The sequence below is a fragment of the Amblyomma mixtum genome, chromosome 1 (assembly GCF_055824585.1).
Source record: "Amblyomma mixtum isolate Tamu chromosome 1, ASM5582458v1, whole genome shotgun sequence".
Classification (NCBI taxonomy): Eukaryota; Metazoa; Arthropoda; class Arachnida; order Ixodida; family Ixodidae; genus Amblyomma; species Amblyomma mixtum.
In genome coordinates, this window is record NC_143012.1 from 98946987 (window position 1) to 99019075 (window position 72089).

General features: G+C 48.9%; 1 protein-coding gene and 1 long non-coding RNA gene across 2 annotated transcripts; both read left to right on the forward strand.

Annotated features, from left to right (window-relative positions):
• Positions 1 to 12246: 12246 nt before the first annotated feature.
• LOC149367311 (uncharacterized) lies at positions 12247 to 31602 on the forward strand. The gene is made up of 7 exons (XM_089573617.1): positions 12247 to 12267; positions 14025 to 14060; positions 14893 to 14925; positions 16347 to 16443; positions 20005 to 20108; positions 30140 to 30169; positions 31433 to 31602. Exons 1-7 carry the CDS (start codon positions 12247 to 12249, stop codon positions 31523 to 31525), a joined length of 414 nt encoding a protein of 137 aa, XP_089429743.1. The 3' UTR covers positions 31526 to 31602.
• Positions 31603 to 31734: 132 nt separating this feature from the next.
• On the forward strand, positions 31735 to 37474 carry LOC149367312 (uncharacterized). Its single transcript, XR_016284702.1, has 3 exons — positions 31735 to 31772; positions 33660 to 33813; positions 37331 to 37474. It is a non-coding gene; the product is annotated as an uncharacterized LOC149367312 (long non-coding RNA).
• Positions 37475 to 72089: the final 34615 nt, after the last annotated feature.

Here is a 72089-nt window from a genome sequence, read left to right on the forward strand (position 1 = left end):
CCCATACCATGTGGTACAAGTTTGCCTTCTGGCCACAGAATTTTCACTGTGCCGAAAAGGACTCGGGCTCAATGGCGTGAAGCGTAGCTGGGTTATTGAAAGACATAGTTTGTAGCCTGCGAAGGTGACATTCCTCTGATTTACTGAGACCCTTAGCGGGCCTCGGAAGTGTCTGCCTTTCAAGGCGCAAATGTTGCAATATTTCTGAATATGTCGTTAGCGGAGAGGGGGAGCCAGAATCAGGAAGGGAGGACGTAGAAGGATGCCGGGTGTAAGGGATCGTTAGTGTACTCCGGGTCATCGGGACGCGGCTGGGAGCGCTCAAAGCGAAGCGTCTCCTTTCTCGGAACGCGGCCGCTCCCGAACGCGCCGGCAAATACGGGTGTCCCCCCACCCGCGGTACCGATTCGCACACGTGCTGGCACGAATGTGTATTTGTGTTTGTTTTTATGTTTATGTAGTGGTAGATAGGGTGGTTTACCTTGTTGAAGCCGGAGGGCTGGCCATGCCCTTGAAGAACCAATCATGTTAACAGCACAACATGATTGGAAGCTACGAATGTGGGCCGGGCCTTTAGGGCTTTAAAACTGGGCCCCGGAGCCGTAAGCGGGGTTCTGCGCTAAGGTCAGATGCAACGCATCTTCGGCAACGCCGAGCAGGGGCCTCCCCTAGTATTAGCCAGATCCACCTTTTTGTTGTTTGTCTTTTGCCGTTTAATTTGTCTCGAGTGTCTAAACTTCTGTACGCTGTAAATATCTGTACATAAACCTCAGTTATTGCCTTTTTTTTATCCCTGCGTGTCAACTGATCACACGAGCGTCTCTGACGTGGCACCCCTGGTGCGAAGAGCTTCAGTTCGAGTTACCAACCGTCTCTGGCGGTGCACCTGTAGTGCAAAGAAGAAGAAGAAGAAGAACCTGATCTTTACTCCGGGGAAGAAAAGCTCGGGCCGAAGCGTGTGCGCGCTCGTTTCCTTCAACTCCCTGGTGACCTGGTACCCATATTAATTCCTTCCGTTCAGCTGAAGTCCTACATTGACTAAGAATTTTGCAGGCTAGCGGCGTGATTCTGCCACGAATATAGTTTCTATAAGCCGCCTGGGAGTCTGTAACTATGTATTTCGATGCGGAGTGCGTTGCGGCTAGGGCTGTCGCTACTTCCTCCATAGCCTGTGTGTCCCCGTTACGAACTGAAAGCCCGTCCACGACCTGCATTTGGTGCAGCACTGAGATCGTTGATATTCCTTGTACAGGACCCGCAGCGTCCACGAAGTAGGCTCCATCTTCTCTTGCATAGCACTCGTTCATCTTCTTGCTCCTCGCCACTCGTCTAGCATGATGATGCTCCGGGTGCATGTTTTTGGGAAGCGGAAGCGTAAGGAATTTGCTCTTCCACTCTGTAGGTATATCTTGTCTCCCAGCCACTTGCTGCGGAAAGCTAATGTTTAAATCTTCTAAGACCCTGCGACCGGTCGTAGTTGTGGCCAGTCGCACTACCTGGCTTGTAAGATGGGCGCTAATCAATTCATCAGCCGTGTTGTGTACCCCTAGTTTTAGTAGACGCTCCGTAGATGCTTTCATGGGTAGGCCGAGTGCCTTCTTATAAGCCGTTCGAATGATAACGTCCAGGTGGTTTAGATCGGTCTTCTTCAAACGAAGGTACGGGGCCACGTACACTATCCTGCAGATGACAAAGGCCTGTATTAGTCTAAGGGTATCCTGTTCGTGCATGCCGTTTTTCTTGCTTGTGATCCGAGATATCATACGGATGACTTGTTCGCACACCGTTCGGAGCTTGGTGATCGCTGCTGCGTTCACACCCTTGTTGTTAATGAGCAGCCCCAAAATACGTATTGTTTCCACCTCGGGAATAGGTGTATCATGGAGCGAGATTTCCAGCGATGCAGTATCCCCCTTCCCTCGCAGGACGAGGAGCTCCGACTTGTCCGGGGAACAGCGCAGTCCGCATTCTTCAGCATACTTTTCAACCGTACTGGCAGCCTCTTGGAGAGCCTCCTCCATCTGTCCCATGTTTCCCTCCGTGGTCCATATGGTTATGTCATCCGCGTATAGGGCGTGGCGGATTCCCCTTATGCCATTGAGTTGTTCCGGCAGATGCATGAGGGCAACGTTGAAGAGCAGTGGAGAAAGGACTGCTCCCTGAGGCGTCCCCCTGGTGCCCATGGGTATCGCCTCGGACCTCGTGTCGCCAATCCTGATGTGCGCTTGCCTATCTTGCAAGAAAGCCTTGATGTAATTAAAGGTACGCTTTCCGCAGTGAGTACCCTGTAGATTGTCCAGGATCTTGGAATGCTTCACGTTGTCGAAAGCCCCCTTCAGATCTAATGCTAGTATGGCCCTACTGTTTCGTTTGCGCGGGGGATCGATAACCTCCATCTTCAGCTGCAGTAACACGTCCTGGGTTGACAAGTGTGCCCTAAACCCAAACATTGTGTGAGGTATAATATTGTGGTCTTCTATATACGTAGAAAGTCGCATGTGTACCGCCTTCTCCATCAGTTTCCCGGCGCACGACGTAAGCGAGATGGGCCTGAGGTTATTGATGTTCACCTCCTTTCCAGGCTTGGGAATAAAGCTGACATCAGCCGTCTTCCATGCCTTGGGTAACTGTCCACTTTTCCAGCATTCGTTGATGTACTGCGTGAGATGTTCAAGCGCTTGCTGATTGAGATTGACAAGCAATCCCACCGTCACCCTGTCGTTCCCTGGCGCCGTGCCCCGCCTCATGGCCATAAGCGCCGCCTGTATTTCCTCGACTTCGAACTCTCTGTCCAGGTCCGGATTGTCCATACCCTCATAATCCCGTACTGGCTCGTTGTCTTTCACTGTACAGAGGTACTTGCTCACGAGGGCTGCAACTAGCTGCTGGTCCGTGCCCGCGAAGCCGTGTAGGGCTCTCTTGAGGTTACGTTGCTGATCCCCGCGAGACTTAGAGGGCTCTATCAAACATCTAAGAAGACTCCACGCCGCCTTGGTGCTGTGGTCTGTGGTCCTGAAAATTGTATTTGAGGAAAGGAAATAAAGCAGTAACTGTCTCACATACCTCGGTGGACACCCGTCAAAAGCGTGACACCTCTGCTGACAAACTTATGCTGACAGCCTTCTGTAGACAATGATGAGGCATTAAAGGCTTTCACCTTAAAACAAAAGAATTTTCAACGCCTTCGAAGGAGCGTGATCAGAAAGATGCTGAGGAAACGGGGGTAAAATATAGCGCTTGGTGAATATAACCTTACTTCTTTTAATCGGATGGCGTTTCAGCAATAGTTTGTGAACCGCATTAACCTGATCGACTCAGAAATGCGGACATGATGAAACTAAGCCCAATTCAGGACAATTCCTACGCAGTACTAGTGCTGAGTGTGATGTTCAGATGGATTATAACCATTTTTCTTTCATAACACAGAGATAATGTTGAAACCAAAAGTTAGCCTGTTCGCCTGGGAAGACATGCAAAAACAAGGGTTCAGAAGTCAATCTTGAACTGAGTTTGATGGCAACTCCAGACGAACGCAGCTTAAGGCGGAGGTTTTTTCAACATGCCGGTTCCGAAAGTCGCCCTGGTTCTTTAATATTCAGCGATTTGATGAGACGAAAATTCAATAGTACAGTAGCTTGTCGGGACGGGTTCAGTAGCAACATGTTTTCTTGTCTATTATGGGTATCTGGCGGGTTCTTCGAATGCCTCATCGTCTGGCTACAGCGCTTCAAATATTTTGCTTAGTTGTGCGTCCCCTCAGTAATAATACATTCTTTGAACGGCAGGTGTTAGTGAATAAATGAACAAAACTGTAAAAGGTATAGTAAACGTTTCCATGAGGATGACAGAAGAGCGTGCTTGTGACTTGCAGCAAATTAAGTGACAGACACGTGGCAAAGTATGTAGATATAAAAGCCTGGGAGAAAAATAAGAGCAAAACAACAAATACAGTTCAGTGTTTACGAAGTTAATGCCGACAGTTTTTAAGGCGAAAGCCTTTAATGTCTCATCGTTGTAAGCTGCAGTTGTTGACAGAAATGTCACGCTTTTCAATTGGTCAAAACGGTCGTGACGTCACAGTGCGCGAATTTCAAACGGGGCCAATTGTACTTTGGCTAGTAACCATGCAACCAATTGAAGGGATCGTATAGTGATGCTCCAGGTAAGCGGGACTGAGCTTAGTTAATTGCTTAATTACCCAATTAGCCTAATTAACTTCTCTAGTCAGGCCATATAAATAAATAAAACCGAGAAGAAAATTAGTCGACCTCGGGAATCGAAACCCGGTCTTCGGTGTGCGAGACGAGCATGCTATCCACTCCGCCATGCCAGCTTTTTTTTTTTCTTCAACATGGTATTTATTACAGTGATGTAATGTTCTGTGTACATGAACTATATACAAGTCATTGCGAAAACAGTGGTAAACAATACATATTCAAAAGACCATGCACTAGGAAAAGGGCAATGCAGAGCACATCGCTAATAGTGAGTGCCACTCCGGTTCGTACTCAGTCTGGGCATACACGTCTCTTAGATGAACAACCATTCGACTGTAGTGATCCTTTGTAGACACAACAGGTTCACAGTGTCTGTCCATCATGCGGGTTTTCCAGAGGCTGTGCAGTCCAATCAGAAAGAACATGTCCAGGGGTTCATCAACAAATGGCAGCGCAGTGAGATAGCGAACAGAATGTGGAGTCAGATGAATTCTTTTTTTAAATGTGCGTTGCAGGATATCCCAGAAGAGTACTGCATCTTTGCAACTGATGAAACAATGCTCAATTGTTTCTGGTTGATCACAAAGGCGGCAATTAACGGTAGACACAAAAATGCCCTTTTTATCTAACCATGTTCTAACGGGCAACGTACCGGTGTGTAACTTAAAGAAAAAGGTCTTTGTACACGGCGAGACTGGCATCTTACGTACTCTTTTGAGTACTTCATGCCCCGGTAAACCAAAATACAGAGAGCGGTACATGGGCGGAGGGAAGAGCATACTAATCAAATCCTTATACAACTTTTTCCTCGACACTAAAAAAAGGAACTCAGGAGAAAAACGAACAAGTAGGAAACGGACAGCCAAATACACCTCTTGCATTATGCCCCACAAACACGGACGGTCACAAACATTGGAAGACACAATGAGGTTGGGTAAAACGTGTTCTAAATTTGTTTGCAGGAATGAACGTACTATTGGGTGTGTAGTGTCACGGAAAAACATGAAACGTCACACTATCTGTCGGACATACAGGTGAACTAGACCAAGGCCGCCAGCGCTTACAGGCCGAAAAAGGTTATCACGCCTCATGGATTCAAAAGACGAATCCCACACAAAAGTAGCGAAAACCCTGTGAAAACGCTGGATAGGAAGTCTTGCGCAATGAATAATTTGCAGTACATAATATATTTTAGTGGCGAGAAACAGATTACAGGCGGTCGCCCTGCCAAAAATTGAGAGGCCATGGGGGACAAACGTTTGAGCATAGCGCTGAAGAGTTGACACGCGGTCTTTCCAATAATGTGCGCTATGCTTATAGGCACTCAAAGGGACGCCAAGGTACTGTGGTGGCCTGCATGTCCATGTTATACCAGCATACTCAGCAGGTGTCGTACCCCAGCTACCAAACCAAAGACCGCAACTCTTAGAGCGATTAATCCGACTTCCTGACACCGAACCAAAGTCCTCCGTTAAACGAATAACCTCATCGTTGCTTGGCTTATCAGTACAAAAAAACGCAAGGTCATCTGCATAAGCCAATACCTTCAGTTCGTGGCCCATTATTCGGAAACCATTGACAGCTCTACTGTTTATAACACTTATGCAAAGTGGCTCCAAGTATAATGCGAACAGGAGGGGAGACAGTGGGCACCCTTGTTTCACCGAAGACTGAATTGGGACTGGTTGCGAGAGACAGCCATTAACAATCAAGCGCGTGGTACAGGATTTATAACAAAGGCGTATGCCAGTAGACAGTATTGAACCGAGATTGACGTGATTTAAAAGTGCAAAAAGAAATGAATGGCACACTCGATCAAATGCCTTTGCCAGGTCAATTTGCAGCATTGCTAATTGTTCTTGAGCGTCACTGCAATACTGCAACACCGTACGCGCTACATGTAGGTTAGATTGTATTGATCGTCCCCGCAAGCCATATGTTTGATGAGGGCCAATCAAAGTAGACATTGCAAGCTGCAGCCGATTTGACAGTACTTTAGCAAAAATCTTATAATCTACATTAGAAAGCGTGATTGGTCTGTAGCCATCTACAAATCGAAGTTTTTCCTTATCCTGGGTCTTTGGTATAAAGACAATATGACTTTTCGTAAATGACTGAGGCAGAAATTCAACATCAATACTTGTCTCAAAAATTTGGAGTAGGACAGGGGCTAGAACGGATTTAAATGCCTTGTAAAATTCTCCTGAGAGGCCGTCAGGCCCCGGGGTTTTCGAAAGCGGCAATTGATCAATTGCATCTTGCAATTCACCCAAGCTTAAAGAGCCACTTATTGCCTTGCACTCATCCTCATTGAGTGGGTTAATCAAGGACACCAATCGCGCTATATGATCATCATCAGCAGTGCTAGACGTGGCAGCAAACAGAGAACTATAGTGGTTTTCAAACTCGGTAACTATGACATCTGTACTTGTGACCAGGGCACCACCACAGTACAGCTCAGAAATTCGCTTGGCAGCCACATGACGACGCTCATCTAGCAAGGCCTGTCTAGTAGGCTCCTCAGAGTGCAGAGCACGGTAGCTGCGGGATCGTACACGGGCCGCACGATAGCGTTCTGCATCAAACTTCTGAAGGTTGCACTTAACAGCACCCATTTCCTCTGTGTACAAGCCAGGAGCCTCACATTCAAGCGCATGCAGATTATAAAGACTCTGAAGTAACCGTTTCTCCTCACCATGCTTAAGATAAGACTTCACGGAGCCGATCTCAATAGCTATGCTACGAACTTCTAGCTTAAACATCTCCCAAGCTGCAAATAATGGGACATCCATGACCAAGCAAGATTCCAAAGCTGTCATCACTCGCTGCTGAAAATGCTCATCATTTAGAAGCTCGGAATTAAGCTTCCACAGTTCCCACCGCGGCTGAAATTTGGGACGGGCGCATTCTCCAATCCGCGCAATGACCATAGCATGATCTGAGAAAGAAACAGGCTTGACATCACATGAAATGTGCCGTTTAAGGAGATCTACGGAAACGTAAATGCGATCAAGGCGTGAATGTGAGGCTCCTCTGATGTATGTGAAGGCGGATGACAATCCGGCATCAATTAAACGTGCATTTTCGGTAATAGACAATAATATACCAGAGCTCCTATCGGCGTTTTGGTTAGAACCTGTGCGATCGCGTGGGTCGCACACACAGTTGAAGTCACCCATGAAAACGACATAACGATCACATCCTAGGAGAGTTGCAATTGCATGAAAAAAAACTGCTCGTTGCACCGGACTATTTGAAGCATACACATTGATAACCCTCCACCACTCGCCATGCAGTCGAAAGTCACAACATATCAGACGCCCTTCTATGTCAACCTGGTACTTAAAGTCAGAAATAGGTACACTCTTCTTTAAGAAAAGAAAGCAACCTGCCGAAAGACCCACAGAGTGCGACACACAGACGTTGTGATCTGTTAGGAAAGGTCGCAGGGCTATCTCTGTATCCACTTCACTTTCTATCTTAGTTTCTTGAATAGCAACAATGTCTAGCCGATTGCCCCAAAGCAATCGGCGTAACTGTACCTGTTTCTGCCTTGAACGTAGTCCACATATGTTGAGTGTTGCGACAGTCAACTGCTGGTTAGAGGCCATGGTGGCTAACTTGAGCTTCAATCAGGCATCCACGATGTCTGGGGGCATCACTCCGGAAGGTGAGACCACCCTAGAGCTGACGCCCTTTCTCCCTGATCTGGAGCGCCGAGGACGTTTCTTATTCTTGGACTTTCGACGGCGGGACTTGTGCTTGGCGGGGATACTGTCCTCCTCAGAGGAGGCAGAACTCGGAGACACACCGCGCTTCGAGGCCACACTTAAAATTTGCTCATCGGCATCACAGTTGCCGTCGGGGAGTGAAGTGCCAGGTTGGCACTCTGTTACCTGTGTGGCACATCCGGCAGGAGCCTGAGAAGATGTAGCAGTGCAAGCACTCGGCGCCGGAGCCACACCGTCGTCCTTGTCTTCCTCTGGCCCACGCACAGCACAGGCACGTGCGCCTAGAGTGCCATCACTGACACTGCATATAGCTGGAGCCTGCTCCGCCAGGCATAGACGCTCATCATCTGCAGACAGCTGCTCCATCTGTGAAGGATGGGTAGGCTCATGCTGCACAGCAGGAACGGGGCCAGACAGCGGGTCAGTAGACGCTGAGTCAATGGACGCAACGACTGGCGTGCCACCAGCAGCATCCAAAACTTCTGTTGCGTCCATCAAGTGCTCCTGCTATGCGTCGTCCATGGCACGGGTGCCACCGCGTAGCTTATCAGCATACGACACTACGCACTCCTCTGTAGTATGGCCGAAACGCCAACAATCATCACACCGAGGAGTGCGGCAATGACGGCGTATGTGGCCAACCTTGTGGCAACGGAGACACAGTGGTGGCCTTCCTGGCACTAAAACCAGACATTGTACACCGCAAATTGTCAAAATGTGAGGCACGTCGTTGACAGTGACGCCATCAGCAAGAGTCAAGGCAACGTCTCGATTCAAGGTGCGCATGCTCTCCATTTCTGGAGCCCTCCAGTGCTCCACTGTGATGGACGTAATGGTTCCGCAAGCGCGAAGGGCGTCCCGAATGTAAAATTCTTCAAGATGTTCTGGGAGCCAAAGTATCTTGAGCTTTACTGTCTTCGGTTCCGGGTCAATCACTAGATAACGGCGGTTTTTCACTTGTAACTCCTGAGTGCTGACGAGCTTAGCTTTCGCTAACGCTGTCTTGCATGTTATCATCCATACGTGATACATTTGAAACTGTCCGATAGAGCTGATATATTAAAAAAAAAGAGTGTGTCCTTCGTGATCACACCACGTGATAGCGTGCGGTAAAATCTAGCCCCGCTGCGCGCGCGCATGCGCAGATTAGCGCGGCAGGCTGACTGTAGATCAACCTCCTTGCTGTAGACGCCCGCGCCGCGCGTCGAACATACGCGCGCACTAAAACATACCAGAATCAAAACATAAAGGACAGACTCGGAGAGGGAAAAACTGAGGGAGAAAACGGCTTCGTAAACACTCGGCTTGCGAACGCTGGCCGAGTGACGTCACACTCCCTCAGCTTTTTTTTCCTCCATGCGAGTTGGTGACAATGTTCCATATCTACAGCGCGATGTGTTTGTCTTTACATGTTTCGTCTCATCTTGTCCCGTTTATCGCGCTGTAGATATGATATATACTGTGAAGTGCGCGCACCCTTCTAGATCTCCAATTCAAGATTCACAAAGTGTGAGCTTTCTGCCTTTCGAGTCTCTTGCCCCCGTAGTTGTCATTCTGCTTATGGCTAATGGTTAGGCTTTTAAATTTGTTTACAGTTAGCTTCTTATCGGATATTCGTTCAACAATACTTCTTTACAGCGGCACAGTCAAGACAGGGCTGAATACGGCTTCCTGTTGCGGTTACGTCTATTCAACCATTGCGATACATATACGTACTAATGTGTTAGATGGCGAAAACCAAGAAAACATTCATCATACTGCAGTCTTTCCATACTACTGTGAGTGTTAGGGATCGCAGTTATTTTGCCAAGTATTTCAGTTCCTTAATCCGTACCTGCTCTTGATTACACAGCTCTATGTACCGGGGAAGTTTTAGCTCTAGCACTGATTGACCTAAAACATTTTTCTACTTACCGCAGGATGACCTTCTCCGAAAATTCTTCCTGCTTTTTGCGGTGCACCAGAGCCTATGGAATGCTTTTTTGAACCGATGGGTTGACCTTTATTCCCCCGGCCTGTAACAGGCCGGTATCCTCTGGATTCCTCTGACTTAAGTGTAATTTCAAATCCAGTTACTCACTTCTTGTTCGGCTCGCAGCAAATATTTTTCAAAGGGCATTTTTGGGCATACTTTCACGGCAATGTTGAATATTCAACGGCATCGAAAAGTTCTCGCCCTGTCCCATAACCAGACTATCACAGTTTACACTTCCCGCATAACTACCTTCTTCCTGAACATGGCCTTTTGGAGTTTTGTGACACACTAGCGTGGCTGAATATCCGGCTTCACTTTATACTTATACACATCCGGATTCACACCGAAGAACCGTTTTTTTACGGCTAAAGCACTCATACGATCGTCATCGCCGAGTAACAATCTTGCTTGCGCATCTTACTTGGGCAACTTGCATCTGGCTTGCGCATCCCTAGTTGCCATAGCAACTGTGACACTAAACCGCAAGAATTTCGCTCTAGCCACCCCCGAAATTTCACCTTGCAAAATCGGTGTTCAACCATAACTGGGGTGGTATTCTGCCGGTGTCGCCTTTTGCGACATGTCGCATATGGGCGGGGCCTAAAAAAATGCTTACAGATGCTCGAAGAAACGGAAAAAGCCGCCGGCACTTTCGTCAGAGGTGCGCATTCATTCACTCCGAGAAGCGACAATTTACCACTGCTGATTCACTAGCAGCAGTAGTTTCGTATCTTTTATAGCAATAATATTTGCCACCACATGACGTCTAATGTTCAAAAAAACGTTTGCAAATTTAATATAAACTCGCTTTACTTCATTAAATCTATAAAACACCGCGAAAAAGCTCAAATCTATTTTTCTTTTGTTCCGGACGGTTGTGCTAGGTTTCGGCTGCGTTTCGGGCAGTTGCAGACGGTAGCAGTGTAGCTGGAGGTCCCATTAGGCTTGCGCGCTCCAGAATTGAGAGCGTATCTAAAAAACTAGGCTGAATTGCAGCTTAAACTTTATCGTCGAAGCAAGGTAAGTATAGCGAAAAGTAACAACACCAGTAGTTGCCGGTAAACATGCCGACCGGAATCGCAAGGACTGCTGAATTGGCTGAAGCGGGCGGCTCTCGCTTGAAAGGACGTCGCCATGTTTTCACGCCAAGGGCGCAAAAGCCGCAACTGCCGATTGCGTTCGTACGCTAACGGTAGCCCGTCGCCCGCGCGAATCGCTTCAGCGCATTCCGTTGTTCGACTAAGCGTAGTAAATTGGGGCGACGTCACGATGACGTAGCAGGAAGGCGGGTCCGTGTCGTCACGCCGCCGTCACCGCGGCTCGAGCCAATCAGCGAAGAGCGAATGCGACATGTCGCAAAAGGCGACACCGGGAGAATACCACCCCTGGGCGTGGCCGACGCGATCGCGACCTACAAATTTGACCAGGGTTATTTTCAAAAATTTTTCCCGGCCGCCCCGGAAAGAATGGTTCACAGCTTTGAGATTTGCGCCGACCCGTTGTTTGGTGTCGCGCTTTCGCACGTCACACATCGGTTTAAGCAGTATTAAACCCTGCCTAATTTTTCAATCAATGCTCCCGAGCTCAACTAATGCACTCACACTTTTCTGTCTGCTGTTTTGCGCATATGAGCAGTAATTATCGAAACATTTCATTGGCAAAGTTAGGATTTAAATTTTCACTAGCAGTGCTTCCCTCTGTCGGTGTTATCATCACGTGCTAAGGATTTAATACGATTTCATTTTCACGGCTTAATTCGTGCCACTGGATTAGGTCTGCGTAAAATCTATTCAAAATTGTTTGAATCTCAAAGATTTTTTTGTGATAAGAGTAATTCAAAACGTTTGCGTTCTTCAAATCTTGCTTTGAGGTTTGTGAAAATTTATTTCTTCTCAATTGGACATTACTTGTTGGTTTCACGCCAGGACAGGAGAGACGTGTGTAGGCGAACGCCTTGAGACCGAAGATTCATAATGAACGTGGGCAGAACGCTCCCTGTATAAATGCGCCATCCACGCTTATGCATGATACAAACCATAGGGTGCGCACGCTACTGGCAGGTAACTGGATCCGACCACATTGCGGCATGCGGCTTCTCCACTTACACTTCTAACCAAATACAGCGTCGCCACTAGATTCCTCCGCAGAATACCGTGTTCTAAATGGCCGACTACGGTATGCCTGAATGGCTTTAATTCGCATACCCTCACCCGTGCGACAATGTAGACACAGAATATTAGGCGATTTCCAGAGTACTAAGCTTACTACGCGCTGTCTACGCTGTCGTCACTGTCGTGTACGCTGTCGTCATTCCTCTAACCTAATGGAGCCTAGACCTCCGTTGGTATGCAGAAAAGGAATGGCGCAAAGCCGCCTGAATTTTTATGTAGACACCACCGCCACCTCAGAGCGCGACTGAGGTGTCCACTGACTCAGTGAGCCAATTATGCGCCTCTCCATTTCTCAAAACGAACGGAGAACCCGGTTAGGCCCCTTTGGTTATGCGTGACGCGTTTCACAGCTGCAGTTGTCATTCTAAGATGTTTCTACTAAATAACTTGTACGGAGCTATCACAGCTTTTGCTGTAAAAGAAAGTCTTTGAGACCAAGCCGACTGTGTAGAAACATAAAATGGAAACAAAAGAATAAATACGTGAATAGACGGCAGGAAGGAGTGAAATCCGGACAGAAACATTTTGATGAACATTAAAGAAGCAGCATAATTCTTTTTGGGGCTAGATCAGGTTGACTAATGACTGGGCCATATACTCAGAAATAAGTACGAACATGGAGATGATATATGTCTGCCATCATAGAAGTAGTGTGCGAGATCATAAGGTGATGCCAATAGCTATCTGTCCGTCCATGCATTCATTCATCTGTCCGTCCACCCGCCCGTCCCTTCTGGCCATGCATTTAGCCTTCCTTCCTTCCTTCCTTCCTTCCTTCCTTCCTTCCTTCCTTCCTTCCTTCCTTCCTTCCTTCCTTCCTTCCTTCCTTCCTTCCTTCCTTCCTTCCTTCCTTCTTTCCTTCCTTCTTTTCATCCATCCATCCATCCATCCATCCATCCATCCATCCATCCATCCATCCATCCATCCATCCATCCATCCATCCATCCATCCATCCATCCATCCATCCATCCATCCATCCGTCCGTCCGTCCGTCCGTCCGTCCGTCCGTCCGTCCATCCATCCATCCATCCATCCGTCCGTCCGTCCGTCCGTCCGTCCGTCCGTCCGTCCATCCGTCCATCCGTCCGTCCATCCGTCCGTCCGTCCGTCCTCCACCCGCCCACCCGCCAATCTAAAATGAGAGAAAGAGTGACGTGTGAGTTAGAACGAAATATTCTGGTGGGTACGTTGGGCTGTGAAAGGGAAGCAGATTATATGAAGGGTACAAGCAAAGTCGTTAGTCAAAGTGCGGCAATATAAAGATGAAGTCATTTCCTTGAAGCATAACCTGCATAAATACACACGTAAAACTAAGAAATCATCTCCAGAGTGCCTACCGTATATTGAAAACTTATGAATAGTAAAAGGCTATTATAAAAAACCGTTCCCGAATATTCGCTGCTTTTGTCCTTCGGGGCGATTTCTTCAGGCGAGGATTCAGCTTAATGTGGTTTATTATTTCGGGACATTTTGTTGCACGGGATTTTATTCTATTAGTACTGGATTATTCAGCAGAACGGGTCAAAAACTGCAAATTGTTTTGTGAGAGGGTGGTGCATAACATCACACAGACATCGATGACTCGCAATGGGACTGCGCAGTTTTTGAATAATATTGAACCAACAAGGCCGCAAAAACTGAAATACATGCAATCTTTCTGCAACGTATGCACATCTCCAGCTAGTGTGTGGAAACCACGCAGAATCAAGCGAACACAACAAAGACAGAGTGAATTAACGGACTGCTTCCCGAATGTGTTTCACAGCATCCGTACTGCGTATTGCTTCAAATCTATGCGCGCAGCTTGCAGACATTTCATCATGATTCCTGAAATACAATACCGTCCCTCATCTTCTAAATTCTTCAAGAAACTGCACTGGTAAGGCTAGGCAGACTCATACTGCATCTTTGCTTCTGTTTCTTTCCACAGTACGGTGGATTTGACAGCAGATGCGGGAACAACTTGGTGAGTATAAAATTTCATCCCAGTCACAAGCATCTTGGAAAGTTACAGACGGATGAGAGTCAGGACAACCTTAGACTTCAATCAGCCAAATGATCGCCTACTCGACAATAGCATATATTCATATTATCAATCGGACGAAAAAAATGCGTAGAATATAAACGACTATATATAGCTGTCATATATTACAAGAAAGCATTGACGCAGTAGGAACATTAGCAAGATTTATTGTGTAATGCAAGAAAGGCCTTTACGAAAATCATTTTGAGTTTGATTAATCAATGTTCATTAATATGTGCTACTAGAGTAGTATACAAAATATGCTCCAAAGTTTTACAGGCGACAGAAGTCAAAGACACTGGTCGATAATTCGCGACATCACTGCGGGGGCCCGTCTTGTAGATTGGCACAACGCTCCCAACTTTCCACTCTTGTGTCAGGAAAGACACTTCTAGAGATATATCATAAAACTTTTCTTTAGATACGGTGCAACTGACGGTGCAAAGCATTGAAAAAGGCTACTTGGAAGCTCATCAGGCCCACAAGCTTTTGAAACATTCAATCCCTTACCGCGCTGCGAAAATGCACACTGCGTGGGAGATGTTCCATTTTCCCTTCATAAAAAACCATCTCCCGCTGCCGGGACTCTATTCCGCAATATCGGGCTTAGCAGCGAAGTGTTATAGTCACTGGACCACCGCGGAGATAAATATGGCTGACCCTTTATCCTTCTTGAAGTTCGTTCGCCCCTTTCCAAAGGCTGTGCTGAATAAGCTTTCTCATGCTGCCATCGTATTTTGTTTCTTCTATTTCCACATGGGCTGGATATATGCAGTTCTTCGAGCTCACTCTGCCGGAGCTCTTCAACGTAAGTAAAGCGCTTTCTGTTTTTCAGGAAAGAAGTATTTGTTTTTGCTTTAATAAGGTTTACCTAGATATCAGGCTTACCTAGTGGTTAATCAGGTTTACCTAGTAGAAAGTTGAAGTATGCCGCACAAATTACGGGAAACAAATGTTGAAATATCATCTTCTATCTGTCCTGAATGGACTGCCCGGTGAAGACAACCGAGATGTTTTCAACAAATCTTTCAGGGATCTACGCGGTATGTTTCTCTAACCTAAGAAATGCACCTGGCAATATAGTGAGTTTCTTTGTTTTGTTTGTGAAATAAGCGCAGTTACAGCGATGTGTGTTATTTTGTTTTTGTTCCTTACTTCATTTCACTTTCTTGCCATGGATTCTTTATTCTTAGCCACTTTCTGTACACTGCATTTTTCAAGTTCTGAAACCTCAAATTTGTTTGCCTTTTGTTATCTGTATTTTAGTTTTTTTTTTTCATTTTGTACGTCTTTCTGCCTTGTGAGCAGCTGCGTTCTCTGCTAATTCACTGGCTGTACTTCAAACATACCGCGTTTTCCACTGCATGCCTTGTAAGGAGCATGGGCCTCGTCAAGCCTCTTTAGGACTTTTTGTCCATGGCCCTAAGCATCTCATGATGTTTCAAAAAACTGATTTGATTTGATTCGATATTTGAGACGGCAAACCTAATATCACAGTTAGAATCATAGCTCCTTCACTAAACCAGTCACGAATTTCCACTTCAGAGAGTGACTAGCTCGTTAATCATTTCCCGACTGCAGTGGTGCCATACGGAGCATCCAATAAAACTCGCCGCCTCCTATCATTAATTTGAGGAACGTGAAGACTTAGTGTTTGTTTTAGCTTTTGGTTTGTCTCCCAGGCTCTCGTATATATATATGAATTTCATAAAGCATATGTTTCCATGACGCTCTGTCCATGAGAGTGGGCTACGTCTACTAATCTGGGGGTACTGGCCCTCTGCGAGCTCTTGATTTTTATACAAAAGCTGTAGACATACTTTGGAACTGGTATCATCATATTATTTTTAGGCATGATCATTGAGGCAAATTCTGCGTTCTTTATGCTAGACGTTGTAGCTAATCTTAGAAGCATCAAAAACTCCTGATGATTTCTTTGCGATGCAAAAATTTGGCTTCGCGCGAAACTGGATTCTGTATTTGCGCGTAACTAAGCTGGCTGACACAACATGCACTGAGGTTAGCGTATTTCTGTCTGGCTACAATCCCATAGCTGTTTTAAGGCTGTCATTTGGGCTTACTCTGTTGTATCTGTGTGTACTACTGCGTAGCTCTGAGCAATTTTGTCTTCACTTGCATGAAGAAGGTAGATGGGAAAATTAGTGCTGCATCCGCGATGCATGCCTTTATCGTTGTTCCCAATACTTAATCGCAATATACTGCTTTCAGCTTACGTTATATGCTTCACACTGGGAAACTGCCGAAGCAGCAGTCAGCATCTTACAAGACGTTATTGTTCAATTGGCCAAAGAACGCGACGCTGGTGGTGAGCACTTTTGCAGCGGCGCTAAAAACCTGCACGCTGTCCCAACGAAACTAAGCACAAACAGTTCAAATGAAAAGGATCTTGATTTTTCAAAAACGGCGAAACAATCTTATTGATGGAAGCAAACGCCCAGGGGTGAATAGTTTAATGGGAGCTTCAAAACTTGTTTTCAGAACTAGTCGGGTGGGCAAACGTATTATTATAAGACTCCATAATTTACATATATCTGTGTCTAGGTAATCACATTGACTGCGTGACACTTTCTTTTAATAAATTTTTTATATATAACGGGCAATTGTGTGTCACTAGAAGGTTAAAAGGTTCTCAAGAAACGCTGCACATTTTCTGGAAAATAATCGAATGTCAGGAAATTCGCAAAACGTCTGTTTTGCATTTTTTCAAAATTGAAGGTTTAGATCACGCAGAACAAATAAATGTAATTTTGTGACTCGAGAATATTTTTTAAGTCGATATATGCATTTTTTTGCTTCAGGAAACAGTTCAATAATACTTTTTGGCTTTAAGAAATTGTAGCGCAAAATTCTCTCAGGATATTATACGTGCCAGGAAATTCACTTTCAATGCAATAATGTAACAAGGATTAAGAACTTCACGCTGAAATTGCATGTTAGGATTTATCACTTGTTCTGCTATCTTCAGGATAACATCATAGTTCCAGACGAGTAAGCCTTCATTAGTTAAGCGTCGAAATTTTCTGGAGATGTTAATACAGAAAGGGCCAACTATCACTTTGACTGTAAAAAACAGTCATCACCGATTTTTTTTTAAGATTACCGGAACGTCTTTAGGACCAAGCAAATCTAGGTGCACAAAAATGTGCTGTATTATACTGAATAAATACAAAATATTGCCTAATGCATGCTTTTGTTCTATTGTCGGAAGACCGATCTTGAAAAAGATTGGTCTCCCAATCGAAACGTTGAGTCAAATAAATATGTTTCCTTTAAGGAAGCGTATACATCGCTATATAATCCTTTCAGCAGTCAAGTACGTCATGCTCTCGCAACACACACACACACACACACACACACACACACACACACACACACACACACACACACACACACACACACACACACACACACACACACACACACACACACACACACACACACACACACACACACACACACACACACACACACACACACACACACACACACACACACACACACACACACACACACACACACACACACACACACACACACACACACACACACACACACACACACACACACACACACACACACACACACACACACACACACACACACACACACACACACACACACACACACACACACACACACACACACACACACACACACACACACACACACACACACACACACACACACACACACACACACACACACACACACACACACACACACACACACACACACACACACACACACACACACACACACACACACACACACACACACACACACACACACACACACACACACACACACACACACACACACACACACACACACACACACACACACACACACACACACACACACACACACACACACACACACACACACACACACACACACACACACACACACACACACACACACACACACACACACACACACACACACACACACACACACACACACACACACACACACACACACACACACACACACACACACACACACACACACACACACACACACACACACACACACACACACACACACACACACACACACACACACACACACACACACACACACACACACACACACACACACACACACACACACACACACACACACACACACACACACACACACACACACACACACACACACACACACACACACACACACACACACACACACACACACACACACACACACACACACACACACACACACACACACACACACACACACACACACACACACACACACACACACACACACACACACACACACACACACACACACACACACACACACACACACACACACACACACACACACACACACACACACACACACACACACACACACACACACACACACACACACACACACACACACACACACACACACACACACACACACACACACACACACACACACACACACACACACACACACACACACACACACACACACACACACACACACACACACACACACACACACACACACACACACACACACACACACACACACACACACACACACACACACACACACACACACACACACACACACACACACACACACACACACACACACACACACACACACACACACACACACACACACACACACACACACACACACACACACACACACACACACACACACACACACACACACACACACACACACACACACACACACACACACACACACACACACACACACACACACACACACACACACACACACACACACACACACACACACACACACACACACACACACACACACACACACACACACACACACACACACACACACACACACACACACACACACACACACACACACACACACACATTCTTAAGAAACGAAGCAAAAAAAAGAGAAAGAGAGGCGTTGTTGAATGCAAAGTAGCGAGTAGCGACTCAGTGGGAAAATAAGACAGTATTGCCACGTAGTGGTGACTGCAGTCCGGCGAACAGGAAAACAGCGAGAGAATGTCTTCGAAGCGAAACTATTATCTGGGCTTACTCGCACCCGCAAAGAACTGAATCACTCGGCGGCGGCGTAGCAACAAGCGTGCTCGGCGGTCGTCGGACAGAATGCCGGCTGCTCTCGGCCGTGCTCTTTTTAAAGCTGATAGGAAACATTCGAGATAAAGCTTGGAAAGTTACTGGAACACACTGAAACAACGTAGAGTAGTCGGCTCCGCCTGGATGCGATCGATCGAGATGAATCTAGGCGCGTCTTGCATCAGAAACAAAGCGATAAAGCGGCGTGCCGGCGGCTTTGATGAATGGACATACAAACACTACAGACAAACACTACAAACATTCGCGGCAGTATAATAAAATGCGTGGCGGTGGTTTACAAAAACAGTCGAATAGGCAACCACCAATGGTCCTAAGAAAGGTCAAAACGCGGAAAAATACGTAAATTTGATAAGTAGGAGGCCGAGCACAGAAGAAACTGTGGTGGGAAGTGAACACGCTTGTCGGCGTGAAAGCAGCGGATGAAGTTAGCGGATCAAATCAAGTCTTCTATGGATGTGCACGGAAGATGGCATTCCCGGATGGGGCGTTTGCTTCTTTAGAGCTTGCGAGCGACTTTCTTATAGAGGGTCAACGCAGGTATTACTAAGAGAGCCTTAGTGCATGGTCCAGCATCTATGATCCAGCTGTTTTTTATTGGATAAGAAGTGATTACTGATTGGTTAGTAGGCTCAGCTCAACTCAGGGTAAGCAGTGAATAATTTTTAGCACCTGACTACTTTTACTTGGGACACAGCGGATACATATATTCGCTGGCAGCGTAGCAGTGATAATGAAAAGTCATATTTTCACTTTCCCCTTCGCAGTGGCGAGATCCCTTCAACAGCTCCTCGGCCGATTGATGGAGCCTGAAAACAACCTGAGCTGCTCTAATTTACCAATGATTCCAATGATAAAGCAACTAGATGAGGTAAGCAATGCAATGGCCTGACAACATTGCGATCTCTATTTGTACCCACCGGCTCAGTGTCAACAAATGACTCTCAACCAAGTTAAAACACACAACAGAAAAGTGTCCATCGTCACAGAAAAGTATGTGTAATGTTCTCGACGAAAACCTTTTGTAAGAACAGAAATGTTTTTTGGAACAAAAGAAATTTATATTGTTACCACATAAAAGTGCTACAGAATATCAAACCACAGAAAGGAACTAGTGTAATAGAGAAAAATATCACAAAAGAACAGAACATTCGGTCGTTACGACAAAACTATAAAGTATGATATTCTATTGTTGACAAGGTTCTGTCATTATTTTCTATTGGCAGTGCTGTCTTTATTGACGTCTGGCTGTTCCGACATGGAGTGGCGATTACGAAAATTCCCTCATTCAACGAATATGAAGTTTTACAAGCACAGCATACGAAATAAAACTTTATAATTGGGGAAATCTGGTGGATTCTTAGACCTTAAAAGAAACTGCTATTGACGGTATTGCTTTCTGTCCTAGCCATTTATCGGAAAAATACTGCGATATTATTTACCACTTTACTACGTGTTGAATTTTTGTCATTTATTCACGTTATTTTGATTACTTTCAGTCGGTGAGCCAGTCACTTTGAGTTAAGAGCTATCATATTCTTGCTTCCACACGATGATGTTGCGCTCAACGAGAATACGACGCCCCTCGTATTACTTATTTGAGGTATTCCCAGAACTCAGTCAGTATTTGTGTGCAGCTGTAAACGCGTTTAGGATATTTTTACAAAGCTACCTTTGGGGCCATTTTTCCGCATAATAAATCGTGCTTTCGACATCAAAGCGAAGTTCCTGTTACCGCTATACTGCCGTTTTAGATAATTTCATTGTATGTTTTGAAAAAGTAATTTCTTCTCACTTAGCAGTAAAAAAGAACTTCACGATTTCATTCCGCTAAGTAACCAGATATGATTAGCGGATTCGGGGTTTTTGTGGAAAACAATGAAAGGTGGCTGCGGCATGAATGCCTTCGTCCCACCTCGCGTCTCATTTACGGTTGCTTGCAGACGTAGTTGCGTCGGGAGACGGCAACTTTTATGCGTAGCATATTGCAATCACTCAGTTCAGCCCTTGGGGGCGGCCGAACAGCCACCAAACCACGTGAAAAAAAAACAAAACAAAAATAAAAAAGAAAAAAAACAAAAACATAAACAAACAAAAACGGCTGAGCATGGTGGCGGTTGCCACCGCCCCGTTTCAAAGGGGGCGCTCCTATCCATCCATCCATACGTCACGGAGGAAAAGCTGCTGAGAAAATCGAGTGCCGCCAAGCAATACCTCGCGCAAAAAGACCGCGCAATATGCAACGCATTCTTGGCTTAACCAAGCTAAGCCTGGGCATCTTTTTTTTTTTTTCACTGGAATTGCTTTGAGAATTTTAGACATACAGACTTTAAATTGGTTCCTAAGGCTACAGTTTGCATTTCGGAGATCTGGTTGTTGAGATAGCAGAAATGTTGCGTTCCGGAAGAACACTGCACTGGCGAAGATATTTCTGATTCGGAACTTTTAGTCCTCTCTAACCTAACCCGCTGTTTAGCAATGAGGAAGCCGAGGTACGCAGACGACGGGAACTATTCACAATTATAGGCCGTGCCATACATGAAGAGACGGTGAGTACACAAATGTGAATACTTTTAGGTCTGCCCCGCTGCGGTGGCTCAGTGGTTACGGCGCTCGGCTGCTGACCCGAAAGACGCGGGTTCGATCCCGGCCGCGGCGGCCGAATTTCGATGGAGGCGAAATTCTAGTGGCCCGTGTGCTGTACGATGTCAGTGCACGTTAAAGAACCCCAGGTGGTAGAAATTTCCGGAGCCCTTCACTATGGCGTCCCTCATAGCCTAAGTTGCTTTGGGGCGTTAAACCCCAATAAACCAAACCAACCTTTAGGTCTTTCCCATAAATGAAACAAAATCCTGACTGTGCGGAACACACTGCCCTTTATGTAATGTTCCTAATACTTATGTCATTGTGTCCGCTGGCAGGGATGCAGGTGAATTAATAAGAAAACTTCTCACTGCAAGAGCTGACCCACATGGCTCTACAATCAGTAGTTAGAGCAGGCCTATTGGTAAATGAATGGGCAGTTGAATGTTTTTGATTCTGATATTGATTTTGTGCGCGGGTTTGACAATGCGTGACTTTTATTATCGCACTTATTAATGTTAATGCGTTACAAACGATATTTCACTGCATTTTAGAAATTAACATATTGTAAGACGGGGGTTTATTAAAGGCACTGGGACCGTATTAAAGGAGCAGGGCGGCAACAGTCTGCGGTCAGCCAAAGCAAGCCCAAAGCACGCGCAGCGATGGCACTGCCGCTGCTGCACAGAATGTTCGTCTTCGTCTGTACAATTGCCCCCGGGGAGAAAAGGAGCCAACCTGGCGACTTAGGGCGCAGGCAGGACGGCTGGGTCGTAGAATGGCTTGAGGCGCTGGACGTGAACAGTCTCGCGTCCACGGCGGCGGCGATCAGAAGATGGGTTGAGAGGTTCGACAGTGTAATTAACTGGAGATGTGCGCTCCAGTACGCGGTATGGGCCATGGTACTTGGCAAGAAATTTTGATGACAAACCCGGTGTATTCGTCGGAATCCAGAGCCACACAAGGGAGCCGTTGGCGAAGTGTGGTGTTGTTTGGCTGAGGTCGTGGCGGGATTTCTCTCTGCACTGGGTGTCAGTCGTGAGGGTACGGGCGATGCGGCGACAGTCTTCGGCGTGCTGGGCGGCTTCAGATAGAGGCGTATACTCGGAAGCATCGGGTTGGTACGGGAGAATGGTGTCGATGGTAGCAGAAGGGTGACGGCCGTAAAGGAGAAAGAAAGGAGAAAATCCGGTAGTGGACTGCGTTGCGGTATTGTACGCGTAGGTTACGTACGGAAGGACAAGATCCCAGTTTGACTGATCTGAGGAGACATACATAGACAACATATCACCGAGGGTACGATTAAAGCGCTCGGTGAGACCGTTGGTTTGCGGATGATATGCGGAGGTGGTTCGGTGAATTATATTGCACTTGGTGAGCAGTGATTTCACAACATCCGACAGAAAGGCGCGGCCTCTGTCGCTCAGCAGTTCGCGAGGGGCGCCGTGACGAAGGATGAATCGGTTTAAAATAAACGAGGCCACCTCTGAGGCTGTAGCGGCTGGAAGGGCTGCGGTTTCGGCATACCTTGTCAAATGGTCAACCGCGACGGTAGCCCAACAGTTGCCGGCCGAAGTGTACGGGAGGGGACCGTATAAGTCAATGCCGACGCGGTCAAATGGGCGTGGCGGGCAATTGTAGCGGCTGCAATTCTCCAGCAGAACGATGAGGAGGTGGCTTGCGACGTTGACAGATAAGGCATGACCGCACGTATTTGCGGATGAATGTGTACATGCCACGCCAATAATATCGTAGTCGGATGCGATCGTAGGTCTTGAACACTCCGACATGACCGCACTCCGGGTCAGCATGAAAATGGGCGCAGACTTCGGAGCGAAGGTGACGGGGAATAACTAGCAACCACTTGCGGCCGTCTGAGGTGTAGTTGCGGCGATAAAGGAGGTTATCACGTATTGAGAAATGGGAAGCATGGCGGCGAAGAGCGCGCGAAGGCGAACCAGCCGTTGGGTTGGTGAGGAAGTCAATAAGAGAAGAGATCCATGGGTCGGCACGCTGCGAGGAAGGCATGGCGCTGATGTGAAGCAGCGGTGAGGAGGCGTCGAAGGCGGAAAGGCTGGAAATATTGGCTGGAAGTGGGCAGCGGGATAGAGCATTGGCGTCTTGATGTTTGCGGCCAGTACGATACATGACGCGGATATCGTACTCCTGGAGGCGAAGGGCCCACCTCGCGAGGCGACCGGATGGATCTTTCAGAGAGGAAAGCCAGCATAGCGCATGGTGGTCGGTCACGACTTCAAACGGGCGTCCGTAGAGGTAAGGGCGGAACTTGGTAAGGGCCCAAACTATCGCCAGACACTCTTTTTCAGTGACCGAGTAGTTAGATTCAGCCTTTGTTATCGTGCGGCTGGCATAGGCAACGACGTATTCGATGAAGCCAGATTTGCGTTGTGCGAGTACGGCGCCGATGCCTACCCCACTGGCGTCAGTATGGACCTCGGTAGGTGCGTTTGGGTCGAAATGGCGCAGTATCGGCGGTGCGGTGAGGATACGGCGCAAAGAATCGAAGGCGTCGTCACAAACTTGGGACCACTGAGAAAGATCGGAACTGCCGGACAGAAGTTGTGTCAAGGGTGCAGCAATTGAGGCAAAGTTCCGTATAAACCTACGGAAGTAGGAGCACAGACCCAGGAAGCTGCGCAGATCTTTGATAGAAGTAGGTCGAGGAAACGCAGCCACAGCACGAAGTTTAGCCGGGTCCGGACGTACACCGTCCTTAGAGACAACATGGCCTAAAATGGTAAGTTGGCGGGCGGCAAAATGACACTTCTTTAAGTTGAGCTGAAGGCCGGCGTCAGAGAGGCAGGTCAAAACGTGCTTCAGTCGGGAGAGGTGAGTGTCAAAGTCAGGCGAAAACACGACGATGTCGTCGAGGTAACAGAGGCAGGTCTTCCACTTCAGCCCACGCAGAATGGTATCCATCATCCGCTCAAAGGTGGCGGGAGCGTTACAAAGGCCGAAAGGCATCACAGTAAATTCATATAGGCCGTCAGGGGTTACAAAGGCTGTTTTGGGGCGATCGGCCTCTTCCATGGGTACCTGCCAGTACCCGGAGCGTAAATCCAAAGAAGAAAATATTTCGGCACCTTGCAAGCAGTCTAGCGCATCATCGATGCGTGGCAGGGGATATACGTCCTTGCGCGTGATCTTGTTAAGGCGGCGGTAGTCTACACAGAAACGGATGGAGCCGTCTTTCTTTTTGACAAGCACAACTGGCGAAGCCCAAGGACTGCTTGAGGGCTGAATGACGCCGCTCTTGAGCATTTGGTCGACTTGATCTTCAATGACTTGGCGCTCGGTTGTTGACACACGATAGGGGCGCTGCCGTAGAGGAGCGTGAGCACCTGTGTCGATGCGATGTGTGACAGTCGAGGTTTGGCCAAGGGAGCTGTGATGGCAGTCGAAGGAGGCGCTGAACTGGTGGAGCAAGTGGATAAGCTGCTTGCGCTGCGGCGGAGGAAGATCTGCGTCGATGGAGCGGAGAAACAGTTTTGTAGAGGAAGGAGTGGGCGTAGAAGATGGTGGGCTGAGCGCAGTGAGATTGATGTGCGATGTTTCGTCAGTCTCCTCACGGGTTATAATACACGCGATGGGTTGGACACTGCCGACACATTCGCCACGGCGCAAAGCACTAGGGCAGGAGAACGGGTTACAGACCCACAGTACGGATAGGCCAGCAGAAATAGTCAGAACGGCGTAAGGCAGGGGAAGACACTTCCGGGGGAGAAAAGTATGAGCGGGCGTGAAAAGTACAGTGTCATCACGAAGAGGGTCACAACAGAGGCGCACAAGGACGGAAGAGCACGGAGGCAGGTCGACGTCTTCGGCGACGAGGGCTTTAATACATGGCGACGAGAGAGCAGCGTCCGGCAGCGATTGGGGCAAGGCAGAGAATCCGACTTCAGCGCGAGCGCAATCTATGACCGCAGCATGACGAGACAGGAAATCCCAGCCCAAAATAACATCGTGGGAACAAAACGGCAGGACGACGAACTCGATTGTATATAGGACGTCCTGAATCAAAACTCGTGCTGTGCAAGCTGCTGACGGCTTGATGTACTGAGCGCTGGCCGTGCGCAGCGAGAGACCGGCAATTGGCGTCTTAACTTTCTTCAAGCGGCGACAAAGTTGTGCGTCTATTACTGAAATTGCGGCGCCAGTGTCGACAAGGGCCATGACAGAAATTCCCTCGACCGAAACGTCAATCAGGTTCGCAGGTGACAGCTGAGGTCTTTGATAGTTCGACGGGGACGCAGTTCTTGCCTCAGGAACTGCGGCATCTAGTTTTCCTCTTGAGAACTATTAGGTCGACGACGCATCGGAGAGATGGAGCGGCGTCGCGGCGAAGGGGAACGGCGATCGGCAAGTGGTGAGCGTTCGGGGGAGAACGGACGAGTCGACGGACGGGGCACAGCAGACGCAGAGTACTGACGCGCTGGAGGCCAGTACCCGGCCGGCGGTGTCGAGACTGGGAGACGGCGACGACAATAGCGGGCTACGTGCCCAGGCAATCCGCAGGTGTAGCAAATAGGCCGGTTATCCGTCGTGCGCCAGGGATCTCGGCCTCGTGGAGTGGGTCGCATATAAGGTGCCGGCGTTGGTACGGGCACTGACACTGTAGGGTACGTAGGCGGCTGAGTTTGAGCAACGACCTCGGCGTAAGTCAGTGGACGGGCGGCAGGTCTTGGGACGACGTTGGCATAACTCAGAGGCGTGGCGACAGGTCTGGGAGCGGCGTCAGCGTACGTCAGTGGAGCAGCGACATGTGATGGTGAATGGGCGGACGGAAGCGCCTCAGCAACCTGCTCGCGAATAGCATGTTGGAGAGCCGGGGCCAAATATGGTGGCGACCCCTGAGGGCTAGGCAAAAGAGAAAGCTGACGGGCCACCTCCTCACGCACAAAGTCTTTGACTTGCTGCAGCAGAGAGGAGTTATCAGCTGCGGGTGTCAGTCCAGCAAGTGACTCTACATGAGCTGAATTCTGACGAGTCAGGACCCGCTGCTTCCGCAGCTCCTCGAAGCTCTGGCACAGCGTGATGACTTCTGAAACGGTGCGCAAGTCCCGCGCTAGCAGCATTTGGAAGGCGTCATCATCAATACCTTTCAGAATCTGCTTTATCTTGTCAGCTTCCGGCATGCTGACGTTCACTCGGTTGCAGAGGGCGATTACATCTTCTATGTAGCTAGTGAAGCTTTCGCCTACCTGCTGCGACCGTTCACGCAAGCGCTGTTCGGCGCGGATTTGTCTGACGGCTGGGCGACCAAACGCTTCGGGGAACTTCGTCTTGAAGGCCGACCAAGTTCCAACGTCCCCTTCATGGTTGCGGTACCATAAATTGGCGACACCGGTAAGATAAAAAATGACATTGTTTAGCTTAGTCTCGTCGTCCCATTTGTTATAGAGACTCACACGTTCGTAAGACGCGATCCAATCTTCCACGTCCTGCTCATCTGTTCCGCTGAAGACAGCCGGGTCCCGCTGGCGAAGGGAGCCGGCACAGATGACAGTCGGTGGGCCTGCTTGCACGGCTTGATTTTGGGTGTCCACAGGCATAGCAGGTGTTGGAAGAGTGCGGTTACGGAGCTCCAGAGCCGATATCGTTACCCGGCGACTCCACCAAATGTAAGACGGGGGTTTATTAAAGGCACTGGGACCTTATTAAAGGAGCAGGGCGGCAACAGTCTGCGGTCAGCCAAAGCGAGCCCAAAGCACGCGCAGCGATGGCACTGCCGCCGCTGCACAGAATGTTCGTCTTCGTCTTTACAATATTTTCAATAATAAGTTTACATCTTTCAGTTTGCTATCTCTCGCGGCTATCAAAAACGGTATTTTAAAGGCACAGAAACTTTATCTGACCACATTTGAATCTGGTGGCTATTGCAGCGTTAAGGAAACTGCATAGGTTTTAGAAATCAACGAAACTTGCAGGTAAAGCATGCGAAGTCTTTTTGGGCTAGCACTTGAAATAGTGAAGCAATCGCCGATTAAAATCCGGACACCCTTCAAGCTTCTCCGCAGCACACAGCGCACGGTGGGGGGGGCGCATGATGACGTCATAGAAGGTATCGGTACATTTCCAACGCACAAACGCCTGCTTTGAAGGAAAAAAAAACCAACGGCACCGAAGGCGAACCCTGCCGAGAGTTGTTTGGCAGCGTCTAACGAGTCAGGGCAGCGTGTGGCTGACGACAGAGGTAACTTGAAATCATACCTTCCGTGACGTCACGCTGAGTTTCCCCGCACTCCTCCGGTGTTTGAGGAGAAGCGCAAAATTCAATCGTCGATTACGTCACTGTTTTAAATGCTGGTGCAAGAACACTCGGCATGCTTTACCTACAGCCTATATAGATTTGAATCCTTGAATATCGCGAAATTCTCAAAAAGTGGTGCAGCTGCCCTTTAACGTAGCTGTGCTATCCGCCCAGTTCGTTACCTTCTCACAACCAGTGAAAATTGTCCCACAGTAGAAAAAAAATTACCAAATCTTCGGAGAATACCGCGCAGCTTTCCTTCGTAGCCTTCCGGCTCATCTCGTGTGGATGCTAATGATAGGCCCTGCTTTGTTTTAGGCTGCTTTTGGCTGCTGCTTGCGAGGATGCGGCAGCAAATCCCGAACTCTGCGACCGCGTTTCAATGACGGCGAGATGCAAAGGACTTCCGTGTGCTTTTAGGTGTGTGTGTTCGATTAGGAAGCGCCGGCGGCTGAGATTGATTGGAAGCCCTTCACTTTGGCGCGTATTTCTCTCTTCGTTTTTTGACTCCATCTATTCCCTAGCAGCACGCTCCACCTGTTCACCGAAAATGAGATATATCCTGCTCCCTCCCGTCGATGACATCAGTTAAAACTAGAAAGCATTAGGTGGCCCCTCGACAGAAAAACAAAGCGTCGCTCAAAGAGTGGAACTATAAATCTCATGATTCGCCGAGTCGGTGTGATATCATTCAAAGGCATGAAAATAAAAATGTTAACCCGTAATAATCAGTGCTAGTACTTACAGCTGCACCAACTACGAAGGTATACATTAGAATTGGAATAGAAATAGAATGGGAAGAATTCTGGAATGGCATTGCAGTAGAAGTTGAATGCTCTCGCATAACTCGCACGTAAGTTCCCAAAGTGCACCGTGTAACTTTTTTATTATTGTCATTGTTGTTAAAAACGTCATAGGGCACTGCGGAAACCGCATTGGAGCAATGCGAAAGCACTGACGCCTCCTTGCCGCCTCTAATTGCTCCTTCGCGCCGTCTTCTTCTGTAATGCTCGCAGGCGCCGGCGTGTTTACTTTTCCACAGGCATCTTTTTTCTATAATTTGTTAATTATTGATTAGATTTCAATTAACTCCAATGCCCCCATCGTTTCATTTACCTTGCTCTGTAATTAATTCAAAACTAATTAATTTATTTCGCACTTCATTCACTTAATTCACAATTTTGACACAATCCACAGTTAATCAATTTAATCCACACTATAATTATTTCATTCTGAAATAATGCATTTCGTTCAAACTTAATCCACATTTGATTTACTCTAATTCACTTTTTATTCATGGCAATGTATCATTAAGTCACATTATAGCCACATTAATCCACCTTATTTTATAGTTAATAAACCTTAATTCACTCTACGGCACCTTAATTAATCTTCATTTACTACTGACGTTTCTATCATTTGTTAATTATTGATTAGATTTCGATTAACTCCAAAGCTTCCATTGTTTGACTTCTGTATTCATTTCGGACATTCAAAATACGCGCGGCGCGTTGGCTCCGCCCATCTTTCGGTCACGTAGGCCAATCGCGTGGTACATCACATAGTGCATCATGTGGTACTGCACTTCCGGCGATTCAAATTTCGCGCCACTCCAGGGCCGACCACGTCCACTTTTGATCACTTTTTTGGCTCTAATAAATTAACTAATAATACGATCGGCACCGAAATTTTTGCGCCTTATCCTCAAATCACCCTCCTTCAATTATGACCACTTTTGAGGCGTTATCTCGGCATACTTTCCCACAGTCGCTCTGGACGCGGTTTTGATGACAAAAAGCCGCCGACATGGCCTAGTAATGCTTTCGAATTAATAAATGCTAAATAATTGGTACCAAAACTGCCGAAACAGCTACTACAGTAACTGCTACAAGTGCGTCTGCTAAGAATATGAGCGGTTGATTCCTTACTAGACGGCTTCACTAAAAACAGCGCCTCTCCTGCCCGCTACGCCATGGATCTCCGATTCAATTTTCCTCTCCTGCCCGCTGCACCACGGATCTCTGATTCAATTTTTTCTTGTTTTACAGCAGTGCATCAGCGAAACGGGATCCTGCTACGTAAGTGCCCGGTGAAATATTTTGTAGCTGCGGCCGAAGCGCAATTTGATTTCGGAGGAATCCATGGTGAAACCTAAAAGAAATCGTCTTTCACGAATTGCTGATCAGTATACTGTATATAATCAGCGAAACCATTTTACGTTGATGCGTTTATTAGCTTAAATCATTGTACAGTGCAAAAGCTGCGCGATAGGAAAAGAATCCCCACAGGGTTGTAAACTACAGACGGAAAAAAAAATTGTTCAAAGTTTGTTTTGTAATAATATAACTGTTTTGTTTCGTTCGTGACCGCATTATTGCGAGCAGTTTACCGAATGAGCGAAATAATATACTGACAGTATATTGAGAATCTAAGAACAGACTGAATCTAATGATGCGCTAGCAAATCGATCCTTGAATGAAAATACGGACCCATTGCACCAGGTTTTGTGTTTTTGTGGAAATTCTGCTCGGGGTTAATTGCGTAACCAATTCCTATCGAAGCCCTTTACAAATTCTCCAGTTTGTTTTATTTATAAGACAAGCGTAACACTAAGTGCAAGTTTTTATAATCAAGTTTGACTTGTTTACATAAGGATAAAACCACGAATCCCTGCGCTCAAAGCATATAAATCCTGCACCCCCAAAACGTCTGAGACTAAGAACAACCTCAGCAGGCTTTATTGCCGACCTCAGGAATGCCGTTTTGGACTAAGATCGGAGATGGTGATAAATATGGACAGATGAATAGGAGGGTAGCGCACAATGCTTACAGTATGTTCAAGACCGGATCTTTCTCTTGCTTCGCGGGGCGCCTGAACGAAGCTTTCGAGTTTTGCGATGCATCGGCCCGAATAACCTACATTTAGGTTTAAATATAATAAACATTTCTTTAAAGAGAAACAATTTCGTAAGTTGAAGCTAACCATGATATTAAAGAACCTAATCGTCCATCCATTATAAAGCAGCCACAATGGAAGAACCATAGCATTCTGAACAGAATCGCCAGTCTGTAAAAACGGCATTATTGCCAACAACGAAGGGGTGCGAACCTTCTTCGTTTTGTATGTGCGAATTGATACTTTTCGCTAACATTAGGAACCTGTGCAAAGCAAGCGTGATGCACTTCATCCTTTTATCTGCCCGTGTATCCCCGATATAATTGCACTAAGTGAAACGCGGCTTCTCTCTATGGTAAACAAACGTGAAATATCTTACAGCATATCCGATTTCAAAATTTATTCACAGTACTGTACTCTTTATCCATGTGGCGTACTCCCCAAGGCATTTCGGCAGCTATTCAGTCACATCAAAGCTGACAATGAACTATCATCGACTCCTTTCACGTATGCCCTCAAATCTGACGTCATAGAATGATTTTTAACGCTCATGCTACCGACTGCCAAATAGCTCTTCCTGCCTCGTTATTGAGCTCCTCGGCCCCTTTAATACTGACGTCGAGCATCAAGCTACGCCATCGCTGTTCATTCTCGGAGACACTACCTTTTTATTAATGTGGTGTAGCTTGCAGAATGTAAAGAAACCTTGAACTTCTGCTGTGTATTAGTTTTATCTGTTCATTTTTTTGCATTTCTTTCAGGATCAAATGGCCGCCACCTTTTCGGTAAGTACAGAAGGCAGTGGTAGTAGTCAGGCTGATGATGATGATGACAGAAGGCTATGCATCGCACATTCGTGTAGGTGAATGAACACGGTTAATTAGGTCAGCACCATCTGCTAATTACAAAGGAAAGAACAAATGTTATCCCAAAAAATGTTAAAGAGAACCCTAAGAGATCGGTCCGCAAAGAAGATAAGCAAACCACTGCCTACCAACAGTAGGTTTCATGGTATTCAGGCTAAGATACAATTTAGTCGAGGGTTTGACGGCATACCGTCTGCTCAAGAATCATGGTGATGAGGATTGCTGGTCACTGGCCAAAGTCAATAAAGATGAAAAGACGTTTCGGGAGCGCTACGGCTCCCTTGTTCACTATGAAGCAATCGGCGCACGGATCCGTCCTTTTGTAGCACTCAGTAGCGTTTTTAATGATTTAGCATAGATAGGATGTAGAGTCCCGTCATTCCTGTTTAGTGTGTTAGACGATGTACAATTAGACGAGATACGACGAGTTAAACGAGATACAATTTACGTAGTGGATGTTTAATCTCAGTACATAGGAAGTTTTCTAGCCTGTCTAAGCAAAGACTGATTTCAGTCTACCAGGCAGCACGAGAAATATCATGTAAGGTTGATATGAAATATGATAACGGTGAAAAACAAGTTTAAAAAAACCAACTTGGAGAGGCCCGCCTTAAGGGTATGACGCCATAGATTAGTGGGTTAGGCTTTTCATTTTGATCAATTGGAAACTTTTGAGCGCATTTTTCATTGTTTTCAAATGTTTCAATTAATTAATTTATCAATTACACACTGAAAAGTTTCTTAAATATTATCTACAAGCGTTCACTTCTCGTTCTGGGGATTTTGACATCATATGAACCCCTTTTTTCAATTTTTTCATTCGTTTCATTAATGAATTAATCTTTTAATTACTTGGGGGAACCGACTCTCCCAGTTTTACTTTTTTTGCTTTTTATGTCTAGGATTCAAGGCTGTCGCCGGACGCCCCCTCATCAGTTTATTTTTTTCCCTTCATGCGGGTTTGTAGGCATGCGCCAGAACGGAAGGCGCTGCGGAGAGCGTTGCGCAGACGACGCGACGCCCCGGCTACGCCCAGCCTTCTCCCGTCAGTCAGGTCGACGCACCAATGGAATGCCTTCAGCGAAAGTGTCCCGTATGATGTCAAACGAGCCAGAGTAGAGGGCGTGGACGTTTCCTTGAGGAAGGAAGGAACGAGCGGGCTTTGATTTGAATTTTTGCAGCTTTCCGGAGCGCGCATGGCTCTAGTATTTTGCATAGATTATCTTCGATGCCTCATCTATGCAGTGGGCTTGTTTTTAAAAAATGTCCTGAAGCTGAGCAAGTGCCCTTTAAGGGGATGCTAAGGCGTAGGAAAATAACACTATCTTAGGGGTTGTATTTTGATCTCGCATGATATAGTTGCGTTTCTCTAATTTTTCGTGGTACAATTTCGTTCCTTAAGTAACAACTCCCCCCCCCCCTTACCAGTTATCTTCAGATGATGTTGTAGAACGTTCTCTTTGCAACATTTCTATTACATGTGTTAAATTATTTGTAGGTAGTTCTTGGGTCTTTTTTAGCTGTCATCGTTTACCCACAACAAAAGTGTTACATTGAGCGCAATTTCTTTCGGATTTCCTGCTTCAAGGATTTGCTAATAAGTTGACATCTGAAACGTACTGTGTTTTTGGCAGCTGATGACATGTTTTGCGATTCCTAGTACCAGGGAGAGCACGTCAGCGTTTGCTTAGAACTTGTGATATTGCTGTTTTAAAGAATTGCTTGTTTTCAACTTTGAGCAGGTTTTGAGCAACTGTGAAGAGGGTTAACATTTGCTACAAAGGAGCGGTGCTTCTTCTTTCGCAGTGCCTTGTCGACAGAGGCATGAAGCGTGCTCACTGGCAACGGGACACAAAGTCGATCATGATCTGTCGGATGCTGTCGTCCTTCGCAGGTATGGTTCGCAATAGAGAACCAGAAGTGTTCCAGGAGGAATTGTACCTTGTTGGCAAACTGAAATGTGAGTACTTGTGGGCGTGGAGCCGAACCTTTGTACGAGGGAAATGCTCTTTTCCGTTGCCAGCTAACCGATAATGATCCGGTTCTTCCTATAATCCACCACTGGCATCGCACATAGCACTTGCCGTCTCTGGAATTCTCTTCATTACAGTGCACTAACACTTTCTACATATTTACCGTAATCTCGCGCACTGGAGGCATGCTCTTTACCAGGCATAAGTTGAACATGCGTTTAGCCTGGCGTTTTTTTGTATCGGTTATCCAAGCGGCAAATCTTGGTGGTCTAGTTAATAAAGGGCCAAGGTTTTTTTTTTTTTTTGGAGACAAAAAAAAAATTGCAAGGCAGATTACAGTCTCGTGTAAGACTGATGACACAGCGATGCTGTTTGAGCTTGGTTCGACTAAGTTAACCGTTATTATGCTCGTCATTTCTATCTCTTGTCGTCTATAGGTCCCCCCCCCCCCCGCCAGTGCCGCCAACCCTAGGGATTTTTCCCTGGGTCTAGGGAATTTGGACGCTGTTTAGGGGAAATGGGATTTTTTATGTAATCTAGGGAAGTTTCATTCGCTCGGATAGTTTTCTTTTCTCTCTCAAATTGTGAAGACAATACAAGCTTTTTTTGTTTTTTCTCTACAACTGCACGGAGGCCCGTACAACACCGCCGCGCGCTCGAGTAAAGCCTGTTTCACATGCAAGTGAAAACGTTTTGTCGCTGCGGCGCAAGAGCTGTTTAGAGCCATCGCGGCGGCTCCAGCAGTCAGAGCGGCGATGTTCCAACAAGTTACAAATTTTTCGCCGCACTGCGCTGCTCAATTTTCAGCCGCTTGCATGCATGTGGACCAGCCTTTACACGGACGTAGTCAGACGTGTATGGTCTCTGACTTGGCCAGTGGCACCCGCTGATGTGATCTGGCGCGCCACCGTCTTCCCTCAACACGCACGCCCCTTCCTCGCGCTGTATTTGGAGTTCGCTGCACGACGTGAAATTCCTATTTAGTAAGCATATCTGCATGTTTATTTTGGTAACTAGGAAAGAACAAGGGTGCCATTTTTGTTTGATAAAGGAGCGCCTTGCTGTAAATCTTAGGTAGTCTAACTAGGAGAACAATTCCAATTCTGCCGCCGCGGTGGCTCGCTGCCTATGGTGCTCGGCTGCTGACCTGAAAGACGCGGGTTCGATCCCAGGCCTCGGCGGTCAAATTTCGATGGAGGCGAAATTCTAGAGGCCCGTGTACTGTGCGATGTCAGTGCATGTCAAAGAACACCAGGTGGTCGAAATTTCCGGAGCCCTTCACTATTCATCCCTCATAGCCTGGGTCGCTTTGGGAAGTTAGACCCTCCAAAATTATAAGACATAATTCCCAGTTCCACCACGCCGAGCAAAGTGAGTTGACATCACATGAGGCATAAAAATGCTGTAACAATCACTGCTTCATTGTTTTAATTGACTCAAACTGTTAGGTCAGCCACCCTCTATAGCAATCGCAACAAATGAACAAGCAGCTTTCATATCGCAGTTTCCGTACACTCCTCAAGCGACCTCCAGGCATTTTGTACGTGGTATCCTTCGGCTGGGGTCTAAACCGACACAACATGAGGGAAAAAATTCAATTATTTCCACATGCCGATGCATGTTTACTATTTATCTTACGTACAATGAAGAAAAAAAACACAGACACGTTATAAAGCCATTGATTTGTAATTTCCAAAGAGCGCTACGGTTTATCTTGTAGCTTCATATAGAAGTTCTTCATTTTAGATCCTTGATTTTAAATTTACAGCTAATTTGCTTACAAACGTCTTGTAATAGGGTAGCTGCATGATAAAACTAGCCACTGAACTGCGCATAAGTATACATTTTTTCACATTTGAACGCTATTTTTCGTATCTAGGGAAATGTAGGGAATTTTGGTTGAAAATTGAAGGAGAAGCGGCTCTGGAGGTTGGCAGCACTGTCCCCCCCCCCCCCCCCCCCCTTAAGATCAACGAGCACTCAGTCATCAGTACGTACCACGAGTGGTATTTCAGTACCACCCACGGACGCCTGACGCCTTCTGTCGGAGAGGACGACAACTAGTACAATAATAGTTGTCCGCTCCGAGACAACGGTGGCAGGCGTCCGTGAGTTCCGTGAGTGACCTCATTACTGCGAACATAGCTACCGCTGCGAACGACTAACGGAACAACCTCCGTCTTAAACAACATCGCTGTTAAAAAATACGTGACTCACTACGCTGACGGGCATGTAAAGAATAAATCAGCGTTTCGCCTGCATCGAAAAGCGGCCCTACCGCGGCGGCCCAGTTTCGATGGAGGCAAAACGCAAAAGGCGCCCGTGTGCTGTGCGATGTCAGTGCACGCTATAAAGATCCCCGGGTGGTCGAAATTATTCCGGAGCCCTTCACTGCGGCACCTCTTTCTTCCTTCTTTCACCCCCTCCTTTATCCCTTACCTTACGGCACGGTTTAGGTGTCCACCGATATGCGAGACAGATACTGCGCCATTTTCTTTCTCTAAAAACCTGTTAGACAAGGAAAATATCGATGTCATGCTAATAACACGTAAACAAAAGTTGAAATAAAAAAGTAGGAGATCCTTGCCGCTATTGCGGAGTTTCAAGCAGTATCCATAATTAGCCTTGTGTTATATAGTACGAAAAGTTTTTACTTGAATAAATAAGAAAAATTCCACACGAGCAGCTGCATCGTCTTATATAGCGTCACGGTACATTTGGCACACCAGATCCTTTTGATGGCATTAGCATCGCATGTTCTATACACCTTAAATGTCGCTATGAGAATGACAACAGTAGCAGTGATGACATGCAATATATCTGAAGAACGGACGCCAGTGGTGATCAATGTCTGTGCTGTGATTTTTGCAGGCTGAATGCTTTCTTGAGTTTAAAGTAGAATGGGTACGCCTAAAAATGCGTTTACACCAAAAGCGCGTTTACCCGCCGCGGTGGCGCAGTGGTAAGGCGCTCGTCTACCGAGCCGGAGTACCCGGGTTCGAACCCGACCGCGGCGGCCGCGTTTCGATGGAGGCGAAGCGCACGAAGCGCCTGTGCTGTGCGATGTCAGTGCTCGTTAAAGATCCCCAGGTGGTCTAAATTATTATTGCGAAAGCAATACTACTTGCACTTTGCACGGTGACCACCATCGTGCCGCGGCGGTGCCAACCATTGACCTTCATTTGACCTTGATTGCATTAGTTGGATTAGATTGGATTACATTAGACTGGATTGGACTGTATTGGATTGGATTAGATTAGATTACAATAGATTACAGTAGATTACTATAGCGCCTAGACAAGCTAAGCCACAGCGAATTTTCCGGAGACCTCCACTACGGCACCTCTTTCTCTCGTTATTCTTTCAATCCCACCTTCCTCCCTTCCCTTACAGCGCGGTTCAGGTGTCCGCCGAGATATGTGAGACAGATACTGCGCCGTTTCCTTTCCTCTAAAACCAATGTACCAATTTTACCAAAAGCGCCTCCCAATTCATTTCCCGCAGGCAACGAGGTACTGAAGGAGTACTGGAAGCAAGTGGACAAATGTGGTTACAAGCGACTCTGCTAATCCGTGCTCGCTGTAACATTCGACGCACTTCATGGTATTCTATTACTGCGGTTGTGGTAACTGCGTTGAATTTAAAAAAAAAAAATAATAAAGATATTTGGGTTCATGAAAACCACGTGCAGATTTCTTTCTGGCATTCCAATGTTGCGCTTCCTACGGGAGTATTCACTTCGTGTATATTTGCGCAATGAAAAGGCGGCTCTTCGGCTCCCACAGGTAGGGTGTCTAGACGCCCTACCGCAGGTGGGAAGAATGTAGACTTACTGAAAAGAGTTGAGGAATGCCCCATGGAGGGATGACGCTGACATAAGGAGGGATGACGCTGTTTAACTAGACCGTTTCTGACACCTCAGCCAACTTCGACTTTCCTGCTAAGCACGTAACTTTCCCAAAGAAGAATTTAAGTCCTAATTGGCGAAGGTGGCTGTAAATCACAATAGTAGCGCGAAACCCATGAGGTAGATTGTGCTGTTTTGCGTATTACAAGGGTTCGATGCTTCTGGAAAGGCAACATGCGTGGATGTTTAGATTTGGTCATCTCTAAACACTACAAGCACCCGTAACTAACGCTCATAAGTAGAACACTGACACATTGTTCGCGCATTTGTTTAAATACCACGAGATCATAAGCAGGCGGCCACACCTCCGGTTAACCGCAGGTGGAACCCACGCTTGCTCGCATAGATACCGCTAGCTGGTTTATTCAGCGCATAATAAACTCGTTGTTCAGTAAGCGATTTTTCTTAGCAAACATCTCCACATATGTGGAAGCCAAGCTTGCACGCAGCGCTGATTCTGCACTGATTGTGCTGCATCCAAGTCTTAATCTATATCAATAGGACAAATTCAGATTTTGGCAGGAATACACATTAAGGTCCATCTTCAATTTCGTCTACCCGCTTGACTGAGTACAGGTAAAAAAAAATTCAGGGGGCACTTTGCCTCTCTAAAGTGCTGCAAGGCGAAAGCCTTTCCTGGCACACTGTTTGTTGTTTATTTATTTTTTATTTTTCATAATTTATTTTTCGTATCATTTTTATTTTTGTTTCTTTTCTTATTCTCATTGTTTTTGTTTTTTATTTTTCATATTTTATTTTCTTTCTCATTCCATTTCTGTTTTGTTTCTTTTATTATTTGATTGTATTTTTATTTTTTTCCTTTTATTTTATTTATGAAACCGATGCATTCACTAGACGCGCCTTTATTCATGTTCAAAACTTAAGCCTTCGTGGCGGAGTGGTTGCGTCTCCGCTTCAAATGCGAAAGGTCCTGGTTCGATTCCCTGTCTCGACGCAGTTTCTTTTAAGGCAAAAGCCTTTAATGGCTCATACTGACGTGACCAAGGCGTGTTAGCAAATTTTTCCGCGTTTCAGGTTGGTCGAAATGTTCGTGACGTCACTACGCGTGAATTTTGACGGGTGTCCACAGAATATGTGAGACAGTTACTGCGCAATTTCCTCTCCTCAAATACAATTTTCGACTGGTGTCCACCGAGATTTGCGAGACAGTTACTGCCTAATTTCCTTTCCTCAAATACAATTTTCATTTTCTTCATTACGGCTCCTCTTTTTTCTTTCACTCCACTTCCTCCCTTCCGGTACAGTGCGGTTCAGGTGTCCACCGAGATCACAGAGTTGCAGCGCCATTTCCTTTCCTCAAAAACAGTTGCGTTCAAAGGGCATGGTGGTGGTGGAAAACATTTATTTACAGATAAACTTCGGGAGGTGAGGTATGAGCTGACCCAAAGGGGGCCAGCCCTCACAAGTACTAGGTGGAGGTCCCTAGTTCGGGACCCCAGTGGCGTCGGCCGCTGCCCGGGCTCGCGCGACCAGGGCCCGTTGGGCCTGCAGGTCAGAGCAGCCGAGCAGGGTCGCCTCCCAGTCCTCCAGGGTTGGGTTGGGGTGAGGGGGGATAGCAGGGTTGGAGGGGCAGGCCCACACCATGTGGTAGATGTCCGAAGACTTCTCCGCACAGTGCGGACAGCTGCCAGAGAAAGAAGGGTCAAAGTGTTTTAGAGCTGCCGGGCACAGCAAAGTATTTGTATATAGGCGAAGCAGAAGCCGCTCCTCCGCCTTTGAGAGACCTTTACACGGGCGGGGATAAAGACTATGGCCAGATTGATAAAGTAAAGAAATGTCTTTAAACGAGATTGGCCGCTAGGGGGCCGTGTAGTACAGACGCACCCCACATCGGCTCCGCACAAAGACAGCGGAATTCGCCAATCGCCAGCATCATCAGCCAAAATTTCACCACCCACGGATCTGCGAATGTGAGCGCTGCACGCCATCAATTTTTGGCCCGCCTACGCCATTTTTCGGGCACCCACGGCCCTTTCTTCTCTGTGACCTCTCCGCCTGAGCTAGGCCTCTCTTCGCTGGGAGCTAGGCCTACTCCGACGGACGCTTCCGCCACCAACGCCATCATGGAGGTGCAGGTGCAGGGAGAGGTTCTAAACCCCAACGACTACTACCCAAGGGACTGGACGCACATTCTTAGTGTGCCTGCCCGCTCCAAGGACGTCCTTTCAACAACCCGACGCCAGGAGGGCGCAGCCTCTGCTACCGGTACCCCCAAGTCTCCATTCCTTGAAAAGTCAGCGCACCTGCAAGCAACGCGCACAGCTGCGCAGCGTTCGCGGCAGCAGCCACCGCTTCCTGCTGCAGATTACAAGATCGTTTTTAGATCACGAGGCGGGCTGCAGCTGGACCTGCTTCCACCCCGACAACTGCGAGAGGCCATCCTCCAAGCGGCGTCCCAGCTTAAGGAGCCAGCGCGTACCAAAATCAGGGTACACCCGGTCAACAACACCTGCACCGTAAGCACGCCCCTAAAGGATGACGCGCTCGCTCTGGTTCGGGTGAACACCATCACACACCAAGGCAAGGAATTCGCCGTAGCACCTTACATAGCCCCGCCGGACGGAGCAGTACGCGGAGTCATCTCCAATGCTTATTGGAATGAGACCCCGTCAGAGCTCCTGCAAGACCTGCTCACCGGCAACCCAGACGCCCTCATCGTGGACGCCCGCCGAATGGGCTCCACGCGTTCCATCTTAATAACTTTCCGGGCTGGACCTGTCCCACGCGCAGTTCTTTATGGAGGAGCCATCCACAGATGCACACCGTACCGAGGGCATATAGACGCCTGCACGAACTGCCGCGTCCCAGGTCACCGGGCGGATGTGTGCGTCCATCCAAGGTCTCATAAGTGCCCCCGCTGCGGGCAGTCCCACCCAAAGAAAGATGTGCCCTCATGCACCCCCAGCTGCATTCTCTGCGGCGGCCCTCATATGACCGGCACCGGAAACTGCAAGGGACGGGGCCGCAAACTAGCGTCTCCGAAGAACGCTCTATATCCTCCGGATACATCGCGGCTTTCCCGCTGCGATCAACCAGGCACAGCCAGCAGACGCAGCTCGACGACTTCCCGGTCGCCTTCTACAAGCCGGCAGAATGGCAGCAAGAACGCCACGCGTCTCACCTGGGCAGACCGCGTTTCTGGCAAGGCTACCCGTCATCCCCCACCACCCCAGTCCTCCCAGGCAGATCCGAGAGACCAGGAGCTCAAGGCCTTGCGTGAAGAGGTAAGCCGCCTTTCCTCCCTCCTAAGCACCCCCGCCCCCTCCATGCCCCCTAAACCCGCACCCGCTGTCATTAACTCGACCCCATCATCCACAGACACATCGAGCACCCCTCCCGCAAAGAAACAACGCACCACAGACGCCACACCCCCTCCCGTACCCTCAGAAATAGACGCTAAATTAGCAGCACTCGAAGCCAAATTTGACCACAAACTAAAAGAGCTAGACGCACGCCTCGAGGCCAGATTCAATCACCTTGCCGCCACCCTCACCGAAAAACTTGAGCAGCGCATGGACGCTATGCTTACCAAGATGATGGAACTCTTGGAACATAATCTTAACCATCGCTTCACCCAACTTCAAACCCCCTCCACTCCCCCCATCCTTCCTCCGCAAGCACAAACCACCTATCCTGAGCCACACATACCAATTGACACCCGTCTTACTTCCATCCTCAATCCCCCTACCATCCAATATGGCGGGAGGGAACACTAATTATCTACCCATTTTAACTTGGAACTGCCGCGGCTTCCGGGCAAAGCGCGCGCCTCTGCAACTTCTCCTTCCCACCATCACACCCACGCCCCACATACTACTTCTACAGGAGACTGCACACCGGGCAACCCTCCCCTCCTACACATCTACACATTCAGATACCACTAACACACCCAGGGCGTCCACACTTGTCCACCGCAGCCTCACCTACAAAACTCATCACATCACGTCTGAGACGCCCTGCGTGATCACTGAACTTATACATCACACACATTCACTTCCTTCCATATTTATAGCAAACATATACCACCCTCCGTCCCAGCCGATGGCCTCGCTAGAATCACTTCTGCGAGACCTACATCATCTAGCAGGGAAACATCCCCTACTCATCGGCGGGGACTTCAACAGTCAGCATACTGACTGGGGATACACAACCACGACACATCGAGGTCGCAGGCTCTGGCTGCTCCTGCTGAACCTCCAACTCACTGTGCACAACACGTTTCAGACGCCTACGAGGATCGGCAACAGTGTCAGCATGGACACCAGTCCGGACCTGACGCGGAGCCGCTGTATCCGCGGCGTTACCTGGAACAGAACACAACATACACTGGGCAGTGATCATTACATTATACAAATCACTGTCCCGTACAAAGCACCCCGTCACGCAAATACAACACACAAACTCATTAACTGGGATGCCTTTCGCGCTGTACGCACCGCCCTCCCAGACACTCCCATCGCAGACATCGACGAATGGGTGCAGTCACTCAAGCATGACGTTCACCACAACACGCGAGACATTGAAACTACAACCGAAACACCTACCCTTGACACACGCCTAGCCCACCTCTGGGAGGCTTATCACAGCATCCTAGAACGCTGGAAAGGCAACAAATACAACAGAACGCTTAAGAAGCGGCTGGCCGCGCTGCAGATACAAATCCAACAGCACTGCCGATCCAACTGGGGACAAATATGTGACGGCATCGCCGGAAACCTGTCCAGCAAACGCGCATGGCAACTCCTCCGACACCTCATTGACCCCACGCGCACCAAATCAGCAACACAGCACCACGTGACACGCCTCACACATGAACACATTGACGATCCCGACACCCTTCTAGACACACTTCGAACCATGTACACATCTCCAGGCGGCCCCATACCTCTACCGCACTACACAGGACAAGCAAATCCAACACTCGACACCGACATCACGGAGACGGAAGTCAGAGCGGCCCTCCTGACTCTCCGCGCCAACTCCGCACCTGGTGCAGACCAAATCACAAACTCCATGCTCCGTAATCTGGATGACCAATCGATCACCCACATTACGAAATACTTCAACCAGTGCTGGAGGGAGGGTAACCTCCCGCAGTCCTGGCGCCACGCGAAGGTAATATTCATACCTAAACCCGACAAACCACTTACACTTCAAAACCGTCGCCCTATTTCGCTAACCTCATGCCTTGGGAAGCTCCTAGAGCATGTTGTGTTAGCGAGACTCACAAGTCACATGGCGGACAACAATCTTTACCCGCATAGTATGGTGGGGTTTCGCCCCCATCTATCCGCACAGGACGCTATGCTGCAACTCTCACACATTTTCGACCCGCTTCTTCCGGGTCACACCAAGGCAGTCTTAGCTTTGGATCTCTCCAAAGCTTTTGATCGCATTGAACATCAGGCGATCATGACTGCTCTATCCCCCTTGAATGTGGGTGTGCGCATGTATGCCTACATTCAAGCATACCTCACTGACCGCACAGCTGAGATACACTTCGGCCCTCTGTCTTCCCCCTCCTACACTCTTCAAAGTATCGGCACCCCTCAAGGGTCCGTCCTTTCTCCCTTTCTCTTTAACATTACCCTCATCCCCCTCGCCCGAAAATTGGCCACTATTCCCCACCTGAAGCACACTCTTTATGCCGACGATATCACCCTGTGGACCACTCACGGCAGTGACGGAGACATAGAGAACACCTTACAGGAAGCAGCCACCCTCACCCCAAATTACGCACGGACCATCGGACTGTCTTGCTCCCCAGAGAAGTCCGAACTCTTCCTCATCCGGCCTAAGAACCACCGCTGCCCCCGCTCCACCATTGCCATTGAACTGAATGGTGACCCGGTACCTGAGGTTGGAACCCTCCGTGTATTGGGCCTGCACATCCAGAACGATGGCAAAAACACCACCACCCTCAAGAAACTCAAGCAGGTTGTAGGCGCGATATCGCACCTCATCCGCAGGGTTTCGGGACGTCATAGAGGCATGAAGGAGCGCGACCTATGTCGCCTCATTCATGCCTTTGTCCTCAGCCGTGTGCTGTACACTACCCCATACTTACACCTATCCAAACATGACATAAACGCTTTGGATGTTTTGATTCGCAAGGCATTCAAGGTAGCACTTCACCTTCCCCTCAACACACCCACAGACAGATTACTAGGCCTGGGCCTCCACAATACGATCGGGGAACTGGTGGAGGCCCACCGACAGGCCCAATACATCAGGCTCACACAAACCTCCACAGGTCGGTATATCCTGGACACCCTCGGAATCAAAATACCGGCCAACGACCCAACCCTCCTCACCATCCCACGATCCCTTCACCAAGAGCTCCCCATCAGGCCGCTCCCGAGGAATATGCACCCGTCCCACAATGAGCAGCGCCGCAGAGCCCGTGCGAAGGCACTTCATCGAGCGTACGGCCCCCAGCCGGACGCCGTGTGGGTGGACGCTGCCTGCACGGGTGATGAAGCGACAGCAGCTGTGGTGGACTCCTCTTTATCCGCCCTGCTCACACTAGCTCTCCCTCCAGACACGTCCCCAGAGGCTGCAGAGGAAGCCGCCATTGCCCTTGCTATAACCCGCACGGAAGCCCGGTACATTTTAAGCGATTCTAAAACTGCGATTCTAAATTTTGCTCGAGGCCGAGTCCATGTCCCTGGTTTTGGCATACTGGACTCGCCCGATGCCCCCCCGCCCCGCCATGTGGAGCTGATATGGGTGCCCGCGCACTCCGGGAATCCCGGAAACGAGGCCGCCAACCTTTTAGCCCGAGGTTCTTTAAACCGGGCTCAGGTGGCCTCTGATCGGGGATTCACGAAGGAGCGCATGCACTCATTCAGTGAGCTGACCCAGGCGCACAGAGCCTTACGCCAGCTCTACCCCCCGCCCCACCCCTCCCTAGATAACAAACACGCAACACTCTGGCGCAGACTACAGACACACACACTCCCTTCACCCCTTACCCTAGCCCATTATCATCCCTCCTTCCCCACTCCGGCATGCACTCTATGCCCAGAACCCGTCGCCTCTTCCCTCCACATCATTGCCCTCTGCCCGGCGGACCCTCCCCCGCGGGACCTAGAGAACCTCAAGACCTGGGAGGACTGGGAGACCCTGCTGCGCTCGGAGGACCCGGCCGTGCAGACCATCGCCACCGGCCGTGCTGCCAGTGTTATGGACCTTCGGAACATAAACACTTGAGTGCAGTGGGGTCGTGCGGGGACCCTGGGGCGTGCCCCGAATTCCTCTGTAAATAAAGTTTTCTCTCTCTCTCTCTCTCTCTCTCTCTTTAAACGAGTAAGCTGGAGTGAATTCGAGTTCCTGATCGTCGGGGTCGGAGGGGAATGTCCGGTGAGAGAGCGCGCGGGCGGCGGCGTCAGCTGCCTCATTTCCCTCAAGGCCCATGTGAGCAGGAGCCCAAGCGATACGCCGGTGAGCGGGGTCCCCGGTATAGACGCTGTTTTCGAGAATGCGGTAGGCTAGATACGGTACCCAGCCCTGCTCGACGTTCCGACATGCCCCTCGCGACATGCCCCTTCACCTCCCAATCACTACTTCAAACAGCCGGCTTATGGCTCTTGGGGTGGTGAATACTTTCCGGGAACTCCGGGAGGCGCACCTTACAAACCAGTACACGCGCTTGTCGCTAACGGAGTCGGGTCGCCGCCTTCTTGCTCGACTCCATATCCAACACACCCCTCCAATGGAAGACAGGTTTCGCATCCCGGAACTGTGGAGACGTGCCCTCCACGTGCGGCCTCTTCCAGCAAACATGTCACATGAAGGCCATAATGGTCGGCGCCTGGCACGAGCGGAAGCGCTAGCCCGATATTATGGCAACAAAACAGGTGTATAGTATACTACGTGGACGCATCCGGCCCTCACCACGGGGGATGGTACACGGCCGCGGTAGTTCACAACAGCAACACAGTTAACGGCCTAACTTTCAGAGCCCGCAGTGCAACACAAGCAGAAGAGGTCGCGATTGCTCTCGCGGCCTCACATTCCAATTCAAAATACATAATCACCGACTCGCGAGGGGCCTGTCGGAACGTCGAACAAGGCTGCACTCCCTTCCTAGCCTATCGAATATACCAAAATTGCATACGGGATACGGACCCCGCACACCGTTACCTCATATGGGCCCCTGCTCATCAGGGGTTGGCAGGAAACGAGGCAGCAGACGCAGCCGCCCGCGCGCTCTCTCACCGGGCTGTTTTCTCCTCCCCGTCCGATCAGGAACCGGATTTTATCCGGTCTATACATTCAAAGATATTACAACATATTATCAAAATTGTCATCGCCTCTACCCTAGCCCATGTAAAGGCCTGAAGAAGGCGGATGAGCGGCTCCTTCTCCGCCTTCTCACCAATACATTGCTGTGCCCGGCAGCGCTAAAACATTTTGACCCCTCCTTTAGCGGCAGCTGCCCCCACTGTAGTGCAGTGTCTTCTGACACTTATCACATGGTGTGGGCCTGCCCCTCCAACCCCGCTATTCCCCCCATCCCCAACCCAACCCGGGAGGACTGGGAGGCGACCCTGCTCGGCTGCCACGACTTACAGGCCCAACAAGCCTTATGCCCGTTTCACATGATGCGATTCTTGCCACAGCGCACTGCGATTTCAGCCGCACTGCGACAGAAGGGCACGCCGCTCCCGTCGCAGAGCGGCTGCGGCAGGCTTCCAACCAGTTGGTCGCACGCCGCACAGTCGCAGCGATCGTTGCGAACGAAGCGGCCGACAGCCAATCGAATTCAGAGGTGTGACATCACAGGAAACGACGTAGCGGAAGCCGTCGAAACTGCGTCAGAGGTATTTTCACTGTTTGGAAGCGCTGCCGGGTCTGTTGATTTCTGAACATGTCACGTGCATTATTCAACGAGCTGCTCATCGTAGTTGCGTGCAAAAGGAAAAACTTAAGAATACCTTCTTTGCACAAAGTACTTGATATTTTGATAAAAATACATTAATTCAATAAAAAAATTAAACTTAAGCCTGTTCTACGTTTATTATTGGTAAATTATGCCGGTGCCACTCGTGCCGCACCAACAGAAATCGCAGGCGCCGCAAGCATGTGAAAGGGCTGTCGCGACTGGCGCCGCTGCGACACTGCGACTGGACCGAAGTTTTTCGTGCGCGCCGCATCATGTGAAACGGCCATTAGTCGGGCGCGCCCGGGCGGCGGCAACCGCCACTGGGGTCCCATACTAGGGACCTCCACCTAGTGTTTGTAAGGATCGGTCCCTTACGGGCTGATCCAAACATACCTCCTGCTCATTCGTAATAAATGTTTTCACCACCCCACCACCCTCGCGAGTCGGAAATAATTGTTTTTGAATTGGAATGAGATGCAGCCAAAGCAATGGCGACCTCCTCCGCGTGTGTTATGTCACGGGCTCGGAAAGTAAGGCCTTTCACTGTTTTGGATTCGTGGACGACTGCGGCCGTGAACCATCCCCCATGGTGGGGGCCGGAGGCATCCACGTAGAATACGCCGGGTTTCGATCTATAGTGGCGGGCCAGGGCTTCCGCCCGCGCCAGGCGCTGGCCATTATGGTCCTCACGGTTCATGTTCGCGGGAAGAGGGCGCACGTGGAGGGCGCATCTCCACTGGGATGGAATACGTACGCGCTCTTCCATGAGAGTGGTGTGTTGGATGTGTAGTCGGGCAAGAAGGCGGCGACCCGACGATGTCTTCGAGAGACGTGTGCATTGGTTGGTCAAGTGAGCTTCCCGGAGCTCCCGAAATGTGTTCACCATGCCCAGCCTCAGGAGGCGCTTGTTGGAGGTGGTCACGGGGAGGTCCAGAGCCCGCTTAATAATTTTGCGGAGGATGACTTCGAGTGAATCCTCGTCTTGCTTCCGCAGGTGGAGGTATGGAGTCGAATATAGAATTCGACTGGTTACAAATGCATGCGCCAGCCGCAAGGCTTCCTTACATCGTAACCCCCCGCGCTTGTTAGAAACCCGGCGGACTAAGCGGCCCACCTGGTCCCCCACCTGACAGAGTTTGGCCATTGTTGTTTCTGACCGTCTGTCTTGATGTATAAAGAGCCCCAGTACCCGGACTTCGTTTTTTTCAGGGATTGGACCTGTCTCAAGAGACAATGAAATTTTGGCTGTGCACTTTGGTGAGGGGCGTATGTGCACAAATTCAGACTTTTGGGTGGAGCATTGGAGGCCGCAGCGGCGAGCATAACGGTCCACTATGGTCGCCGCCTCCTGCAGGTTGGCCTCGATGTCTCCAAGGCAACCCTGTGTGGCCCACAGGGTGATGTCATCGGCGTACAGCGCATGCTGTACACCGGTGACAGCGCCCAGCTGGGCCGGTAGGCGCATCATAGCCAGATTGAATAAAAGGGGAGAGAGCACCGCGCCCTGTGGTGTACCCCTGGTTCCTAAATGAAAAGGGCCATGTTCCTTACCCTGGATTCGAATGTAAGATTGTCTGTCTGTCAAAAATTGCCGAATCTATTGAAAGGCGTTTCTGCCGCAGTTAGTTTGAGAGAGGTGGGTGAGAATGATCTCGTGGGTAACGTTGTCGAATGCTCCCTTCAAATCCAAGGCGAGTACGACCTTGTCATTGTGAGCGCATTCGACGGGGTCGAGGACAGCCCGATTGAGTTGTAGGAGGACATCCTGTGCAGATCTCTGTGGGTGAAACCCGAACATGGTGTCTGCGAAAAGATGTTTGGATTCCATGAACTCGGACAGCCTGTCGCGTACCATCGTCTCCATGAGTTTGCCCGCACAAGAAGTCAGAGAGATGGGGCGGAGGTTGTCCGTGTTGATGGCCTTTCCAGGTTTAGGAATGAAGGTGACCAGGGCGGTCTTCCAGTCGATGGGGAGTGGTACTTCCCCAAGCCAGATTGAGTTAATGTAATTCAGTAAGGACAAGTATGTCGGGTCGGGGAGGTTGGCTAACAATTTGACTGTAATTTTGTCCCGACCCGGAGCGGTGCCACGTTTCATTTTTGCCACGGCCGCCCTCAGGTCATGGAGCTGGAACGGTTGATCCAGCTCAACGTTCTCAGAACCTGCATAAGAGTACGCCGGCCCGCTGGGTTCCTGGGTGGTGCACAAGTACTGGTCCCGGAGCTTGTGCGCCAACTGAGTTGTGTTGCCCTGAAAGCTGTGTATGGCTCTTTGGAGGTGTTTTTGAGTTTCCGTGCGTGTTTGCGTGGGGTCAATTAGTGCGCGAAAAAGTCGCCACGTGTTCCGGCTGGACATTTGCCGCGCGGCCGTGTTGCATCGTTCCACCCAGTTGGAGTCGGCGAGTTGGGCCGCATACTCAGCCGCTCGTTGAGTGAGCTCGGCGATGCGAGCTTTAAGTTTCCGGTTATGCTTCTGCCGACGCCACCGACGGACGAGGCAATGCCGGGCCTCCCAGAGGTGGAGCAGGAGGTTGTCCACATCAGAAACCGCCTCTGAGAGCTGAATTTGAGTTTCGGAGGAGCGAACGCTAGAGACCAATTGTTCTGACCAAGACTGGTAGCCTTGTTCATGTATTGGTGTGGCAGTGTTATAATTTTGCCTGAACTTGGTCCAATCTGGGAGTCGGACTTGTGTTGTTGGTCGCGCGAAAGGATAGGTCCTAATCGTAATATTCAGAAGGCAGTGGTCGCTGCCGAGGGTTTCCTCGGTGTTGACCCAGTCTGCATACTGAATGTTGTTGGTGAAGGTCAAGTCCGGACACGTATCCCTTGTCACGGAGTTGCCTATACGAGTTTGATGGATGGGGTCAGTGTGAAGAGTGAGGCCCAGCGTTGACGCAAGCTCCGCCAACTTGCGTCCCCGCTTCTCTTCACGGCAGTAACCCCACATCCGAGAGGGAGCGTTGAAATCGCCCACAATCAGGAGGGGGTCCCGACCCGCAACTCTCAGCGCGCGGCTAAAGAGGTCCGCGAATGATACATTCGGCAATTTCGGATTGCAGTATATATTGAGTATGTGTAACGGTGGGTCCTGCTTGCAGAGTGGGAGGAGGGTCGCCATTACATAGGAGTATTCAAGTTGTATGTCTAAGTCGACCTGGTTGGCTGTATAATTTCTATGAACGCAGAGACAAGACGAGGGGTCCTGCTGGAACGTCGTATAATTTGTTAGTGTGGCGCCTTTCCCTGGCTCTTGGAGGGCAACCACCGCTGGCAAATGCTCAAAGGTTGATAGGAAAAGCCGGAGGTCGGTGCGCTTGGAACGGGACCGGAGCCCCCGACAGTTCCATTGAGTAATCGTAATGGGGGAAGCCGATTTGGAAAGGGGGGAGCGCCTACACCGAGGGTGTCCCGCCATGCTCAGATTTTGACGTGATAGGTGGTAGTGAGGCTGCCCCCGAGCCAGATACCAGGGGCTGAAGCTCAGCACCTGGAAGGGGGCAGCTGTCTTCGTCATCGTCGAGGTCATTGACTCGCCGGGATAATCTAGAGGGCCGACCAGATACGTCCTTAAGGGGACCGGCTCTGCGAGAAAGGCGGGGGTTACTCGCGACGTGTTGAGCGATCATAGAGGGGATAGCCTCCATGACTCGAGCTATAAGGCGTTCCATTGCTGTCTCCAACAAGGTGTCAAATTTGGCATTGAGACGGGCTTCGAGTTCAGCAAGGGAAGGTTCCATAGCCGGTGTCGCCGCCGTCTCGCTCTCCATAGCCTCTGTGTCGGGGTTACTAGGGGGATGGGGAGTTGTTCTAGCCTCTAAGGCTTCAACTTTGGCAAGTAGCATCTCGTTTTGGGCCCGGAGAGAAGCTACAAGGTTGTGGAGCTCAGCGTCAGCCGCCGAGCGAGGGGGAGGGGAGAGGGGGTGGGAGGAGGAGGCAACCCTGCCTGAACCGCTCACCTGTTTGCCATTTTTGACAGCGTTGGCCCAGGAACCGGCCGCGCCATTCTTGTCTTGGGAGCGGGCTTGCTCCTCCTTATCTAACTTATCTAATCTAAGAGTCAAAGTATTAATCTGTGGTGATTTAAATATTGATTCTTTAAGGGATAACAGTGTGGTATATACTAACTTATTACACTCATATGGCTTCAGTAATGTAGTTATAGGCCCTACACGTGTGACTCCTATTTCTTCGACGTCATTGGATCATATACTCTGTAATTTCGACACATCATCCAGTTTGAGCTCCATATATAAAACATACCTTACAGATCATTATCCTGTTGCGATATTTTTTCCTCTCGAACAAGCGGCTCCGAGTAAAACATCTGACCCCCACTGCAGAATCGATGTTATTCAGTTAAGGGAATGTCTTCAAGCGGTAGATTTTAGCTTGATCAACTCAGCTCATGTTAACGACGTATACCAAGAATTTAACGACAGGCTAACCACGGCAGTTTTGCAATCTTCTACACCTCAAATCAAAAGATACTACAGTACGCCTATCTGTCCCTGGATGACACAAGCTATTATGAAACTTATTAAGGAAAAAGATCACTGGCATACCAAATGTAAACAAAAGCGAGGTAATTCATATTACTTAGTAAAGTTTCGGAGAGCAAGAAACTTAGTTACTGCTGCCATAAGGTCCCGCAAGAAAGAGTATTACTCCCAATTAATTTTGAAAAATGCCCACAGTACGAAAGTCACGTGGCAGATCATTAACTCTGTTATTAAACCCGTAGCAAATCGTTTTATTATGCCTGACATAGAAATCTTGGGGATCTCCATTGAAAATCTAGTTACAACGTTCAATGTATATTTTTCCACTATTGGTGCAAGTATAGGAAATACTTGCCCCTGCACTGAGTACCTCCCTCCTCCGCAAAACATTGTAGTGACCTTTGCATACCATGATATTACAGTGGATGAGATTGTATATACAGCTAATCATTTTCCATCGAAATTATCTACTGGATGTGATGGCGTTGCCTCTATTGCGCTGAAGGAATGCATTGATATCTTATGCCAGCCACTTGAAAAAATCTTCAACTTTGCCTTCTATTCCTCCACCTATCCCGATCTGCTTAAGCTAGCTAGAATAGTACCGATTCACAAAAATGGTGACCGTAGCCACGTTGAGAATTACCGCCCAATTTCCATTTTAAGCTGCATAAACACACTTTTTGAAAAACTCGTTGCAAAGAGAGTGAAAATATTTCTCGAGAAAGAAACCTTGCTATGTCCGCAACAACACGGCTTTAGACCAAACAGATCAACTGGTACGGCCGTCATATCGCTAACAAACACGATCAACACTTTCCTAAATGATAATAAAATAGTCTTAGGAATTTTTTTGGACATTAAGAAAGCATTTGACACTGTTGATCACGAAATTTTACTGAAAAAGCTGGTGCATTACGGGTTTAGAGGTATTAGTTTAGAATTCTTCAGAAGTTATCTCAATAATCGGCGGCAAATGATCCAACTTAGTGGTGTAAAATCTGACTTTGAAACAGTTACGGTTGGTGTGCCTCAGGGTTCAGTCCTTGGTCCGATTTTTTTTACCTTGTATATGAATGACCTGCCGCATTTCACACAACACTTCTCTGTTTTTATGTATGCTGACGACACTGCTCTTCTATGTGCTCATGAATCTACAACGGATCTTATTAGCACCGCAAACCGAGAACTGGAAACTTTGTGTAGCTGGTTTATTTCAAACAAACTTGTTGTAAATGTTAATAAGACAAAATGCATAATATTTAGGGGCTCCAGAAAAACAATACATGAAAACCTGCCTTCCGTGCAATGGCTGGGAACACCTATTGCACTTGTCAATAACATCACTTATCTTGGAATAATAATTCTAGATGAGAACCTGCACTGGAAGCCATACATTCAGGCGCTTTGTAAAAAGTTAGCTGCAGCATGCTTTGCACTCTACAAATGCCGAGATTATTTTGGTAATGACATACTCAGAACTATTTATTTCTCAATTTTTCAAAGCCAGTTATCATATTGCATTGAATCATGGGGCCACACCTACCAATCTTATTTGGAACCACTTAGGGTCTTGCAAAAAAGGGCAATTCGATTCATATCACATTCAGGATACAACGCCCACACTGCTCCTCTTTTTAAACAGATGGGTATACTGCCACTACAATCATTACTTGAATACAGGACTGTCTTGACAATACACACATGCCTTACAGACAATTACCCGTTACACTCATCGCTATTCCGTATCCCACCACTATGCACTCGCAACGCCACTCATAGAAATTTCCTTCTTCCGAAAACAAAAAATGTCTATGGAGAAAGAAGGATGGCCCATGTTGGTATTAAGCTGTGGAACAAGCTTCCAAGTGAACTCAAACATTGTAAAACTTTTCCTGTGTCACTGAAGAAATATTATAAACAATGAGTGAAGCCACCGCTTTTTTTTTCTTTTCATGTATTTTTTGTGTGTTTGTATCTGTTTGCAAAAGAGGCTTGGTGCCCTGAATATTGTTGCTCTATGTACCCATTTATGTCTTTCTAATTTCATGAGATTTTATATGAATGTAATTAATTTTTGTTATGCCTGCAATTTTCTTTGAAACTGAATTGCATGGATCCCAACTAGCTTCCAGCTAGGGATCCAGATGTTTTAACAAGCATGCCTTGTATGAATGTTGAGAAATAAAAATTGAATCAATCAATCAATCCTGGCCGCCGTGTGGGGGCGGTGGTGGCACTTGACAGCCCTTGACGTCCTTCCCGCTGGTAGGCGTCTGTTGTTTTGAAGCGTCGCTGCCGACGCTACCAGGGTGATGTGGCTGCCTGCCCGTCACGCTGGATTTCCCGCCCTTAGGGGCGGCTGGCTTGTTGGGACGGTATTTTGCAGTGCAGTCCCGCGAGTTCGTGGCATGGCCACCACCACAAACTGCACACTTGGCCATACACTGGTGAGGGGCCCGCACCCCCTCTTTTATGGGTGCCTGCTGTCCACACAGGCCACACTTATCTTGTGCTGGGTTGCGGCAAGCGTCTGCCCGATGGCCGACAGTTCCACACAAGCTGCAGGCCGGAATAGTGCGCAAATACGGCTGCACTAGACGATTTCAGAGTTGTAGTGGACGTATTTTGGCTTAACCGTGCCGGCAAAGGTGAGCCGGGCCTTGTTGGAGTTGCGGAACTTGCGGATATCCAGTAGAGTGCCGCTCCGCCACTGCACGCTAGGTTGAAGAGATTCGGACGTCTCATGGTTGGCCACCGTAATGACTCCATAACAGACGTCCTCTTCATGTTCTTTGAGATGGCCGGCGAGAGGCACATCTCCTATGGTCGATTTGATGGAAAAATCTCCCAGCAGACGGTCTGCGACGTGGGCGTTCCGGGTGCTGGCGAGGATCAAATTTTGGTCCTTGCATAAAAGGAGGCTCAACTCGGACGCCTTAGGCGCCCCGAGGAAAGCGCCGAACGCGGGACCGAGCTCGCCGTATTGAAAGACGTCCCGGATGGCCAATGACTTCCGGGGCTTTATGACGATGACAAAGTCGTCTAGGTGAAATTTTGGTGAAGGCTTGGGCCTCCACTTGGTAACTGGGTTGCGGCCCTTTGGGCCGGCGTCCTTCGCCTTTTGCGAGGCGGGAGCTTGGCGGGTAGCAGCAGCCTTGTCGGTGGTTGGCGTGGCGTTCGCCGCTATCTTGGCCTCGCGTCTGGACCGGCGCTCAAGCAGACGCAGAAGATTTGCATTGCGGATCGAGTCCGCGGGTGCCGATTTGGGTTCCACAGTGACGGGAACGGTCGACCAAGACATGGCGTCCGGGTCATAGCCGCGTTGCATTCAAAGGGCAAGGCATCGCGCCGAACGGGTGGTGGCGTTCCGTGGACTCCCTGGCAGCGCTGCAACACGCTGTCGCGTTCCACTCCTTTAGGCAAAGATTAAGCGTCATTAATTGGCAGTTAATTAATGCACCAACAGAATGTGAAGTGAACAATCGCGTAGCAGAATGCAGCACTCAGGCTTTCGCCTTTCACCACTTTAGCCGCTAAAGTTTCTCGTAATTTTTTTTCCTCTAAAGGCCCGAAGGCCTTACATATGGGGGGGGGGGAGCGAAATCCATATTTTTGTCACGAGAACATATCAAAACAGACAAAGAATAATTGGATAAAAGGGAACAATAACAAAAAAAACAGTGTGTAACAGTTCAATGAGCTTGTTACGCGTATACAATGCTAAATGGAATGCACGGGATCGAAACAAGAAAAAAATTTATATATGCAGCTCTCCGCGGTGGCTCAGTGGCTATGGTGCTCGGCTGCTGGCCCGAAAGACGCGGGTTCGATCCCGGTCGCGGCGGCTGAATTTCTTTGGAGGAGAAATTCGAGGCCCGTGTACTGTGCGATGTCAGTGCACGTTAAAGAACCCCAGGTGGTCGAAATTTCCGGAGCCCTCCACTACGGCGTCTCTCATAGCCTTAGTCGCTTTGGGACGTTAAACCCCATAAAGCAACCAACCAACCAATCAATACAAGAGAAAAATACATGACGAAAAAGAAAAGTTACAACAAACAGCTGTTCAAAGTGCCGAGGTGAATACGGCGGAAACTTTCCCCTCATGAAAAATGATCGTTTAGTTTTTCCAAAATGATTTGCGGTCAGTGCATGATGCGATGGTATTTTACAGGCCATTCCGTAGTGCTATCGCGTCCGGAAAAAAAATGAAGACTTTAGTGCTAAGGTGCGACAGTTGATGCTTGCAATGCTATGGTCATGGCTTGGGCGGCTAGACGTCCTGTGGGAGGTTGTAGCTTTTCGTGTCTCATGCGTAGGTGATAATTGAAATAATGAAGATAAGCTATATATGGTGCGGTGTGACTCGAGTGATGGAATGGCAAGGGACTGTTTCAGCGCGGTGGTACTGGTTTTCCTTCAATAGCAAGATGTTATAAATCGGATGGCGTGATTCTGTACGGCTTCGAGGTCAGCGGCGAGGTGCGCTTGTGATGGGGGCTGAATGGATGACGCATATTCTAGTTATGCTGTTTTTTTTTTTAGTTTCTTTGCATAGCTCGCTGCATTGTTCTTAACTTAGCCTACACCCTTTTCGTTAGCCTCTGCGTTTCTGCCCCATAGGTGAGTGCCGGTCAGATACAGGTGTATACTTTTCATTTGAGAAATATTGGCAAACTGCCATTCATGATCTGAGAGAACCTGCCATATGCACTCCACCCCATTCTCATTCTTCTAGTTATTTTGCTCTCGTTATTGGGATCAGCGGCCACTAACTGCCCTAAGTTATGGGGTTTTAATTAGGGGAGATAAACACGTTCTGCCCGCTTAACCGCGGCTGACTCAGTTCAAAATCGGCAGGCCCAGACAATATACCGAACGCATTTCTGAAACGTTACGCTGAATGGATTTCCAAGTATTTGCTTATTTTATACAAGAAATCAATAGAAAATGCAGAACTCTCAGAAATGTGGAAAATAGCCAAGGTAATTCCGGTACATAAATCAGGAGACCCAGCAAATGCTTCCAACTATCGCCCTATTTCTCTTACATGTACGGCTTGTAAAATCTTAGAACATTTAATTTTGAAGCACATTACAACGTTTGTAGAAAACCACAATTTACTTATTCCCAATCAACATGGCTTCCGAAAAGGTTTGTCCACGACAACGCAATTAGTAGAAACTGTCCACGACCTATCTATGACAACAGACAAAGGGGGGCAAATAGATATGGTATTCCTTGATTTCTCAAAAGCATTCGACCGGGTATCTCATTCTAAACTTCACTACAAGCTAGTTCACTTTCTTGGAAACAGATCAATAACTAATTGAATAAAAGCCTACTTAACTGATCGACATCAGTTTGTCTGTTTTGAAAACAGCCAGTCGGATTTAGCAGCAGTATTATTTGGCGTGACACAAGGGTCAGTGCTCGCCCCAATTCTTTTCCTTCTTTTTATTAATGATCTGTGCAAGAATATTGATGCAACAGTACGTATGTTTGCGGATGAGTGTGTGATGTACAAAGAAATCAATAGCTCTGCCGACCAAATACTGCTAAACAAATTCCTGCTGTACATATCGGAATGGTGCGACAACTGGCGCATGGCCCTCAATCTGGAGAAAACCGTCTGCATGACCGTCACAAGAAAGAAACAACCATTAAACTTCACTTATGGAATTGAACAGAAGTCCCTTACAAAAGTAGAGCAATTCAAGTATCTTGGTGTGATTATTAGCTCCGATCTACGATGGAACAAGCACGTGACACACATTGCCACAAAGGCACATTCCGCGCTTTATACCATAAGACGTTCCCTTCGACTTGCTTCACCTGAAACAAAATTGTTAGCCTACATTTCACTTGTCCGCTCAGTTATAGAATACGGTATTATTGCCTGGTTGCCCTACACTGAACAATATATTGATAGATTAGAAAGTGTTCAGCGAAAAGCTCTCCGCTTCATTTATAACAAATACAGTCGCCATGACTCTCCCTCACTGCTTTTACAAAAAGCCGGCCTATCTACAATTCACACACGAGCTAGACTGTTGCGGCTTAAGTTCTTGTTCCTCCTCTTGAATAACGACACAAAACTTGATAAAACTAGATACCTGTTTACGCCTAATACACGTGTCACAAGAACAAAACATGAAAAACATCTATCTGAATATAGATACCACAGTGATGCATTCAAATTTTCATACTTCCCGCATGTAATCCGTGAGTGGAATATGTTGCCTTCTGAAATTGTAAGCCAGCTCACTCCTGAAGCATTCGTGTCGAAGGTAGCAAACCACTTTCAAAACGGTGAACATTGTCACCATGTGTCACTTACCATGTTTCTTTCTATGAGAGTGAAAAGTTCCTTCTCTGCAGTCTTTTATTGTGTACTTTTTCATGCATATGTGCACCCAATCCTGTTACGGCCTCAAAGAGAGGCCAACAGTATGTAATAAATAAATAAAATAAATAAAACCGCGCGGACCCCACCCCGTGGTCGCGAGCGCTACCGAGCGCTTGCCGACCACGGCGAGCCTTGCTCTGCGGGAACAAAGGAACGACACACTGGCTAACGCAAACAAGTCATTTATTGCTATAACAACAATAACGACAGCTAGCAACAAAATACACTGAGGAATCGAGGATGTCCGACTCACCCGCACGGTTACGAGCGAACGTTCGCCCACGGTAGGGCAAGAGGGAAGCTCCGAGGCCAGACGGGACGAGCTGAGGGAAACATCGTTTCCACACGAGGTCGCCCGCGGCGAATAGCGGAGCTTTGCGCGTGAACGTCCACACGCTTCCCGGTCCCGAGCAAAAGAGAGCCCGTCTTTCTCCGCACGCGCACAGCAAAACGCCATCCGTGGCGCTGGTGTCGCTGCGACGCGAGCGCCCTCCCCTGTTAGAGTAACACAACTGAGAAGGGTGCATTGCGAGGGAGCTAACCACAGTATGGTGCAATGCGGGAAAGTGAACGCAGGGGACGAAGGCATCCCCACAAAGTAAACGTATTTCCTTACCACTTCCAGCGCCTTGCTACCAACTGCAAAACTGCTGATCCCTTCCGAGACTATTGAACATAACTTTGGATTTCTGCGTATTAATTTTAGGCCCACCATCCTCTTCTGCCTATCTAACTCATTGATCATGCTTGGCAGTTAATCTCCTGAGTGACTTAGCAAGTCAATACCTTCACTTGCGTATTAATCTGTTTCAGTTAAAGTTCAGTAATTTCTTGCTTCCACACAGCTGTTGTAAGAAGACGCTTTCATGCTAGCCTGCAAGTTGAAAACAAGAAAACAAGCTCATGGCTTCGACGAGCCCATAGAGGGTCTTCGGGAAGTGGTTCGCGAATGTTCACATCTGATCAGGATGTCCGCTGGATTTTTGTGGTCCATTGGATCTAAGTAGGCTTCTGGTGGGTGCGTGGAGTCCTCGAGTGTGGAGGTACGAGGGCGGAGGTGGTGCGTGGGTGAATGGTGGCTGCTATCATGGGCTTCTGGTGAAGGGAGGTTTTACTCCTTTGCTGTCGCTTACGCCGACGCCAAGATATTGCAAAATGGGAGAGTCTTTTACCGCTGCAGTAAATGAAGCAGAGCATCCATCCGTGAGAGGAAATTGGCGTCGGAGGAACACCTGCGAGAAACGTTTTTATGACCCATGCGATCAAACGCATTCTTGCACTGCAGAGGCTGTGACGTATTCTGACATTGACATTACATCGCAGAAATCAACCGTAACTGCAGGGAAAGAGTTAGTCAGTATTAAATTATTCACTACACTTGCTATTCAGAGGCTTCACACAGACGGACGCCGCTTAAACCTGGGTAGTTTTGCGCTGAAACGGAAAACTCAGGCGGGAGCCGCCACCGATAACTTTGAAAGCTAGTCATTAAAAACTGGCTGTGGTTTAGCTCCGTTTAACCCCACAAGGGGCGGTTCTATCACCTTTACTCTTTAACATTGCCCTAGCGCCACTGGCAAAGGCCCTTGCTGCTATCCCAGGGCTCCACACAGCCATATACGCAGATGATATAACCCTCTGGACAACGGAACGATCCCTTGTAACAGCCCAGGATATCCTGCAATCTGCCATAGACATCACCACCACTCGTTTAGCAAACACAGGCCTCCGTTGCTCTCCAAATAAATCGGAACTCCTGCAGCTGAAACCCCTCCCCAGTGACCCCCCGATTGAACTGCACATGTACGGGAATCCAGTGCCCATTGTGCCTCAGGTGAAGATTCTCGGCCTTCTCATTAGCAACACACTCGATGCAACCGCCACCCTTCAGCTCTTGCAGAGACAGATCAAACAGGTAGCTGCACTTATCAGGCGGGTGGCAGCACGCAATCATGGGCTGTCTGAACGCGAAACCCTCAATATGACAAATGCACTAATCATTAGCCGCATTACATACGACCTTCCATACCACATACTCACTCAGCGGCAAAGACAACAGGCAGACATCCTAATACGCACGGCTGTCACCTCTGCCTTACGTCTTCCACGGACGGTTAGCACGAAACGTCTCCTGGCCACTGGTACCCACAATACAGTGAACGAATTAATAGAAGCTCAACGCACCAACCAATTAGTCCGCCTGAGTCGCACGGAAACAGGACAATGCCTACTGCGACAGCTACGTCTCAATCCACCAATTCCCACCCCAACAAGTCCTACACCTTACATGATTTCTCTGCGCACGCAGGATCACATATATCAGAAGCCCCTACCGCGCAATATGAGTGCTAGTCTCCACCACGGTAGGCGGCAGGCACGAGCGAGCTATTACACCAAAACATACAGCAACCGCTCCGATATTCTTTATGTCGACGCGGCACAAAATTCTAAAGGAGGATATTTCACGGCAGTCGCAGCCTATGAAGACGGCACAGTGGGGGCCGCCTCCACTATCCGAACTAATTCGCCTGCAGAGGTGGAAGGAGCCGCCATCGCACTTGCTCTGGCCCACTCCACCATTGACACAAACATAACCGAAATTTGCACAGATTCCCAGGCCGCGTACAGCCACTACCTAAGGGGAGTGGCGGCGCCAGCAACACACCGTATTCTTACCACGGCCACCTCTCTCGACCGAACGGTTACTCTGTCGTGGGTCCCCGGGCATGCCTCGATCCCCGGCAATGAGCGCGTTCATGCGCTGGCCCGAGAACTCTCCTCCCGGGCCCCGGATGATCAGGCACCCAACCCTGCGAAAGAGTCCCCATCGGTCCTCTCTAGCTATCATCAAATCACCACATTTTACAAATTCAGCCGCATGACACTGCCCCCACCCCACAGTACCTTGTCGCCCTTATCCAGCGCCACATGGCGACAATTACAGACAGGCTGTTTTATTTCACCCCACCATCTCTCATGCTTCCAGCCCACCTTTCCTCCTGATTGTAACACCTGTGGCGTGCCCAGATCCACACTTTTCCACTACCTTTGGGAATGTCCTTTCCCAAAGGCAGTACCCCCCATCCCCAATCCCACTCATTCTTCCTGGGAGGCTGCCTTACGGACCGCTCAGCCCAATGGCCAGAAATGGCTGGTGGATCGGGCTTTGCGTGAAGCACAAGCCCCGTGGAGTCCTGGACCAGTAGGGGACCACCCTGGAAGATTTTTTTTTTTGTAGTAAAGTTGTTTCCATCCATCCAACCTGGAGTGACGCGTTAGCTACAGCTGGCCGAGTGGAACTCGCTCAGTCGAATTGCAAAGTCAGTCTTTCGCAGCTCCGTTTCACTGGGCGTTCCTTCTTCATCTTCGTCTCTGGACGTGGATTCACTCTCTCCCTTTCCTCTCCTCCCCTACTCGGTTTCGCCGCCGGCAGCTGCTCCGCACCATGTGACCAGCCGCGGTGCCGCCACGCTGATTGGATTAGATTGGAAAACATTTATGTCGTCAAGAAGAGCTTGGTGATCGGAGGGCTGTGTTAGGTGGCCGCTCGTCCATGACTGTTGGTGACCTAGTCGGCCCATTCGACGGCCCGGACTTGCGTCTTCGGGTCTGAGCTGGCCAGCACAGCTTCCCACCGCTCGAGAGAAGGGATTCGTACTAGCTCCGCCGGAGGCGGCTCTTCCCTACAGTCCCATAAGATGTGGTCGTAAGTGGCGCGTTCGCCACAGCGGAAACACTGGGGTTCGCATTGAGAGGGGTACATGAGCGACAGTTGCGCGGGATTCGTCACGGAGCGCGTCTGAAGCCGTCTCCACGTGGTTTCTTGTGCTTTAGACAGCGTTTTAGCCGGATGGGGATAAACTCGCCTGCCAACGAGAGAAGGCATGACTTCTTTTCATGACATTACCCGCCACGCTGAAGATTCGAAATGCTAGCGTAATGCAGGCGCGCGGCGCGCACACCAGCTGCGGGCTATGGTGTCACTCCGGGCATGCGCATAGCTGGTGGAGCGTGGTGCCACGGCTCAGTGCGCAGCCACGCTGACCTTGCGAAGCGGCTGGCGTAGAGTGGCTATCGCTACAAAAGTAAAATTTATAGAGTCTGTCACCCCCTGATCAAGCCCCATCATTGCGTGTGGTGATATCCCCGCTGCACGCGCGCATGCGTGGACTAGCGCGGCAATTTGACTGTAGATCTAATTTAGATCAACCTCCTTGCTGTTACCTTGCGGTAAACGCTCACGCTATGATCCGTGCAGACGCGCGCAATAAAACACACCAACGCGAAACCATATGAGATTCGCTCGGAGAGCGAAAAACGTGGGACGAAGCGGCTCGATACCCGCCGCGCTGGCTCAGTAGTTAGGGCGCTCGGCTACTGGGCCGGAATTCTCGGGTTCAAACCTGGCCGCGGCGGCTGTGTTTCGATAAATGCGACACGCAAAGGCGACCGTGTGCTGTGTGATGTCAGTGCACCTTAAAGATTTCCAAGTGGTCGGAATTATTCGGGAGCCCTCCACTACGCATACCTCGCGCCATGAAAGGTGGCTCAATAACACTTACACTCACGGCCACTCGCACTCACATCCGCACGCACTGTCATCCACTCACTCGCACTCACACTCATGCCCACTCGAACTCACGTCCACTCACACTCATGAGCACTGGCACTCACAGCCAATTACTCACACTCACGTCCGCTCGCATTCACAACCGCTCTCTCGCACTCGCACTCGTGTCAATTTACACTCAAAACCATTCACTTAGCTCGTGTCCCGAACCAACGCACGAGTGCTTTCGCACTTGCTGCTGAGACGATGAGTACATGTTCAGCGTCAGCAGCTTAGATGCTGAGACACGTTTTTGAACGGTTTTTTAAGTAACAAGAATAATTTTGCCCTGACAATGACGTGTCCGTGAATATGCATGAACACATTGGAGGTAAGTGGCGATTATGACTACTTTTCGCAGCGTGAGAAGTCGACTGTGTTTTTGAAAACCTCGAGCGAGTTCCTCATGAAAAGGTAAATCGCTGGAATGGGCCCCAAGTATACACTTTTCTTGCAGAAATAGGATCATGAGGTGAATAGCCGTTATCAATTCCTTTACAACCGCATCTTGGGCTTGCTTTGGGGAATATTTAAAAGCAAGGCTGGCTGGCTTCGTCTAGCCATAGCAGGTATGCGTGACCGATATATGGACGCGGCTACCCTGCAGTGTTTTGTCTGCGCTGCACATAATTCCTCTCTGAAGGAGACTCGAGAAATCAGTGTGGTGTTCTCGGTTGAGACCGGTGCATGCTGAAACTACGAACGCATCTGCGTAGAAATAGAGAGTGCTAAAACTGCACCTAATTATTCTCGCGTAGTCCGCTGAGTTGTTGATCGAGGAAACGTCGTACGTAGAAGAATGCGTATGCAGCTAACTTGTGAGCCAATTTGAAGAGCAAGCATACTGAAAAAAGTCTTCTGAAACGGTAGGACGTTACTGGAAAAAAAAAAAAACCTTGTCCGGAGCTCACAGAAGAAGTTGTAGCATCCGGTTCAAAGGATTCCTCATGCTGTCCAGATATCACTGGGCGTACAATTCCTCAAATCAGACCTTGCAAACAGAATTTATTCCTGTAATGAAGCTTGTTGTGGGGCTAGTTGGTTGACTGACTGGGTGGGAAACGGCGCACAAAAACGAGGATGTGAAGATGGTGATACGGACAGCGCGTTTCCCACGAAGCTGTCACACTTACAATTTTAGAAACACCAAGACAAAACAGAATCGCTTTTCACACGCCCATCTCACTCACCCAGTGCCACTGGCTGCCACAAATCAGAAACACGCCTTGTACACATGCAGCAGAAGCTTGTATGCAATTGTTGACTTGGCAGGGCAGCTTGCGTTCCGCGTATATGATGCAGACGGGAGGCAAATTTTCATGATCCTCAAAAAAAAAACTTTTTTTTTTTGGCTGTGGGGGTTTGTGGGCTAGCTTAATGATCAGCTCTTTCCGGTTCTATGAGCAGTCGCAGTGTCCAACATCTTCTGTGAATGAGTGGAAGGATGAAAGGGGGAGTGACACGGGCCTGTTTACTGGTGTGTTGGCACCACGCCCACTGCCTGCGTGTCATAGAGAGGGGTTAGGGGAAGGGAGAAAGAAATAGGGAAAGAGAGAGAGCGCGCCGCCGCAGTGTCCGTGCCAAGTGGCACATGCTGTCGCCTCAGGCCTTACAGCTGGCCGTAGAGGCCTGTGGCCTCCAGGAAGTCGAGGAGCAGCCGGAAGGCCTTGGCAGGATGGGGTCCACCGGGATGGAGGAGTTGTTCCGCACTGCTAGATGGGAGGCCCAAGAGCCGGAGGCCTGACGTCAGGACGGCTCTGGGGGCCAAAAATGCAGGGCACTCACACAGGAGGTGATGGAGCGTTTCCTGAGGGTCCGAACAGTGGGTGCACCCAGGGGAGGAGCTGAGGCCATGGCGGTGTAGGCGGGAGCCTGTATTGGCACTCCACACCCTTAGCCTCAGGAGGAAGCTTCTCTCCTTGTTGTTGAGGCCTAAGGACGGGAGCGGTCGTGGTGTCTGGCCACCCGAGGATCTGGATGGTCCAGGAGAAGATGTCTCTCCACGATGCCCCCCGGGAGGTCCAGGGGGCAGACAGCAGAGGAGAGGGGGGTGCCTGGAGCATGGGCTGCCTTGGCCAATGTGTCCGCTGCTTCGTTGCCACGGACACCGATGTGGCCCTGAACCCAGGACAGCCGGATGCGGGTGCCCCTGGAGCAGATGCGGTCCAATCTGCTGGAGAGTCCGCGTACCATGGGTGGCTCTGAAGGGCCTCTGGAGTAGCTGTAGGGCTGCCCTGGAGTCAGTATACGAGGTGAGTTAGAAAAGTAATGAGAATGGCAATACTGTGCGGGAACCGACAGCGCTGCTGTCGCCCCCTTCATAAAGCAGTTAGGCTGGATCGTGCCCTTGACTCAGCACCAGTTTGAACTTGCTGCAGTTGCTACACGATTGTTGAGAGCGTCTTGAGAGAAGTTGCGTCTGTCATGTGCGCTATGTATATGGACCAGCAAAAGTATGAGCAAAGCTGCCCCATTAAATTTTGTGCGAAACTTGGCGAAAGCGCTACTGTGACCTATGAAAAGTTGAAAAAGTCTTATACAGAACATGCACTACCCAGGGCACAAGTGTTCAGATGGCACAAGTGCTTTTTAGCAGGCCGAGAAGAAGTGGTTGATGAAGCTCGTGCGGGACGAGCATCCACCTCAAGAACGGATGACAATGTGAAAAGAGTGCAGTCTCTTGTAAAGACAGATCGTCGACTCACGGGGAGAATGATGAGTCAGGAGTTGAATTTGAATGTTTTTACCGTCTATCAAATCTTAACACAGGATTTGGGTATGCGGGAAGTGTGCGCGAAGATGGTTCCAAAGAACCTCAGCACTGAGCAGAAGAACAACAGAAAAGATGTGTGCCTTGATCTTCTGGAGTGCCTAGAGAGCGAGCCAGAATTCTTTAATCGCGTTATAACAGGTGACGAATCGTGTATTTTTGAATATGATCCTGAGACAAAGCGCCAAAGTCGGGAGTGGCACACCACAGACTCTACCCGTCCAATTAAAGCGAGAATGAGCAAATCGAAAATTCAATCGATGTTCATTTGTTTTTTTGACAGTCGGGAGATCGTCCACAAGGAATTGGTGCCTCCGGGACAAACTCTCAATCAAACTGCTTATCGTGAAGTTCTTGAAAAGACTCAAGAAACGGGTTGCACGTGTGCGACCAGGCGTTGCACGGACACGGATGCTTCACCACGACAATGCATCCTGTCATACGGCAATGTCCGTTAATGATTTTTTTTGGCAGGAAACAGTATCCCTGTGGTTCCTCAGCCCCCTAATCACCGGATCCCAGTCCGTCTGACTTTTTTTTTACTTCCACGGCTCTAAACCCACTTGAAAGGGCGTCACTTTGGTACTCTGAATAATGTCCAGAAGAGTGTAACAGACGAGCTGATACGTATTCCGGCAGAAGCCTTCCAGAACTGCTACGAAGATTGGAAACAACGTCTCCGTCGCTGTGTAAATGCAGAAGGGTGCTGTTTTGAAGGGCATAACCTTGATAGGTAAAAAAAAATAAAATTCATGGTTACAAAAAAATTTGCCTCATTACTTTTCTAACACACCTCGCATACAGCTGCATCGCAAACGTCTACACGCTCCTCCAGGATGTCAGCTGCCAGGTGAATGGCATCAAGTTCTGCCGTTGTGGACGAGTCCACAAATGGTAGCCTTGCCTGCCTGTCTATTTGGAGGGATGGGACGGTGCAGGCAGCAGCGGCAGAGGGACAGCTTCCTGGTATGACGGAGCCATCCGTGTAGAACTGGACCACCCTTGGGGGTCGTCCATCAGCATGGCGGCCACCTCCTGCTGAAGGCCCACGGCAGATGTGTTGCGCCTCGTGTGGGATCCAGGGAGGGATATCGCTATCTCATACTGCTGACCCTGGTCTGGGCAAGGAGGGAGGGGTAAGGCCTCAGCCTGCCCCTCAACCAGTTGCTCGAATTCCTGGGCCATCTTGCCCACGTGTGAGTTGGGCCTTTCGAGGAGGCGTTCCAGGAGAGGGCGACCCCCCTCCCGCCTTCCCCCTTTCAACTCCCTGCCCCCACTCTCCTGTTCTCTTTTTGTCACGTCTTTGCCTACCAGCGCGCTTGGTTTTCGCGCCGTTTCCGCGCTTCGGCAATGGAAGGCTCTGCCGCTTCAGGGTCCGGTTCAGTAAAAAAATTACGACCATTGAGCAGAGCTCTAAAATGCACACACACAAAAAAAAACCCTACGCGTTCACTGCAGTGCTCAAGATAGCGTTCAGTCATTGTTTCAGCAGCAAATATTAATTTTAACTCTGCTCATATGAGCTCGAGCCGTCAATGAGGCTTGACAAGAGACAGTTGCAATGACAGTGCAAAATTCTATCAAAGAAATTGACTCAGCCCGTACATACAAGATCTGTTCTGAAAGTAGTAGGACTGGTTTTTTCCTGGGCGAACGGGCGGACGAGAGGCGGTCTGCGCGTGCAGGATCGTTGAAGGGGGATATTGGGAATGGTGGGGAAAATCGGCAGTCGGCTCTCGGCCGTTCATGAGAGGAGGTCGCTTGTACTGTGAACCTGTGTCGAAACGTATCGTCACGCAGAATCATCGAGCGTTTACTGTATCAGCGATACGCGATAAAATTCTGAGTAAATCTTGGTAAAACGGGCAAAGAGACTCACAACATGATTAAGGAGGCCTACGGTGATGCTTCCATGGGTAGATAAGTTGTTTTTTGAGTGTCACAAGCTATTCCGAGAAGGTAAGGAAAGAGTGGAGGAAGACGACCGCTCCAGACGCCCTTCGACCAGCAAGACCAACGAAAATGTGTAGCGAGTGAAACATTTACTTAACAGTGATCGTAAAATGAGTATCAGAATGATTGCTGATGACTTGAGCATTCCTCAAACCCAAGTTTTTGAGATCGTGACAGAAAACTTATCCATGAGGAAAGCATGCGCGAAGTTGGTGCCGGGAATGTTGTCCGAGGAGAAAAGGCCAACCGGTAGGATCTTCTTCATCATGTGAATGAGGACCCCGATTTTTTGCCCAGCACAAGGCGGCAACGCTGCTTCAGCCCCCCTACAGTATCGACTTGGCCCCGCCAGATTTTTTTCTGTTCCCGAGAATAAAATCGACGCTTAAGGGGAAACATCACGGATCGGTAGAGGTGGTTCAACAGGCCGTTACGAGGGAGCTAAACAGCATTCCGGTCCAGGCGTTCCTGGAGGCGTACGCAAACTGTAAAACTCATTGGCAGCAGCGTGTAGGTACGGAATGGTGCTACCTTGAAAAATTGTAATCGTTTGTACTATTCTCTTGAATAAATTTTGTTTAATAAAATGAGTCCTACTACTTTCAGAACAGACCATGTATATCGTGCACCGGCGGAAGAGCCTGCGCCCATGCCAACGGTTAACTGGCAGGCCAACAGCAACGAAAATTTCCGTTCCCACGCCAGCGGAATCCTCTGCTGTGGTGTTCAAAGACACCGGAATGATGTGTTATGCTGCCTCGAGCGGCCGCGGCAGCGAATATTTGCTTCCATCAGCTGTCAACAGCACGAAAATAGCTAAGCGCGCGGATGACGCCCCGGAACACAAGTGGCAAACTTCGCTGTCGCGTACACCCACCACACATCCACTCACACCCACTTACAGCCATTCACATTTCACTCATCACTGATGTCCTCTGCTCACACTCACATCCACTCACTCACACTCAAACTCATGACCACTCACACTCAGATCCACTCACTTGCACTCACCTGATCTCCACTCACACTCACATCCACTTATGACCACTCACACTCGTGACCACTCACACTCGTGACCACTCACACCCACTCACTCGCACTCACGTCCACTCAGACGCACGTGCACTCACAGTCACTTTAGTGAGTAAGAGTGAGGCGATATGAGTTTTGAAGAGTACGCTCGTGAGTCAGTGCGCCGACCTATGCCACTACGGCATCTCTTTTTTAGAGCGCAGCTCTTTGGCGTCCGTTCCTGGGTTTCGCGTCGTCGTCGGCGTTGTCGTCGGCGTCGGCCTCGTAACCAGCTCCGCCCTCCTTTCATCCGCAGCTGGGGTTGACTCAGTATCGGCGTCAGCGGCATCAGTCAGTCGCTGCTATCTCTTCCCTCCTCCCTTTATCGTGTTGTCCGCTTGCTGCGCGCGCTTCTGCCCCCATCGTTTGCCGCTGGGTGTACACGCCGCCCCCCTCCCCCCTCTTCCTACGAGTCTCCGGTTGTCAAAGCGCCGGCTCGAACTTAATTCCTTTCTTCGCTCCTCCTCCAATGCAACCCCTGTGCGGTGGCAATCAGAGAGCCAGATCGGTGGCGGCGGATCTGTATATGTGCACCGCCCGAGCCGAAATTGCCGCTGCCGTTCGCCACTGCGAAATTATCTGCCAGTTCTTTCTGAGCCATGAGCGAGACGACCGATGGAAGTCCTCCGAGTAAGCATGAAATGTTTACGGGCCTAATGTCATCTCGGTGGACACCCGAACCGCACCGTACAGGAAGGGAGGAACGCCACCACCCGTTCAGCGCGATGCCTTGCCATTTGAACGCAAGGTTTTTTGAGGAAAGGAAATGGCGCAGTAATTCTCTGCCATCTCGGTGGACACCCGAACCGCACCGTAAAGGAAGGGAGGAACGCCACCACCCGTTCGGCGCGATGCCTTGCCCTTTGAACGCAGCGCTTCTCCCCCGGATCACGTACGACAACGAAGTGCAACATGGCATTTATGTGCTTTTTGCACGCGTTATTAAAAATCGGAAGTTATAATTCCGTGCACTATCAAACCCACAGCTCCACTGATATCTTGATAAACATTGAGAAGGCACTGGCAGCAGTTATTTTTTGTCTCATTTGGAGACCAACCGGCGCTTGCATGCCGGTCGCGTAGGAGGGCTTAGAGAGTCTCGTTAAATCTCGTTAAGTCTCGTACGGTGCCCGGATGTTCTCGTTTTAGAGCCCGGATGAGTGGATTTCAGTGCCCGGATGTTGGCTCTCGGTCTCGGCGTGACGTCACCACACTGCCGACAACGGGAGCTAAAAGCATTTCATGCTTAAAATTCTGTGATAGCGCATACATGTGTTGCTCGATTTCTTTGCCTCAATCTATCGAAAAGGTGAAACAGCTTATTTGCTGCGCTCAAATTTCGCATTAGGAAGTAACGTAATCGTCGGTAATTTTAAGCATGAAATGCTTTTAGCTCCCGTTGTCGGCAGTGTGGTGACGTCACGCCGAGACCGAGAGCCATCATCCGGGCACTGAAATCCACTCATCCGGGCACTGAAATCCACTCATCCGGGCACTGAAATCCACTCATCCGGGCACTGAATTCCAGTCATCCGGGCACTGAATTCCAGTCATCCGGGCACTGAAATCCACTCATCCGGGCACTGAATTTCAGTCATCCGGGCTCTGAAACGAGAACATCCGGGCACCGTACGAGACCTAACGAGATTTAACGAGACTCTCTAAGCCCTCCTACGCGACCGGCATGCAAGCGCCGGTTGGTCTCCAAACGAGACAATAAATTCAGGGGGCACTTTGACTGTCTAAAGTGCGTAGAGGCGAAAGCGTTTTCCGCACCACTTTCAGTGCTTCTGTGGCACTGGTGGCGTCACATGTAATTGAGTACTAATTACTAAGTGATGACAAATCACTAATTAATGGTTAATTACTGATTAATGCCTGAATACTAATTAACTGCTAATTAAGCTTAAGCGTAAGCTTCGCCTTTAGGAGTGGAACGCGACAGCGTGTTGTAGCGCTGCCAGGGAGGGCACGGAACGCCACCACCCGTTCGGCGCGATGCCTTGCCGTTTAAACGCAACGGTTTTTGAGGAAAGGAAATGGCGCAGTAATTCTCTGTCATCTCGGTGGACACCTGAACCGCACCGTAGAGGAACGGAGGAAGTGGGAGTGAAAGAAGAAAGACGAAGATGGCCCGTAATGACGAAAATGAAAATTGTATTTGAGGAAAGAAAATTACGCAGTAACTGTCTCACATATCTCGGTGGACACCCGTCAAAATTTAGGAGGGGGGGGTGCACTTTTTTGACCTAAAGTGTGGTCACTGATGTGTGGTTAAGATGTTAAGCTTCGTCTCTAAGAGTGGAACGCGAGAGCGTCTTGCAACGCTGCCAGGGAGTCCATAGAACAGCATCGCCCATTCGGTTGTACGCCTCGCTCGTCGGTAAAGTGGTTTTTGAGGAAAGGAAATGTATCCGTCTCTCATATCTCGGTGGACACCTAAACCTTGCCGGAAGGGAAGGGAGGAGGATGGCAGTGAGCGAAGACACCGTATTCACTAGACGTGCCTTTGTTCATTCCAAACCATCGAGCTGGCATGGCGGAGTGGAAGCATGCTCGTCTCGCACTCCGAAGACCGGGTTCGATTCCCGAGCTCAACCAATTTCTTACTAGGTTTTATTTATTTATACGGCCTGACTAGAGAAGTTAATTAGGCTAATTGGGTAATTAAGCAATTAACTAAGCTCAGTCCCACTTACTTGGAGCATCACTATATGGTCCCTTCAATTGGTTGCATGGTTACTAGCCAAAGTACAATTGGCCCCGTTTGAAATTGGCGCACTGTGACGTCACGACCGTTTCGACCAACTGAAAATCTCTGCCTCTCCCGTAAACGAGAGTACAGTAAGCATGAAATGTTTACGGGCCTAATGTCATCTCGGTGGACACCCCAACCGCACCGTATAGGAAATGGCGCAGTAATTCTCTGCCATCTCGGTGGACACCCGAACCGCACCGTAAAGGAAGGGAGGAACGCCACCACCCGTTCGGCGCGATGCCTTGCCCTTTGAACGCAGCGCTTCTCCCCCGGGCCCCTGTGCGCCTGCGCGGCTTTGCTTTGATGCGCGAAGCCCCTAAGAGATCACGTATGTCAACGAAGTGTAACGTGGCATTTATGTGCTTTTTGCACGCGTTATTAGAAATCGGAAATTATAATTCCGTGCATTATCAAACCCACAGCTCCACTGATATCTTGATAAACATTGAGAAGGCACTGGCAGCAGTTATTTTTTGTCTCGTTTGGAGACCAACCGGCGCTTGCATGCCGGTCGCGTAGGAGGGCTTACAGAGTCTCGTTAATTCTCGTTAAGTCTCGTACGGTGCCCGGATGTTCTCGTTTCAGAGCCCGGATGGCTGGAATTCAGTGCCCGGATGAGTGGATTTCAGTGCCCGGATGACTGGAATTCAGTGCCCGGATGACTGGAATTCAGTGCCCGGATGAGTGGATTTCAATGCCCGGATGAGTGGATTTCAATGCCCGGATGAGTGGATTTCAATGCCCGGATGAGTGGAATTCAATGTCCGGATGAGTGGATTTCAATGCCCGGATGAGTGGATCTCGGTCTCGGCGTGACGTCACCACACTGCCGACAACGGGGGCTAAAAGCATTTCATGCTTAAAAGCGTGACATTCTCTGTCGACAACTGCTGCTTACAACGATGAGACATTAAAGGCTTTCGCCTTAAAAAATAACTGCTGCTAGTGCCTTCTCAATGTTTATCAAGATATCAGTGGAGCTGTGGGTTTGATAATGCACGGAATTATAATTTCCGATTTCTAATAACGCGTGCAAAAAGCACATAAATGCCACGTTACACTTCGTTGTCATACGTGATCCGGGGGAGAAGCGCTGCGTTCAAAGGGCAAGGCATCGCGCCGAACGGGTGGTGGCGTTCCTCCCTTCATTTACGGTGCGGTTCGGGTGTCCACCGAGATGACATTAGGCCCGTAAACATTTCATGCTTACTCTACTCTCTTTTACGGGAGAGGCAGAGATTTTAAGCATGAAATGCTTTTAGCCCCGTTGTCGGCAGTGTGGTGACGTCACGCCGAGACCGAGAGCCATCATCCGGGCACTGAAATCCAGTCATCCGGGCACTGAAATCAATATATGCGGGCACTGAAATCCAGTC

Coding starts and splice junctions, on each gene's coding strand:
- LOC149367311 (XM_089573617.1), top strand. CDS start 12,247: ATGGAGCCTAGACCTCCGTTG. Junction 14,926..16,346: donor CTCTGCCGGAGCTCTTCAAC/GTAAGTAAAGCG, acceptor TACTGCTTTCAG/CTTACGTTATATGCTTCACA. Junction 30,170..31,432: donor GCGAAACGGGATCCTGCTAC/GTAAGTGCCCGG, acceptor GTACTCCCCAAG/GCATTTCGGCAGCTATTCAG.